This window comes from Ovis aries, chromosome 1, assembly GCF_016772045.2.
Source record: "Ovis aries strain OAR_USU_Benz2616 breed Rambouillet chromosome 1, ARS-UI_Ramb_v3.0, whole genome shotgun sequence".
Lineage (NCBI taxonomy): Eukaryota > Metazoa > Chordata > Mammalia > Artiodactyla > Bovidae > Ovis > Ovis aries.
The window spans coordinates 278,543,180-278,613,664 of record NC_056054.1 but is presented as its reverse complement, the minus strand read 5'-3'; the positions used below and the strand labels follow the sequence as shown (position 1 = coordinate 278,613,664).

The window sequence follows — 70,485 nt, the reverse complement described above, 5'->3', positions numbered from 1 at the left end:
CCTGGCCTGGCCTGGCCTGGCCTGGCCTGGCCTGGCCTGGCCTGGCCTGGCCCTGGCCTGGCCTGGCCTGGCCTGGCCTGGCCTGGCCTGGCCTGGCCTGGCCTGGCCCTGGCCTGGCCTGGCCTGGCCTGGCCTGGCCTGGCCTGGCCTGGCCTGGCCTGGCCTGGCCTGGCCTGGCCTGGCCTGGCCTGGCCTGGCCTGGCCTGGCCTGGCCTGGCCTGGCCTGGCCTGGCCTGGCCTGGCCTGGCCTGGCCTGGCCTGGCCTGGCCTGGCCTGGCCTGGCCTGGCCTGGCCTGGCCTGGCCTGGCCTGGCCTGGCCTGGCCTGGCCTGGCCTGGCCTGGCCTGGCCTGGCCTGGCCTGGCCTGGCCTGGCCTGGCCTGGCCTGGCCTGGCCTGGCCTGGCCTGGCCTGGCCCTGGCCTGGCCTGGCCTGGCCTGGCCTGGCCTGGCCTGGCCTGGCCTGGCCTGGCCTGGCCTGGCCTGGCCTGGCCTGGCCTGGCCTGGCCTGGCCTGGCCTGGCCTGGCCTGGCCTGGCCTGGCCTGGCCTGGCCCTGGCCTGGCCTGGCCTGGCCTGGCCTGGCCTGGCCTGGCCTGGCCTGGCCTGGCCTGGCCTGGCCTGGCCTGGCCTGGCCTGGCCTGGCCTGGCCTGGCCTGGCCTGGCCTGGCCTGGCCTGGCCTGGCCTGGCCTGGCCTGGCCTGGCCTGGCCTGGCCTGGCCTGGCCCTGGCCTGGCCTGGCCTGGCCTGGCCTGGCCTGGCCTGGCCTGGCCTGGCCTGGCCTGGCCTGGCCTGGGCCTGGCCTGGCCTGGCCTGGCCTGGCCCTGGCCTGGCCTGGCCTGGCCTGGCCTGGCCTGGCCTGGCCTGGCCTGGCCTGGCCTGGCCTGGCCTGGCCTGGCCTGGCCTGGCCTATTTCTTCTTCTTCTGGCCTGGCCCTGGCCTGGCCTGGCCTGGCCTGGCCTGGCCTGGCCTGGCCTGGCCTGGCCTGGCCTGGCCTGGCCTGGCCTGGCCTGGCCTGGCCTGGCCTGGCCTGGCCTGGCCTGGCCCTGGCCTGGCCTGGCCTGGCCCTGGCCTGGCCTGGCCTGGCCTGGCCTGGCCTGGCCTGGCCTGGCCTGGCCTGGCCTGGCCTGGCCTGGCCTGGCCTGGCCTGGCCTGGCCTGGCCTGGCCTGGCCCTGGCCTGGCCTGGCCTGGCCTGGCCTGGCCTGGCCTGGCCTGGCCTGGCCTGGCCTGGCCTGGCCTGGCCTGGCCTGGCCTGGCCTGGCCTGGCCCTGGCCTGGCCTGGCCTGGCCTGGCCCTGGCCTGGCCTGGCCTGGCCTGGCCTGGCCTGGCCTGGCCTGGCCTGGCCTGGCCTGGCCTGGCCTGGCCTGGCCTGGCCTGGCCTGGCCTGGCCTGGCCTGGCCTGGCCTGGCCTGGCCTGGCCTGGCCTGGCCTGGCCTGGCCTGGCCTGGCCTGGCCTGGCCTGGCCTGGCCTGGCCTGGCCTGGCCTGGCCTGGCCTGGCCTGGCCTGGCCTGGCCTGGCCTGGCCCTGGCCTGGCCTGGCCTGGCCTGGCCTGGCCTGGCCTGGCCTGGCCTGGCCTGGCCTGGCCTGGCCTGGCCTGGCCTGGCCTGGCCTGGCCTGGCCTGGCCTGGCCTGGCCTGGCCTGGCCTGGCCTGGCCTGGCCTGGCCTGGCCTGGCCTGGCCTGGCCTGGCCTGGCCTGGCCTGGCCTGGCCTGGCCTGGCCTGGCCTGGCCTGGCCTGGCCTGGCCTGGCCTGGCCTGGCCTGGCCTGGCCCTGGCCTGGCCTGGCCTGGCCTGGCCTGGCCTGGCCTGGCCTGGCCTGGCCTGGCCTGGCCTGGCCTGGCCCTGGCCTGGCCTGGCCTGGCCTGGCCTGGCCTGGCCTGGCCTGGCCTGGCCCTGGCCTGGCCTGGCCTGGCCTGGCCTGGCCTGGCCTGGCCTGGCCTGGCCTGGCCTGGCCTGGCCTGGCCTGGCCTGGCCTGGCCTGGCCTGGCCTGGCCTGGCCTGGCCTGGCCTGGCCTGGCCTGGCCTGGCCTGGCCTGGCCTGGCCTGGCCTGGCCTGGCCTGGCCTGGCCTGGCCTGGCCTGGCCTGGCCTGGCCTGGCCTGGCCTGGCCTGGCCTGGCCTGGCCTGGCCTGGCCTGGCCTGGCCTGGCCTGGCCTGGCCTGGCCTGGCCTGGCCTGGCCTGGCCTGGCCTGGCCTGGCCTGGCCTGGCCTGGCCTGGCCTGGCCTGGCCTGGCCTGGCCTGGCCTGGCCTGGCCTGGCCTGGCCTGGCCTGGCCTGGCCTGGCCTGGCCTGGCCTGGCCTGGCCTGGCCTGGCCTGGCCTGGCCTGGCCTGGCCTGGCCTGGCCTGGCCTGGCCTGGCCTGGCCTGGCCTGGCCTGGCCTGGCCTGGCCTGGCCTGGCCTGGCCTGGCCTGGCCTGGCCTGGCCTGGCCTGGCCTGGCCTGGCCTGGCCTGGCCTGGCCTGGCCTGGCCTGGCCTGGCCTGGCCTGGCCTGGCCTGGCCTGGCCTGGCCTGGCCTGGCCTGGCCTGGCCTGGCCTGGCCTGGCCTGGCCCTGGCCTGGCCTGGCCTGGCCTGGCCTGGCCTGGCCTGGCCTGGCCTGGCCTGGCCTGGCCTGGCCTGGCCTGGCCTGGCCTGGCCTGGCCTGGCCTGGCCTGGCCTGGCCTGGCCTGGCCTGGCCTGGCCTGGCCTGGCCTGGCCTGGCCTGGCCTGGCCTGGCCTGGCCTGGCCTGGCCTGGCCTGGCCCTGGCCTGGCCTGGCCTGGCCTGGCCTGGCCTGGCCTGGCCTGGCCTGGCCTGGCCTGGCCTGGCCTGGCCTGGCCTGGCCTGGCCTGGCCTGGCCTGGCCTGGCCTGGCCTGGCCTGGCCTGGCCTGGCCTGGCCTGGCCTGGCCTGGCCCTGGCCTGGCCTGGCCTGGCCTGGCCTGGCCTGGCCTGGCCTGGCCTGGCCTGGCCTGGCCTGGCCTGGCCTGGCCTGGCCTGGCCTGGCCTGGCCTGGCCTGGCCTGGCCTGGCCTGGCCTGGCCTGGCCTGGCCTGGCCTGGCCTGGCCTGGCCTGGCCTGGCCTGGCCCTGGCCTGGCCTGGCCTGGCCTGGCCTGGCCTGGCCTGGCCTGGCCTGGCCTGGCCTGGCCTGGCCTGGCCTGGCCTGGCCTGGCCTGGCCTGGCCTGGCCTGGCCTGGCCTGGCCTGGCCCTGGCCTGGCCTGGCCTGGCCTGGCCTGGCCTGGCCTGGCCTGGCCTGGCCTGGCCTGGCCTGGCCTGGCCTGGCCTGGCCTGGCCTGGCCTGGCCTGGCCTGGCCTGGCCTGGCCTGGCCTGGCCTGGCCTGGCCTGGCCTGGCCTGGCCTGGCCTGGCCTGGCCTGGCCTGGCCTGGCCTGGCCTGGCCTGGCCTGGCCTGGCCCTGGCCTGGCCTGGCCTGGCCTGGCCTGGCCTGGCCTGGCCTGGCCTGGCCTGGCCTGGCCTGGCCTGGCCTGGCCTGGCCTGGCCTGGCCTGGCCTGGCCTGGCCTGGCCTGGCCTGGCCCTGGCCTGGCCTGGCCTGGCCTGGCCTGGCCTGGCCTGGCCTGGCCTGGCCTGGCCTGGCCTGGCCTGGCCTGGCCTGGCCTGGCCTGGCCTGGCCTGGCCTGGCCTGGCCTGGCCTGGCCTGGCCTGGCCTGGCCTGGCCTGGCCTGGCCTGGCCTGGCCTGGCCTGGCCTGGCCTGGCCTGGCCTGGCCTGGCCTGGCCTGGCCTGGCCTGGCCTGGCCTGGCCTGGCCTGGCCTGGCCCTGGCCTGGCCTGGCCTGGCCTGGCCTGGCCTGGCCTGGCCTGGCCTGGCCTGGCCTGGCCTGGCCTGGCCTGGCCTGGCCTGGCCTGGCCTGGCCTGGCCTGGCCTGGCCTGGCCTGGCCTGGCCTGGCCTGGCCTGGCCTGGCCTGGCCTGGCCTGGCCTGGCCTGGCCTGGCCTGGCCTGGCCTGGCCTGGCCTGGCCTGGCCTGGCCTGGCCTGGCCTGGCCTGGCCTGGCCTGGCCTGGCCTGGCCTGGCCTGGCCTGGCCTGGCCTGGCCTGGCCTGGCCTGGCCTGGCCTGGCCTGGCCTGGCCTGGCCTGGCCTGGCCTGGCCTGGCCTGGCCTGGCCTGGCCTGGCCTGGCCTGGCCTGGCCTGGCCCTGGCCTGGCCTGGCCTGGCCTGGCCTGGCCTGGCCTGGCCTGGCCTGGCCTGGCCTGGCCTGGCCTGGCCTGGCCTGGCCTGGCCTGGCCTGGCCTGGCCTGGCCTGGCCTGGCCTGGCCTGGCCTGGCCTGGCCTGGCCTGGCCTGGCCTGGCCTGGCCTGGCCTGGCCTGGCCTGGCCTGGCCTGGCCTGGCCTGGCCTGGCCTGGCCTGGCCTGGCCTGGCCTGGCCTGGCCTGGCCTGGCCTGGCCTGGCCTGGCCCTGGCCTGGCCTGGCCTGGCCTGGCCTGGCCTGGCCTGGCCTGGCCTGGCCTGGCCTGGCCTGGCCTGGCCTGGCCTGGCCTGGCCTGGCCTGGCCTGGCCTGGCCTGGCCTGGCCTGGCCTGGCCTGGCCTGGCCTGGCCTGGCCTGGCCTGGCCTGGCCTGGCCTGGCCTGGCCTGGCCTGGCCTGGCCTGGCCTGGCCTGGCCTGGCCTGGCCTGGCCTGGCCTGGCCTGGCCTGGCCTGGCCTGGCCTGGCCTGGCCTGGCCTGGCCTGGCCTGGCCTGGCCTGGCCTGGCCTGGCCTGGCCTGGCCTGGCCTGGCCTGGCCTGGCCTGGCCTGGCCTGGCCTGGCCTGGCCTGGCCTGGCCTGGCCTGGCCTGGCCTGGCCTGGCCTGGCCTGGCCTGGCCTGGCCTGGCCTGGCCTGGCCCTGGCCTGGCCTGGCCTGGCCTGGCCTGGCCTGGCCTGGCCTGGCCTGGCCTGGCCTGGCCTGGCCTGGCCTGGCCTGGCCTGGCCTGGCCTGGCCTGGCCTGGCCTGGCCTGGCCTGGCCTGGCCTGGCCTGGCCTGGCCTGGCCTGGCCTGGCCTGGCCTGGCCTGGCCTGGCCTGGCCTGGCCTGGCCTGGCCTGGCCTGGCCTGGCCTGGCCTGGCCTGGCCTGGCCTGGCCTGGCCTGGCCTGGCCTGGCCTGGCCTGGCCTGGCCTGGCCTGGCCTGGCCTGGCCTGGCCTGGCCTGGCCTGGCCTGGCCTGGCCTGGCCTGGCCTGGCCTGGCCTGGCCTGGCCTGGCCTGGCCTGGCCTGGCCTGGCCTGGCCTGGCCTGGCCTGGCCTGGCCTGGCCTGGCCTGGCCTGGCCTGGCCTGGCCTGGCCTGGCCTGGCCTGGCCTGGCCTGGCCTGGCCTGGCCTGGCCTGGCCTGGCCTGGCCTGGCCTGGCCTGGCCTGGCCTGGCCTGGCCTGGCCTGGCCTGGCCTGGCCTGGCCTGGCCTGGCCTGGCCTGGCCTGGCCTGGCCTGGCCTGGCCTGGCCTGGCCTGGCCTGGCCTGGCCTGGCCTGGCCTGGCCTGGCCTGGCCTGGCCTGGCCTGGCCTGGCCTGGCCTGGCCTGGCCTGGCCTGGCCTGGCCTGGCCTGGCCTGGCCTGGCCTGGCCTGGCCTGGCCTGGCCTGGCCTGGCCTGGCCTGGCCTGGCCTGGCCTGGCCTGGCCCTGGCCTGGCCTGGCCTGGCCTGGCCTGGCCTGGCCTGGCCTGGCCTGGCCTGGCCTGGCCTGGCCTGGCCTGGCCTGGCCTGGCCTGGCCTGGCCTGGCCTGGCCTGGCCTGGCCTGGCCTGGCCTGGCCTGGCCTGGCCTGGCCTGGCCTGGCCTGGCCTGGCCTGGCCTGGCCTGGCCTGGCCTGGCCTGGCCTGGCCTGGCCTGGCCTGGCCTGGCCTGGCCTGGCCTGGCCTGGCCTGGCCTGGCCTGGCCTGGCCTGGCCTGGCCTGGCCTGGCCTGGCCTGGCCTGGCCTGGCCTGGCCTGGCCTGGCCTGGCCTGGCCTGGCCTGGCCTGGCCTGGCCTGGCCTGGCCTGGCCTGGCCTGGCCCTGGCCTGGCCTGGCCTGGCCTGGCCTGGCCTGGCCTGGCCTGGCCTGGCCTGGCCTGGCCTGGCCTGGCCTGGCCTGGCCTGGCCTGGCCTGGCCTGGCCTGGCCTGGCCTGGCCTGGCCTGGCCTGGCCTGGCCTGGCCTGGCCTGGCCTGGCCTGGCCTGGCCTGGCCTGGCCTGGCCTGGCCTGGCCTGGCCTGGCCTGGCCTGGCCTGGCCTGGCCTGGCCTGGCCTGGCCTGGCCTGGCCTGGCCTGGCCTGGCCTGGCCTGGCCTGGCCTGGCCTGGCCTGGCCTGGCCTGGCCTGGCCTGGCCTGGCCTGGCCTGGCCTGGCCTGGCCTGGCCTGGCCTGGCCTGGCCTGGCCTGGCCTGGCCTGGCCTGGCCTGGCCTGGCCTGGCCTGGCCTGGCCTGGCCTGGCCTGGCCTGGCCTGGCCTGGCCTGGCCTGGCCTGGCCTGGCCTGGCCTGGCCTGGCCTGGCCTGGCCTGGCCTGGCCTGGCCTGGCCTGGCCTGGCCTGGCCTGGCCTGGCCTGGCCTGGCCTGGCCTGGCCTGGCTTCTGGCCTGGCCTGGCCTGGCCTGGCCTGGCCTGGCCTGGCCTGGCCTGGCCTGGCCTGGCCTGGCCTGGCCTGGCCTGGCCTGGCCTGGCCTGGCCTGGCCTGGCCTGGCCTGGCCTGGCCTGGCCTGGCCTGGCCTGGCCTGGCCTGGCCTGGCCTGGCCTGGCCTGGCCTGGCCTGGCCTGGCCTGGCCTGGCCTGGCCTGGCCTGGCCTGGCCTGGCCTGGCCTGGCCTGGCCTGGCCTGGCCTGGCCTGGCCTGGCCTGGCCTGGCCTGGCCTGGCCTGGCCTGGCCTGGCCTGGCCTGGCCTGGCCTGGCCTGGCCTGGCCTGGCCTGGCCTGGCCTGGCCTGGCCTGGCCTGGCCTGGCCTGGCCTGGCCTGGCCTGGCCTGGCCTGGCCTGGCCTGGCCTGGCCTGGCCTGGCCTGGCCTGGCCTGGCCTGGCCTGGCCTGGCCTGGCCTGGCCTGGCCTGGCCTGGCCTGGCCTGGCCTGGCCTGGCCTGGCCTGGCCTGGCCTGGCCTGGCCTGGCCTGGCCTGGCCTGGCCTGGCCTGGCCTGGCCTGGCCTGGCCTGGCCTGGCCTGGCCTGGCCTGGCCTGGCCTGGCCTGGCCTGGCCTGGCCTGGCCTGGCCTGGCCTGGCCTGGCCTGGCCTGGCCTGGCCTGGCCTGGCCTGGCCTGGCCTGGCCTGGCCTGGCCTGGCCTGGCCTGGCCTGGCCTGGCCTGGCCTGGCCTGGCCTGGCCTGGCCTGGCCTGGCCTGGCCTGGCCTGGCCTGGCCTGGCCTGGCCTGGCCTGGCCTGGCCTGGCCTGGCCTGGCCTGGCCTGGCCTGGCCTGGCCTGGCCTGGCCTGGCCTGGCCTGGCCTGGCCTGGCCTGGCCTGGCCTGGCCTGGCCTGGCCTGGCCTGGCCTGGCCTGGCCTGGCCTGGCCTGGCCTGGCCTGGCCTGGCCTGGCCTGGCCTGGCCTGGCCTGGCCTGGCCTGGCCTGGCCTGGCCTGGCCTGGCCTGGCCTGGCCTGGCCTGGCCTGGCCTGGCCTGGCCTGGCCCTGGCCTGGCCTGGCCTGGCCTGGCCTGGCCTGGCCTGGCCTGGCCTGGCCTGGCCTGGCCTGGCCTGGCCTGGCCTGGCCTGGCCTGGCCTGGCCTGGCCTGGCCTGGCCTGGCCTGGCCTGGCCTGGCCTGGCCTGGCCTGGCCTGGCCCTGGCCTGGCCTGGCCTGGCCTGGCCTGGCCTGGCCTGGCCTGGCCTGGCCTGGCCTGGCCTGGCCTGGCCTGGCCTGGCCTGGCCTGGCCTGGCCTGGCCTGGCCTGGCCTGGCCTGGCCTGGCCTGGCCTGGCCTGGCCTGGCCTGGCCTGGCCTGGCCTGGCCTGGCCTGGCCTGGCCTGGCCTGGCCTGGCCTGGCCTGGCCTGGCCTGGCCTGGCCTGGCCTGGCCTGGCCTGGCCTGGCCTGGCCTGGCCTGGCCTGGCCTGGCCTGGCCTGGCCTGGCCTGGCCTGGCCTGGCCTGGCCTGGCCTGGCCTGGCCTGGCCTGGCCTGGCCTGGCCTGGCCTGGCCTGGCCTGGCCTGGCCTGGCCTGGCCTGGCCTGGCCTGGCCTGGCCTGGCCTGGCCTGGCCTGGCCTGGCCTGGCCTGGCCTGGCCTGGCCTGGCCTGGCCTGGCCTGGCCTGGCCTGGCCTGGCCTGGCCTGGCCTGGCCTGGCCTGGCCTGGCCTGGCCTGGCCTGGCCTGGCCTGGCCTGGCCTGGCCTGGCCTGGCCTGGCCTGGCCTGGCCTGGCCTGGCCTGGCCTGGCCTGGCCTGGCCTGGCCTGGCCTGGCCTGGCCTGGCCTGGCCTGGCCTGGCCTGGCCTGGCCTGGCCTGGCCTGGCCTGGCCTGGCCTGGCCTGGCCTGGCCTGGCCTGGCCTGGCCTGGCCTGGCCTGGCCTGGCCTGGCCTGGCCTGGCCTGGCCTGGCCTGGCCTGGCCTGGCCTGGCCTGGCCTGGCCTGGCCTGGCCTGGCCTGGCCTGGCCTGGCCTGGCCTGGCCTGGCCTGGCCTGGCCTGGCCTGGCCTGGCCTGGCCTGGCCTGGCCTGGCCTGGCCTGGCCTGGCCTGGCCTGGCCTGGCCTGGCCTGGCCTGGCCTGGCCTGGCCTGGCCTGGCCTGGCCTGGCCTGGCCTGGCCTGGCCTGGCCTGGCCTGGCCCTGGCCTGGCCTGGCCTGGCCTGGCCTGGCCTGGCCTGGCCTGGCCTGGCCTGGCCTGGCCTGGCCTGGCCTGGCCTGGCCTGGCCTGGCCTGGCCTGGCCTGGCCTGGCCTGGCCTGGCCTGGCCTGGCCTGGCCTGGCCTGGCCTGGCCTGGCCCTGGCCTGGCCTGGCCTGGCCTGGCCTGGCCTGGCCTGGCCTGGCCTGGCCTGGCCTGGCCTGGCCTGGCCTGGCCTGGCCTGGCCTGGCCTGGCCTGGCCTGGCCTGGCCTGGCCTGGCCTGGCCTGGCCTGGCCTGGCCTGGCCTGGCCTGGCCTGGCCTGGCCTGGCCTGGCCTGGCCTGGCCTGGCCTGGCCTGGCCTGGCCTGGCCTGGCCTGGCCTGGCCTGGCCTGGCCTGGCCTGGCCTGGCCTGGCCTGGCCTGGCCTGGCCTGGCCTGGCCTGGCCTGGCCTGGCCTGGCCTGGCCTGGCCTGGCCTGGCCTGGCCTGGCCTGGCCTGGCCTGGCCTGGCCTGGCCTGGCCTGGCCTGGCCTGGCCTGGCCTGGCCTGGCCTGGCCTGGCCTGGCCTGGCCTGGCCTGGCCTGGCCTGGCCTGGCCTGGCCTGGCCTGGCCTGGCCTGGCCTGGCCTGGCCTGGCCTGGCCTGGCCTGGCCTGGCCTGGCCTGGCCTGGCCTGGCCTGGCCTGGCCTGGCCTGGCCTGGCCTGGCCTGGCCTGGCCTGGCCTGGCCTGGCCTGGCCTGGCCTGGCCTGGCCTGGCCTGGCCTGGCCTGGCCTGGCCTGGCCTGGCCTGGCCTGGCCTGGCCTGGCCTGGCCTGGCCTGGCCTGGCCTGGCCTGGCCTGGCCTGGCCTGGCCTGGCCTGGCCTGGCCTGGCCTGGCCTGGCCTGGCCTGGCCTGGCCTGGCCTGGCCTGGCCTGGCCTGGCCTGGCCTGGCCTGGCCTGGCCTGGCCTGGCCTGGCCTGGCCTGGCCTGGCCTGGCCTGGCCTGGCCTGGCCTGGCCTGGCCTGGCCTGGCCTGGCCTGGCCTGGCCTGGCCTGGCCTGGCCTGGCCTGGCCTGGCCTGGCCTGGCCTGGCCTGGCCTGGCCTGGCCTGGCCTGGCCTGGCCTGGCCTGGCCTGGCCTGGCCTGGCCTGGCCTGGCCTGGCCTGGCCTGGCCTGGCCTGGCCTGGCCTGGCCTGGCCTGGCCTGGCCTGGCCTGGCCTGGCCTGGCCTGGCCTGGCCTGGCCTGGCCTGGCCTGGCCTGGCCTGGCCTGGCCTGGCCTGGCCTGGCCTGGCCTGGCCTGGCCTGGCCTGGCCTGGCCTGGCCTGGCCTGGCCTGGCCTGGCCTGGCCTGGCCTGGCCTGGCCTGGCCTGGCCTGGCCTGGCCTGGCCTGGCCTGGCCTGGCCTGGCCTGGCCTGGCCTGGCCTGGCCTGGCCTGGCCTGGCCTGGCCTGGCCTGGCCTGGCCTGGCCTGGCCTGGCCTGGCCTGGCCTGGCCTGGCCTGGCCTGGCCTGGCCTGGCCTGGCCTGGCCTGGCCTGGCCTGGCCTGGCCTGGCCTGGCCTGGCCTGGCCTGGCCTGGCCTGGCCTGGCCTGGCCTGGCCTGGCCTGGCCTGGCCTGGCCTGGCCTGGCCTGGCCTGGCCTGGCCTGGCCTGGCCTGGCCTGGCCTGGCCTGGCCTGGCCTGGCCTGGCCTGGCCTGGCCTGGCCTGGCCTGGCCTGGCCTGGCCCTGGCCTGGCCTGGCCTGGCCTGGCCTGGCCTGGCCTGGCCTGGCCTGGCCTGGCCTGGCCTGGCCTGGCCTGGCCTGGCCTGGCCTGGCCCTGGCCTGGCCTGGCCCTGGCCTGGCCTGGCCTGGCCTGGCCTGGCCTGGCCTGGCCTGGCCTGGCCTGGCCTGGCCTGGCCTGGCCTGGCCTGGCCTGGCCTGGCCTGGCCTGGCCTGGCCTGGCCTGGCCTGGCCTGGCCTGGCCTGGCCTGGCCTGGCCTGGCCTGGCCTGGCCTGGCCTGGCCTGGCCTGGCCTGGCCTGGCCTGGCCTGGCCTGGCCTGGCCTGGCCTGGCCTGGCCTGGCCTGGCCTGGCCTGGCCTGGCCTGGCCTGGCCTGGCCTGGCCTGGCCTGGCCTGGCCTGGCCTGGCCTGGCCTGGCCTGGCCTGGCCTGGCCTGGCCTGGCCTGGCCTGGCCTGGCCTGGCCTGGCCTGGCCTGGCCTGGCCTGGCCTGGCCTGGCCTGGCCTGGCCTGGCCTGGCCTGGCCTGGCCTGGCCTGGCCTGGCCTGGCCTGGCCTGGCCTGGCCTGGCCTGGCCTGGCCTGGCCTGGCCTGGCCTGGCCTGGCCTGGCCTGGCCTGGCCTGGCCTGGCCTGGCCTGGCCTGGCCTGGCCTGGCCTGGCCTGGCCTGGCCTGGCCTGGCCTGGCCTGGCCCTGGCCTGGCCTGGCCTGGCCTGGCCTGGCCTGGCCTGGCCTGGCCTGGCCTGGCCTGGCCTGGCCTGGCCTGGCCTGGCCTGGCCTGGCCTGGCCTGGCCTGGCCTGGCCTGGCCTGGCCTGGCCTGGCCTGGCCTGGCCTGGCCTGGCCTGGCCTGGCCTGGCCTGGCCTGGCCTGGCCTGGCCTGGCCTGGCCTGGCCTGGCCTGGCCTGGCCTGGCCTGGCCTGGCCTGGCCTGGCCTGGCCTGGCCTGGCCTGGCCTGGCCTGGCCTGGCCTGGCCTGGCCTGGCCTGGCCTGGCCTGGCCTGGCCTGGCCTGGCCTGGCCTGGCCTGGCCTGGCCTGGCCTGGCCTGGCCTGGCCTGGCCTGGCCTGGCCTGGCCTGGCCTGGCCTGGCCTGGCCTGGCCTGGCCTGGCCTGGCCTGGCCTGGCCTGGCCTGGCCTGGCCTGGCCTGGCCTGGCCTGGCCTGGCCTGGCCTGGCCTGGCCTGGCCTGGCCTGGCCTGGCCTGGCCTGGCCTGGCCTGGCCTGGCCTGGCCTGGCCTGGCCTGGCCTGGCCTGGCCTGGCCTGGCCTGGCCTGGCCTGGCCTGGCCTGGCCTGGCCTGGCCTGGCCTGGCCTGGCCTGGCCTGGCCTGGCCTGGCCTGGCCTGGCTTCTGGCCTGGCCTGGCCCTGGCCTGGCCTTCTTGGCCTGGCCTGGCCTGGCCTGGCCTGGCCTGGCCTGGCCTGGCCTGGCCCTGGCCTGGCCTGGCCTGGCCTGGCCTGGCCTGGCCTGGCCTGGCCTGGCCTGGCCTGGCCTGGCCTGGCCTGGCCTGGCCTGGCCTGGCCTGGCCTGGCCTGGCCTGGCCTGGCCTGGCCTGGCCTGGCCTGGCCTGGCCTGGCCTGGCCTGGCCTGGCCTGGCCTGGCCTGGCCTGGCCTGGCCTGGCCTGGCCTGGCCTGGCCTGGCCTGGCCTGGCCTGGCCTGGCCTGGCCTGGCCCTGGCCTGGCCTGGCCTGGCCTGGCCTGGCCCTGGCCTGGCCTGGCCTGGCCTGGCCTGGCCTGGCCTGGCCTGGCCTGGCCTGGCCTGGCCTGGCCTGGCCTGGCCTGGCCTGGCCTGGCCTGGCCTGGCCTGGCCTGGCCTGGCCTGGCCTGGCCTGGCCTGGCCTGGCCTGGCCTGGCCTGGCCTGGCCTGGCCTGGCCTGGCCTGGCCTGGCCTGGCCTGGCCTGGCCTGGCCTGGCCTGGCCTGGCCTGGCCTGGCCTGGCCTGGCCTGGCCTGGCCTGGCCTGGCCTGGCCTGGCCTGGCCTGGCCTGGCCTGGCCTGGCCTGGCCTGGCCTGGCCTGGCCTGGCCTGGCCTGGCCTGGCCTGGCCTGGCCTGGCCTGGCCTGGCCTGGCCTGGCCTGGCCTGGCCTGGCCTGGCCTGGCCTGGCCTGGCCTGGCCTGGCCTGGCCTGGCCTGGCCTGGCCTGGCCTGGCCTGGCCTGGCCTGGCCTGGCCTGGCCTGGCCTGGCCTGGCCTGGCCTGGCCTGGCCTGGCCTGGCCTGGCCTGGCCTGGCCTGGCCTGGCCTGGCCTGGCCTGGCCTGGCCTGGCCTGGCCTGGCCTGGCCTGGCCTGGCCTGGCCTGGCCTGGCCTGGCCTGGCCTGGCCTGGCCTGGCCTGGCCTGGCCTGGCCTGGCCTGGCCTGGCCTGGCCTGGCCTGGCCTGGCCTGGCCTGGCCTGGCCTGGCCTGGCCTGGCCTGGCCTGGCCTGGCCTGGCCTGGCCTGGCCTGGCCTGGCCTGGCCTGGCCTGGCCTGGCCTGGCCTGGCCTGGCCTGGCCTGGCCTGGCCTGGCCTGGCCTGGCCTGGCCTGGCCTGGCCTGGCCTGGCCTGGCCTGGCCTGGCCTGGCCTGGCCTGGCCTGGCCTGGCCTGGCCTGGCCTGGCCTGGCCTGGCCTGGCCTGGCCTGGCCTGGCCTGGCCTGGCCTGGCCTGGCCTGGCCTGGCCTGGCCTGGCCTGGCCTGGCCTGGCCTGGCCTGGCCTGGCCTGGCCTGGCCTGGCCTGGCCTGGCCTGGCCTGGCCTGGCCTGGCCTGGCCTGGCCTGGCCTGGCCTGGCCTGGCCTGGCCTGGCCTGGCCTGGCCTGGCCTGGCCTGGCCTGGCCTGGCCTGGCCTGGCCTGGCCTGGCCTGGCCTGGCCTGGCCCTGGCCTGGCCTGGCCTGGCCTGGCCTGGCCTGGCCTGGCCTGGCCTGGCCTGGCCTGGCCTGGCCTGGCCTGGCCTGGCCTGGCCTGGCCTGGCCTGGCCTGGCCTGGCCTGGCCTGGCCTGGCCTGGCCTGGCCTGGCCTGGCCTGGCCTGGCCTGGCCTGGCCTGGCCTGGCCTGGCCTGGCCTGGCCTGGCCTGGCCTGGCCTGGCCTGGCCTGGCCTGGCCTGGCCTGGCCTGGCCTGGCCTGGCCTGGCCCTGGCCTGGCCTGGCCTGGCCTGGCCTGGCCTGGCCCTGGCCTGGCCTGGCCTGGCCTGGCCTGGCCTGGCCCTGGCCTGGCCTGGCCTGGCCTGGCCTGGCCTGGCCTGGCCTGGCCTGGCCTGGCCTGGCCTGGCCTGGCCTGGCCTGGCCTGGCCTGGCCTGGCCTGGCCTGGCCTGGCCTGGCCTGGCCTGGCCTGGCCTGGCCTGGCCTGGCCTGGCCTGGCCTGGCCTGGCCTGGCCTGGCCCTGGCCTGGCCTGGCCTGGCCTGGCCTGGCCCTGGCCTGGCCTGGCCTGGCCTGGCCTGGCCTGGCCTGGCCTGGCCTGGCCTGGCCTGGCCTGGCCTGGCCTGGCCTGGCCTGGCCTGGCCTGGCCTGGCCTGGCCTGGCCTGGCCTGGCCTGGCCTGGCCTGGCCTGGCCTGGCCTGGCCTGGCCTGGCCTGGCCTGGCCTGGCCTGGCCTGGCCTGGCCTGGCCTGGCCTGGCCTGGCCTGGCCTGGCCTGGCCTGGCCTGGCCTGGCCTGGCCTGGCCTGGCCTGGCCTGGCCTGGCCTGGCCTGGCCTGGCCTGGCCTGGCCTGGCCTGGCCTGGCCTGGCCTGGCCTGGCCTGGCCTGGCCTGGCCTGGCCTGGCCTGGCCTGGCCTGGCCTGGCCTGGCCTGGCCTGGCCTGGCCTGGCCTGGCCTGGCCTGGCCCTGGCCTGGCCTGGCCTGGCCCTGGCCTGGCCTGGCCTGGCCTGGCCTGGCCTGGCCTGGCCTGGCCTGGCCTGGCCCTGGCCTGGCCTGGCCTGGCCTGGCCTGGCCTGGCCTGGCCTGGCCTGGCCTGGCCTGGCCTGGCCCTGGCCTGGCCTGGCCTGGCCTGGCCTGGCCTGGCCTGGCCTGGCCCTGGCCTGGCCTGGCCTGGCCTGGCCTGGCCCTGGCCTGGCCTGGCCTGGCCCTGGCCCTGGCCTGGCCTGGCCTGGCCTGGCCTGGCCCTGGCCTGGCCTGGCCTGGCCTGGCCTGGCCTGGCCTGGCCTGGCCTGGCCTGGCCTGGCCTGGCCTGGCCTGGCCTGGCCTGGCCTGGCCTGGCCTGGCCTGGCCTGGCCTGGCCTGGCCTGGCCTGGCCTGGCCTGGCCTGGCCTGGCCCTGGCCTGGCCTGGCCTGGCCTGGCCTGGCCTGGCCTGGCCTGGCCTGGCCTGGCCTGGCCTGGCCTGGCCTGGCCTGGCCCTGGCCTGGCCTGGCCTGGCCTGGCCTGGCCTGGCCTGGCCTGGCCTGGCCTGGCCTGGCCTGGGCCTGGCCTGGCCTGGCCTGGCCTGGCCTGGCCTGGCCTGGCCTGGCCTGGCCTGGCCTGGCCTGGCCTGGCCTGGCCTGGCCTGGCCTGGCCTGGCCTGGCCTGGCCTGGCCTGGCCTGGCCTGGCCCTGGCCTGGCCTGGCCTGGCCTGGCCTGGCCTGGCCTGGCCTGGCCTGGCCTGGCCTGGCCTGGCCTGGCCTGGCCTGGCCTGGCCTGGCCTGGCCTGGCCTGGCCTGGCTGGCTGGCCCTGGCCTGGCCTGGCCTGGCCTGGCCTGGCCTGGCCTGGCCTGGCCTGGCCTGGCCTGGCCTGGCCTGGCCTGGCCTGGCCTGGCCTGGCCTGGCCTGGGCCTGGCCTGGCCTGGCCTGGCCTGGCCTGGCCTGGCCTGGCCTGGCCTGGCCTGGCCTGGCCTGGCCTGGCCTGGCTGGCCTGGCCTGGCCTGGCCTGGCCTGGCCTGGCCTGGCCTGGCCTGGCCTGGCCTGGCCTGGCCTGGCCTGGCCTGGCCTGGCCTGGCCTGGCCTGGCCTGGCCTGGCCTGGCCTGGCCTGGCCTGGCCTGGCCTGGCCTGGCCTGGCCTGGCCTGGCCCTGGCCTGGCCTGGCCTGGCCTGGCCTGGCCTGGCCTGGCCTGGCCTGGCCTGGCCTGGCCTGGCCTGGCCTGGCCTGGCCTGGCCTGGCCTGGCCTGGCCTGGCCTGGCCCTGGCCTGGCCTGGCCCTGGCCTGGCCTGGCCTGGCCTGGCCTGGCCTGGCCTGGCCTGGCCTGGCCTGGCCTGGCCTGGCCTGGCCTGGCCTGGCCTGGCCTGGCCTGGCCTGGCCTGGCCTGGCCTGGCCTGGCCTGGCCTGGCCTGGCTGGCCTGGCCTGGCCTGGCCTGGCCTGGCCTGGCCTGGCCTGGCCTGGCCTGGCCTGGCCTGGCCTGGCCTGGCCTGGCCTGGCCTGGCCTGGCCTGGCCTGGCCTGGCCTGGCCTGGCCTGGCCTGGCCTGGCCCTGGCCTGGCCTGGCCTGGCCTGGCCTGGCCTGGCCTGGCCTTCCTTGGCCCTGGCCTGGCCTGGCCTGGCCTGGCCTGGCCTGGCCTGGCCTGGCCTGGCCTGGCCTGGCCCTGGCTTCTGGCTTCTTCTTGGCCTGGCCTGGCCTGGCCTGGCCTGGCCTGGCCCTGGCCTGGCCCTGGCCTGGCCTGGCCTGGCCTGGCCTGGCCTGGCCTGGCCTGGCCTGGCCTGGCCTGGCCTGGCCTGGCCTTCTGGCCTGGCCTGGCCCTGGCCTGGCCTGGCCTGGCCTGGCCTGGCCTGGCCTGGCCTGGCCTGGCCTGGCCTGGCCTGGCCTGGCCTGGCCTGGCCTGGCCTGGCCTGGCCTGGCCTGGCCTGGCCTGGCCTGGCCTGGCCCTGGCCTGGCCTGGCCTGGCCTGGCCTGGCCTGGCCCTGGCCTGGCCTGGCCTGGCCCTGGCCTGGCCTGGCCTGGCCTGGCCCTGGCCTGGCCTGGCCTGGCCTGGCCTGGCCTGGCCTGGCCTGGCCTGGCCTGGCCTGGCCTGGCCTGGCCTGGCCTGGCCTGGCCTGGCCTGGCCTGGCCTGGCCCCTGGCCTGGCCTGGCCTGGCCTGGCCTGGCCTGGCCTGGCCCTGGCCTGGCCTGGCCTAACCCTGGCCTAACCCTAAACCTCACCCTCACCCTAACCCTCACCCTCACCCTACCTCACCCTCACCTAACCTCACCCTAACCCTCACCCTAACCTCACCCTCACCCTCACCCTCACCTCACCCTGCCCCTCCCTTCCCTAACCCCTAACCTAACCTTAACCTAACCCTCACCCTCACCCCGACCTCACCTCAGCCTCACCTTCCCCCAGCCCTCACCCTCACCCTCACCCCGACCCTGACCTGACCCTCACCCTGCCGTGGCCTCACCCCAGCCCTGACCTCATCCTGACCCCGACCCTGACCCTCATCTTGACCCTGACCATGACCGTCACCTAATTCTTGACCCTGACCTGACCCTGACCCTGACCCTGACCCTGATGTTGTCCCATTGTAGAGTCTTCTCTTGTTTTTGTTGGAGGAGAGTGTTTGCTGTGACCCGTGCGTTTTCTTGCAGTACTCTTTTGGTCTTTGGCCTGCTTCATTCTGCATTTCAAGGCCAAATTTGCCTGTTACTCCAGGTGTTTCTGGACTTCCTACTTTTCCATTACAGTCCTGTATAATGGATGAAGGGACATCTTTTTTGGGTATTGGTTCTGCAAGATCTTGTAGATCTTCATAAAACTGTTCAACTTCAGCTTCTTTAGTGTTACTGGTTGGGGCATAGACTTGGATAACTGTGATATTGAATGGTTTGCCTTGGAGACGAGAGAGATCATTCTGTCATTTTCAGATTACATCCAAGTACTGCATTTCAGACTCTTTTGTTGACCATGATGGCTGCTCCATTTCTTCTGAGGGATTCCTGCCCGCAGTAGTAGATATAAAGGTCATCTGGGTTAAATTCACCTCTCCAGTCCACTTTGGTTCGTTGGTTCCCCAGAATTTCAATGTTCACTCTTGCCATCTCTTGTTTGACCACTTCCAATGTGCCTTGATTCATGGACCTGACATTCCAGGTTCCTATGCAATATTGCTCTTTACAGCATCAGACCTTGCTTCTATCACCAGTCACATCCACAGCTGGGTATTGTTTTTGCGTTGGCTCCATCCCTTCACTCTTTCTGGGTTATTTCTCCACTGATCTCAAGTGGCATATTGGGCACCTACTGACCTGGGAGTTCCTCTTTCAGTATCCTATCATTTTGCCTTTTCATACTCTTCACGGGGTTCTCAAGACAAGACTGAAGTCATTCCCTTCATTTTGCCATTCACTTCTCCAGTGGACACATTCTGTCCAGATGCTCAAGATGCTTCTTGGGGATTGGGGCGGAGGTCTCTTTCTTCTGTCACTTCTTCCTCCTGTGCATGGGCTAGGCCTGCTTAGCAGAGCAGAGTGTCTCTCCACCAGTTCTAAGTCAAGTTTTGGTTGTTGTTTTGGTTTTTTTGTTTGTTTGTTTTTTGTTTGTTTGTTTTTTGCTTTGAAACCATCATTCACCCTTGTAATAACATCAATTTTATTTTTGAAGTGTTGGCCCTCTCAGGAAATGAAACAGACAGGGGCCAAACAGGAGACTTAACAGGATGGTCATCTCTGGTCCTGGAGACAGAGGCAGCATTTGGGGTGAGGGTTGCAGGGTTTATGACCGTTTTTGATTGGTTGGTGATGGGGCAGCAGAGCTGCACTCCAGGAATCTTGTGTTCAGTCTGAGTTACCTTCCTCCACCTGGGTGGGGTCTCAGAGACATTGTTATGCATATTTCTTTGGACAGGAACCGGGACTGTCTCTGGAGGAGATTTGACTGTTTCTCCTGTTTCTGTATCCCTTCCTTCCCTGATTGGCAGCTGTTTGGATCCACCCTTTGGGACTCAGGGAGGGTCAGTGAGACTGAATGAAGCCTATATCCTACAGATAAGAATGGAGACACAGAACAGATGTGTACTACAGGGCCCACAGAGTCCCGCTCAGTTTTAATTTGGGGAACTGGGCAGCTATGACTGTGATAACTTCTTGTCAAGATGGGCATAGGACTGCCCCCAGCTTGGGTATAGACACTGGATCGGAGTATTTCCATGTTCTAGATCTGAGTCTTATATGATTAAAATCTCAATCCCTTGGTCTGTCATTTTGGTGTAATAGACCCAGTTAGAGTAGTTGGAGGGTGATAGCTGGGATTTAGTAGACAAAATACATCTCATTTCTTTTTTGGAAGAATGGGCTGAAACCCAGTCTGGACATGGCACTTCAGGGACACTTGTAGCCAAGTAGCCAGTTGCCCAGTTTTATAAAAGTAAGGTTACTAGCTTCCAGCAGACATTGTTTTTGAGAATGGTGGCATCCAAGCCTGAAACGACTCAGAAAACTCAAGTGTTTAGTAATGCAAGGTCTAATCTGAAAGTACACCCATAGCATCACCTAGTTATTTCCCGGGGTATCTGGACCATGGCTACTCTATTTTGACTTTTAATTGTAAACTTTTCCTTAATAGACAAGGCAGATTTCACTGTTAATGACGTCAGTGTTTCTCTAGGTGTGAGGAAGATGCAAGAATTGGGGCTCATAAAATATTTTCCTGAAAGATCTAACTATCTGAAGGCCTGTTCTGCCAGTTTTTCCCAAGGCAGAGTGCCTCATTCCTGATTTTCACCCTGAACTCCTTTCAAGAGCTTTGAGAGTCAGCGGTTGCAGACGCCATGATTGGCATAAACTTGACCATGATTTTTGAGGGGGGCATCTCATGACCATTTTATCCCATGGTGCTGAGAATGTCCATTCTCAAGTTTGGCAAAGATTTTGTTGACAGGCCACTCAATATGCTGTTGCTGGACTGGGCCGCAAAACAGTATCCAAAATTCTCTGGACCACCTGTCTTACTGGCCTCTTGGTCCGGGAAATATTCCCTCTTGTTGTTTCTTCCCATATCTAGAGTTGCACTATTACCATCATCGATCTCATGTGGGACTGTATATTGTTCTATTAGGGCATCAGACACACATTTGACGGTGTAAGAAACAGCAATTTTGTAAAGGAGGTGAAATACAAAAACATAGCCAGCGGTATTAGTAAAGTCACAGAGTAAGACTTAAGAGCTTCCATTGGATGTGGCCCAGCATATCTCAGGTCATCTGACTTAGTCTGCTCTGTAGAATCTTTTATCTTCCAGGGAAATTATATATTGGCCGCATCTATAAGGCACATAGCCCAGTTTTCTAGTGTTACTGGACTGATTATCCTTAGTATGATTTAATTGTTTCCAGCACAGGGGAGACTTTAAACATAAATTACTATAGCCTGTTGTTATCTGCATAAATCTATCCCATAATTGTGGGAGATTTTTCCCTTCTTTGTGGAAACCTTTCTTGTTCTGATTGGGCTTGGATGGCAGAAAAGAAGCTCAAATTTATGGCCAAAGTCGGAGAAGGCATTATTAATTGGCCCGGTGAGAGGGATCCTATCTAGTAATATCACAGTGACCTGAATATGACTATAATTTTTTTAAGTAAAATTTTCTCAGGGCCAGCCAGTTGGGAGTCTGGTAGTGAGAAATTTACCAAGTTAACCAAGGCTCAGCATTCAGGAGACAAAGATCATGAAGTCAGGAGAAGAAAATATAATTGTTTTGTTTATAGCATTTGGTTTTGCAAAGTATTGTCATAATTAGTCTGGGGGTAGGTTTCCTACTCCTGAAACATAAGATTCAAACTCATAATTTTTCGGATAGGAAACCATAAAAGTTATAAGCATATTCGCTGGTTCATTCAGTCCTCTGCTAACTTTTGTGAAGTCATCAGGTTTTCCGTTAGAATGCCAGGACATATCGGAATGTTAAGAAATCCATATAATTTTATATCTGTATTGGTAATTTTGCCATGCATTTATAGCATGAGTGGATTTATTATTCATTGGATAATCTTTTTCATGTACTTTAACCAGCCAAATTAGCCCAGTTTAATATCTCTCTTTGGGATGTTTCAGGGGCCCTCTGAAGCACCCCGAGAGTTAGCTAGAGGTCAAAGGAACTTCAAAGGAATTTGATTTGGGAGTTTTTATCAAAAGGTCAATTAAAGCGTTTAGAACATTTGGTCAGATTTGGTCAGTGGTGATGGGTGTATCATTTGGCTTGTTGAGTATGTCACAGTGGGCGTAAATGCTAAGGCTCCCTGGTGGCTCAGATGGTAAAGCATTTTGCCTGCAATGCGGGAGACCCAGCTTCGATCCTGGGTTGGGAAGATCTCCTGGAGAGGAAATGGCAGCCCACTCCAGTACTCTTGTCTGGAGAATCCCACAGACAGAGGAGCCTGGTAGGCTATAGTCCATGGGGTCACAAACAGTCGGACACGACTGAGCGACTTCACTTCATCAAGGCTCAAGGGTCTAGTGAAGTCAGCTCCGCCATCTTGGACCTAGTTGGTTTTAACCCAGTTTTCTTATGGCTGAGTCATTCCTAGCAAAATCCATTTATCTAACTAACCATAATCCAGTTTTAGAAATCCTGATCATGCATAAGTCTTTCTAGTATTTTTCATACCTTTTTTTTAGACTGAAACACACTTCTTACTTTCCTTTAGCAACCAAGAACTAACTTTTATATTAGCATTTTATAGGTTGGTGAGCATAAATACCAGTGATAATTTCTAAAACCCTTGCCTTCTTAGAACATTTTAGGATGGCACCAAACATTATTCATTTATGGTCCCAAATCTCTTTAGTTTCTTTGTAAAAGGAAATTAGTGTTTAGTAGTAAATGTTTCAAAATCTTATTTTATTTAGAATAAGACTTATTTTAGTTGGAATAGACTTCCAAAACTTAGCACACTTAGCACAACCCTTAGAAATTTAAGTTATGCCAATCTGGAGACAGATATTTCTAAAGAATAATTATTCTTAAGAGTTTAAAAAAAGCTCATATCTCACTTATATTTTTTAGAAGTTTCTTTATTTGCGGTGATTTCCTGTTGACAAACTTGTAACAGATATAACATTTAACTTATATTAACCCGAGGTACAATGAAAATGATGTTCAAGCTGGTTTTAGAAAAGACAGAGAAAAAAAGTGAAAGAGGAGAGCGAAAAGTTGGCTTAAAGCTCAGCATTCAGAAACAAAGATCATGGCATCCAGTCCCATCACTTCATGGGAAATAGATGGGGAAACAGTAGAAACAGTGTCAGACTTTATTTTGGGGGGCTCGAAAATCACTACAGATGGTGATTGCAGCCATGAAATTAAAAGATGCTTACTTCTTGGAAGAAAAGCGATGACCAACTAGATCAGTTCAGTTCAGTTCAATCTGTCAGTCATGTCCGACTCTTTGCCATCACATGAATCGCAGCAGGCCAGGCCTCCCTGTCCATCACCAACTCCCGGAGTTCACTCAGACTCATGTCCATCGAGTCTGTGATGCCATCCAGCCATCTCATCCTGGGTCGTCCCTTCTCCTCCTGCCCCCAATCCCTCCCAGCATCAGAGTCTTTTCCAATGAGTCAACTCTTCCCATGAGGTGGCCAAAGTACTGGACTTTCAGCTTTAGCATCATTCCTCCAAAGAAATCCCAGGGTTGATCTCCTTCAGAATGGACTGGTTGGATCTCCTTGCAGTCCAAGGGACTCTCAAGAGTCTTCTCCAACACCACAGTTCAAACGCATCAATTCTTCAGCACTCAGCCTTCTTCACAGTCCAACTCTCACATCCATACATGACCACAGGAAAAACCATAGCCTTGACTAGATGGACCTTGGCAAAGTAATGTCTCTGCTTTTGAATATGCTATCTAGGTCGGTCATAATTTTTCTTCCAAGGAGAAAGCGTCTTTTTAATTTCATGGCTGCAGTCACCATCTGCAGTGATTTTTGAGCCCCCAAAAATAAAGCCTGACACTGTTTCCACTGTTTCTCCATCTATTTCCCATGAAGTGATGGGACCGGATGCCATGATTTTTGTTTTCTGAATGTTGAGCTTGAAGCCAACTTTTTCACTCTCCTCTTTCACTTTTCATCAAGAGGCTTTTTGGCTCCTCTTCAATTTCTGCCATAAGGGTGATGTCATCTGCATATCTGAGGTTATTGATGTTTCTCCGGCAATCTTGATTCCAGCTTGTGCTTCTTCTAGTCCAGCATCTCTCATGATGTACTCTGCATATAAGTTAAATAAGCAGGGTGACAATATACAGCCTTGATGTACTCCTTTTCCTATTTGGAACCAGTCTGTTGTTCCACACCCAGTTCTAACTGTTGCTTCCTGACCTGCATACAGATTTCTCAAGAGGCAGGTCAGGTGGTCTGTATTCCCATCTCTTTCAGAATTTTCCACGGTTTATTGTGATCCACACAGTCAAAGGCTTTGGCATAGTCAATAAAGCAGAAAGAGATGTTTTTCTGGAACTCTCTTGCTTTTTCCATGATCCAGCAGATGTTGGCAATTTGAGCTCTGGTTCCTCTGCCTTTTCTAAAACCAGCTTGAACATCTGGAAGTTCACGGTTCAGGTATTGCTAAAGTCTGGCTTGGAGAATTTTGGGCATTACTTTTACTGGCATGTGGGATGGGTGCAGTTGTGTGGTAGTTTGAACATTCTTTGGCATTTGCCTTTCTTTTGGGATTGGAATGAAACTGACCTTTTCCAGTCCTGTGGCCATTGCTGAGTTTTCCAAATTTGCTGGCATATTGAGTGCAGCACTTTCACAGCATCATCTTTCAGGATTTGAAACAGCCCCACTGGAATGCCATCACCTCCACTAGCTTTGTTCGTAGTGATGCTTTCCAAGGCCCACTTGACTTAATTTTCCAAGATGTCTGGCTCTAGATTAGTGATCACATCATCATGATTATCTGGGTCGTGAAGATCTTTTTTGTACAGTTCTTCCGTGTATTCTCGCCACCTCTTCTTAATACCTTCTGCTTCTGTTAGGTCCATACCATTTCTGTCCTTGATCGAGCCCATCTTTGCATGAAATGTTCCCTTGGTATCTCTAATTTTCTTGAAGAGATCTCTAGTCTTTCCCAATCTGTTGTTTTCCTCTATTTCTTTGCATTGATTGCTGAAGAAGGCTTTCTTGTCTCTTCTTGCTATTCTTTGGAACTCTGCATTCAGATGCTTATATCTTTCCTTTTCTCCTTTGCTTTTCACTTCTCTTCTTTTCACAGCTATTTGTAAGGTCTCCCCAGACAGCCATTTTGCTTTTTTGCATTTCTTTTCCATGGGGATGGTCTTGATCCCTGTCTCCTGTACAATGTCATGAACCTCATTCCATAGTTCATCAGGCACTCTATCAGATCTAGGCCCTTAAATCTATTTCTCACTTCCACTGTATAATGATAAGGGATTTGATTTAGGTCATACCTGAATGGTCTAGCGGTTTTGCCTACTTTCTTCAATTTAAGTCTGAATTTGGCAATAAGGAGTTCATGATCTGAGCCACAGTCAGCTCCTGATCTTGTTTTTGTTGACTGTATAGAGCTTCTCCATCTTTGGCTGCAAAGAATATAATCAATCTGATTTTGGTGTTGACCATCTGGTGATGTCCATGTGTAGAGTCTTCTCCTGTGTTGTTGGAAGAGGCTGTTTGCTATGACCAGTGCATTTTCTTGGCAAAACTCTATTAGTCTTTGCCCTGCTTCATTTCGCATTCCAAGGCCAAATTTTCCTGTTACTCCAGGTGTTTCTTGACTTCCTACTTTAGCATTCCAGTCCCCTATAATGAAAAGGACATCTTTTTTGGGTGTTAGTTCTAAAAGATCTTGTAGGTCTTCATAGAACTGTTCAACTTCAGCTTCTTCAGCATTACTGGTTGGGGCATAGACTTGGATAACCGTGATATTGAATGGTTTGCCTTGGAGACGAACAGAGATCATTCTGTCACTTTTGAGATTGCATCCAAGTACTGCATTTGGACTCTTTTGTTGACCATGATGGCTACTCCACTTCTTCTGAGGGATTCCTGCCCACAGTAGTAGATATAATGGTCATCTGAGTTAAATTCACCCATTCCAGTCCATTTTAGTTTGCTGATTCTTAGAATCTCGACCTTCACCCTTGCCATCTCTTGTTTGACCACTTCCAATGTGCCTTGATTCATGGGCCTGACATTCCAGGTTCCTATGCAATATTGCTCTTTACAGCATCAGATCTTGCTTCTATCACCAGTCACATCCACAACTGGGTATTGGTTTTGTTTTGGCTCCATCCCTTCGTTCTTTCTGGAGTTATTTCTCCACTGATCTCCAGTAGCATATTGGGCACCTAATGACCTGGGGAGTTCCTCTTTTGATATCCTATCATTTTGCCTTTTCATACTGTTCATGGGGTTCTCAAGGCAAGAATACTGAAGTGGTTTGCCATTCCCTTCTCCAGTGGACCACGTTCTGTCAGACCTCTCCACAATGACCTGCCCGTCTTGGGTTGCCCCTCAGGCATGGCTTGGTTTCATTGAGTTAGACAAGGCTGTGGTCCTAGCGTGATTACATTGACTAGTTTTCTGTGAGTATAGTTTCAGTGTGTCTGCCCTCTGATGCCCTCTTGCAACACCTACCATCTTACTTGGGTTTCTCTTACCTTGGGCGTGGGGTATCTCTTCACGGCTGCTCCTGCAAAGCACAGCTGCTGCTCCTTACCTTGGATGAGGGATATCTCCTTACCACCACCGTTCCTGACCTTCAACGTGGGATGGATAGTATATTCAAAAGCAGAGACGTTACTTTGCCGACTAAGGTCTGTCTAGTCAAGGCTATGGTTTTTCCTGCGGTCATGTACGGATGTGAGAGTTGGACTGTGAAGAAGGCTGAGTGCTGAAGAATTGATGCTTTTGAACTGTGGTGTTGGAGAAGACTCTTGAGAGTCCCTTGGACTGCAAGGAGATCCAACCAATCCATTCTGAAGGAGATCAGCCCTGGGATTTCTTTGGAAGGAATGATGCTAAAGCTGAAGCTCCAGTACTTTGGCCACCTCATGCGAAGAGTTGACTCATTGGAAAGACTCTGATGCTGGGGAGGGATTGGGGGCAGGAGAAGGGGACGACCCAGGATGAGATGGCTGGATGGCATCACAGACTCGATGGATGTAAGTCTGAGTGAACTCTGGGAGTTGGTGATGGACAGGGAGTCCTGGCGTGCTGTGATTCATGGGGTCGTAAAGAGTCAGACACGACTGAGCAGCTGAACTGAACTGAACTGAAGGCTGATTCCGAGAGAATCATTGAAGCAGGAACTCTGAAGAGCAGCAATGATTTATGGAGATAATAAATCTGGGAGGGGGGAACTGAAATGTCAAACCTCTGGCCTAATGTTTTTGTAGAGTATAAAGAGAATCTTAAACTTGGAATAAACAGGCAATCCATAGAAACAGACGGCTTGTGGCATTCGCCAACACCGTTCACCTCTTCAGGTTGAATCCCTGGCTGCTGGAGTTGGACTCCGGCAAGTACCCTTTGGAAGGAAAGTTATTACCAGCCTAGACAGCATGTTAAAAAGCAGAGACATTACTTTTCCAGCAAAGGTCCATCTAGTCAAGGCTATCGTTTTTCCAGTAGTTATGTATGGATGTGAGAGTTGGACTATAAAGAAAGCTGAGCACTGAAGAATTGTTGCTTTTCAACTGTGGTATTGGAGAAGACTCTTGAGAGTCCCTTGGACAGAAAGGAGATCCAACCAGTCCATCCTAAAGGAAATCAATCCTGAATATTTATTGGAAGGGCTAATGTTGGGCTGAAACTCCAATACTTTGGCCACCTAATGCGAAGAACAGACTCATTTGAAAGACCCTGATGCTGGGAAGATTGAAGGTGGGAAGAGAAGGGGATGACAGAGGATGAAATGGTTGGATGGCATCACCAGCTCAGTGGACATGAGTTTGAGTAAACTCCAGGAATTGGTGATGAACACAGAGGCCTGACGTGCTGCAGTCCATGGGTTGCAAAGTGTTGGCCACAACTGAGTGACTGAACTGAACTGAGTAGAATTTACTGGTAAAAACATGGGCTATGGAGTCAACTTGTTGAATTCCCATTCTGGCTTTAACAATTTTGATCCATGCACTCTGGACAATGTTTCTTAATATTTCTGGGCTTCATCTTTTTTTTTTTTCCTTTGGTCAAGATGGATTCCTTATATGGGTAGGTTTATTTTGAGGATTATACAGCAGAAGTATGCACTATGGAACATACTGTTCTCCATACATGTCTGTGTGTTTGTGTGCATGCTCAGTCATTTCTGATACTTTGTACATCCATGGACTGGGTGCTGCTAAGTCACTTCAGTCGTGTCTGACTCTGTGCGACCCCATAGACAGCAGCCCACCAGGCTCCTCCATCCATGGGATTTTCCAGGCAAGTGTACTGGAGTCGGGTGCCATTGCCTTCTCCAATGGACTGGGTAGTCATCAATAAATGGTAGCTATTAGTCATTAAATAAAGAATCATAGAGAGTGGCATTCTATATATTCCTTATCATCCACCTAAATGACTCAATGGATTATGTAAGTAATAGTACCTAAAATAGTAAATATCCACACTTTTCTGGTCATTGGTATTTCCTTCTTCTTTCTCGTCATTTATGAATCATAAATCTAGTTTTGGCACAAGATTGCCAAAATAAGAAAGCAGAGTTTTGATGGTTGTAAATAAATGTATAATGCAGAGGTCTACATGCCTTTGAAGGAAGAGCCATTTTAGGAAGAGCATCAGTGTCACGGCTCTTCTGCTGAATAATGCAGGCAGGATTTATATTATTTGTAGATTGATGCCATTTCCTAAGAGATTATACATATAGGTGAATATTAAGTAATTGCTTTTGTTAGATAGTATTTTGCACTAAATGGGTTCTCTGGAGGAAATAGCAGTTGGGTGCAGTGCAGCTTTGCCATGGGGCCCAACTGGTTTCTAGTGCTTTTCTTTTTGAGATTCAGTGTCAATATTTTCCTTCATACATTGCAAAGTCTACATCATAATATGGATGTCTGCCATCGATACTCATGCCATATTCTGTTACCTGTAATATTTGTCTAATCCAATTTAGCACAATTCGTCCACACAATTATCATAACTTTGTGCACAACCTATTACCATCTCACTTTTGGGTTGTGGGTTTGAAAGTTTAATATCCATATATCAAAATCTTGACTCCCAGTACTTCTGAATAAGGCTGAATTTGTAAATATAGTTTTTAAAGAGGAAATTAAATTTTAATTGGTTCAAATAGTGCATCCTAACCCAAGATGACTGGTATCTTTTTTTAAGAAGGAGATTAGAACACAAAAATACACACAGGAAGACTGTGAGACACAGGAGGTGATGGCTGTCTATAAGCCAGACAGAGCTTCAGAACAGAACCAGCCCTACTAACATTCTGATCCTGAATTAGTATCCTCCAAACTGGAGGAAATTGGTCTCTTTTGTTTAAGCCACCCCAGTTTGTGGTACTTAGTTATAGCAGCCCTCACAAACTAATATGTTCTGCCTTCAGTAGACAAAGAGACTGCTTTCATATTCAAAGGAGGTTTTGCTTCTTTGAAGAGTAGTATCATTTTAATATATTTCAAATGTTTATAGTATACATTCAAAATGTGCACAAAACATAAGTTTACAATTTATTGAATTTTTCTAAGTAAAAATGCCTTTATGACCAAACTTCTAAACCAAGTAGAAGACCAACACCACCTCAGACAAACTTCTCATCTTCCTTCTGAGTCCGTATTCCTCAAGTTAGATGAACCTTTATTTTTAGCACTCTACATAGTTTGTGTCTTTTCCTGAATCTTACACAAGTGGAATCAAATAGAACACATTATTTCATGTATAGTCTTCTGGTGAGAAACTCTTGATATCTGAACATTATGTTGATGATTGTTTTGGCTTGTCTGGACTGCTATAGTAATTATAACATAAGCATTTATCACTGTTCTGAAGCTCGAGAGTCTAAGATTGGATTGGGTTCTGATGAAAGCATTCTTCCCGGCTTGTAGATGGCTTTCTTTTTGCTGTGCCCACACATCACATGGGGCAAGGGAGTGCCCTGAGCTCTTTTATGATGGCATTAATCCAGTTCATGGGCTTCCCTAGTAGCTCAGAAGTAAAGAATATTCCTGCAATGCAGGAGTCCTGAGTTTGATCCTTGTGTAGGGAATGTTCCCTGGATCAGGAAATGGCAACCCACTCCAGTATTCTTGCCTGGAGAACTACATGGACCGAGGAACCTGGTGGGTTACAGTCCATGGGGTCATAGAGTCGGACACAACTAAGCATGAGCAGGCACTCAGTTCATGAGAGCAAAGCAAAGCCTTCATGACCTAATGACTTCCCTAAACCCCTCACATTCTAAATAGCAATGGTTCTTTTATTACTGTAAGTGTAGAGATCAAGTTGACAACATTCACTGAATCATGAAGAAAGCAAGGTGTTCCAAAAAAACCTACTTCTGGATTGTACTTCAACTATACCAAAAAACCTGGAACAGACAACCTCATTAAAAATGTATAAATCTGAACATCTGGCCAAAGAAAATATAAAGATAGTAAATCAGCATATCAAAAATACTCAAAATCACATACATTAGGGAGTTACAAACTAAAGCAACAGTGAAGCAGCACTGCACACCTGTCAGATCCAGTAAACTCAGAAAGGGGGCGGGGGCGGGGCTTCTCTGGTGGCTGGGCGGGGCTTCTCTGGTGGCTGGGCGGGGCTTCTCTGGTGGCTCAGCGGTGAAGGATCTGCCTGACAATGCAAGACACTGTACTTCAATCCCTTACCCAGGAAGATCCCACATGCCACAGAGAAACGTAGCTGGATTTTTCCACAGCTAAACAAGGCTTACCTGTGACCTGAACACTACATGTCTAGTACTTAGTAAACAGCTTTGAAAAGTGTCCAGACAAAATTATCACACAATTATACACAAGAGCTCTACTTGTAATGGCTAAAAACTTTCAGCTATCAGGATGTCTTTGGCGAGATGACTGTGTAAGCAAATTGGGATACATCCAAAGTGAAGGGGAGCAAATGCTACCCCAAAATATACCCCTTCAGCATGAGAATTAGTTGGACTTAATTAACTTTTTTTTTAAGAGGACACAGGATCATCTCTGAAACCTAAGTTCAAGATGGCTCTTCTGAGTCACATTTACAAGAGAAATCTCATTTCAAAGGAATTCTCTGTATGTATCAGATAGAAGGATGACAGTCTTGTGAAACTCTTTTTTTTTATCAATAGGGAAAGCTAAGACATAAATCTGTACAACCACCATACCCTTCCTTTCCTTTAGTTTTGTTTTTTAATATTTATTTGTTTTTTTATTTGGCTGCACCAGGTTGACCTTCATTGAGGCAAGCCAGATATTTAGCTACAGCATGCAAACTCTTCGTTGTGGCATGGGAGATCAAGTTATCTGATCAGGGATGGAACCTGGGCCTCCTTCTTAAGGAGTGTCCAGTCTTAGCCACTGGACCACCAGGAAGCCCCTGACGGTATCTAATGTGATATCTTGGGCCATTTCAGTCACTGACTCTGTTTCCCAAGTTTCTCCAAAGCACGCACAAGGTGCACATTTTTAAACTGCTTTGCAAAACAAGTAAAGGTAGTTCATACTCCAACACTGTATGCTTACAAATATGTAAATGGTAAATGGCATGTTATTTATTTTTAATTACTATGGGGAAATGCCAGGGTCCAGCCCTGGTGGATCCAGGGAATTCGAAGTGTGGATGGCATTAGCGAGGAAAGACTTATTTGTTTATTAACATAAGATTAGATTAAGAAACAATAGTGTAGTAGGAAAATTAAGTGGAGAAAGAAGGCTGAATAACTTGGATTATGTGGAAGACCAATAAAGTTCCAGACAAGGAACTTGCACCACCTACGTTGGGCCACCGGTGCTCGCTTGAATATCTAAGGGTGCCTCGCCTTAGGCTCCCTTTCGCGCGGGTCTTAACAGCCAGGGCAAGTAAGTAGACTTGGCGAGCCTCCACGCCCCAGATGGGAATTCAGCCTGAAATTAAAGTAAAGAGGAAAAGGAGGGAGAGGGAGAAAAAGAGAGAGAGACACGGGGGAAAACAGTCCAGCGACTGGCTCCGGCCCCTATTGTCTAGAAAGGCCTTTTATACCTTTTTTTAAAATACATAGAGATCAATGGGTAATACAAAATTATGCAGTGTTAGCAGTCCAGACTCTTATCAAAACCAGGCTTTTCTCTCTGCATACCTAATTGTATACACAAGTCTTAAGTGATTTACATCATCTTCTGGCCAAAAAGGGCCAATTTACATTTTACAGCCTTTTTTTCTGATAAGGGTTTGTCAACCAGAAGACTTATTTGTGTTGATCTTCCCAAGGTCTGGTGCCCCTCTCAGTAAGCACTAAATAAAGTTACATTCTTACATAGCAAGGACACAAGAGGAGTGCAAAGAGAAGTAATTAACTCAAAAGTCTAGTATTGCTAACATCAAAACTATTATATATCTTTTTCCATATCCCATTTACATTGATTAACATCCTCCCAGGTGCCTAAAAGATACAGGATATGGAGGCCTGGCAGCAATCGTTGAGTCAACAGTGAAAACCTATCACCAACATGATTTTTAGCTCTTAGAAAAGGCTCTGTATCTTAAGACGCTTTAAGCTCTGTGCCTCTCGAGGTTGGGGGCTGTAAGCAATTCACAAGCTGTAAGAGGCCCAGGGGAACTGCGGGGGGCGCTCTGCAGAAAGAGAGAGGCAGTGGAACTTCCCTCAGCAAAGCCAAGGGGTCCCGAGGAGAGGTGAGCCTGCTGTCCACCAACCCAGCCCCTCGGCAAGCGAGAGACAATCAGATGAGACAGGGGTTCCATCTAAGCAGTTCTGCTTTATTGCCACAAACTCTTGGTTTATATAGGCAAGCAAGGGGGTTTTTCGAGGGACTTTCCATAGTTGCACCAATCACATTAAAGGTCAAATCGTAATATGCCATAGTTTCACCAATCACGTTAAAGGTCAAGTCGTCATGCGCCTTCATTGTAACAGGAGTCTATGGTGATCACGCACTGTCCACATGCACGGAAATCAAGAGAGCCAATCAAAAGTTTTAACAAACAACTTAGGCCGTGCCCTCATCTCTGCCGCCAGGCGCCATCTTAGCTCTAAACTGGAAAGCTAGCCCTTCTTTTTCAAGGTTTCCCATTTAGGGCCCCACAGGGAACCTGTTGGGCAAACTAGAGAGCTATCAGAGGGGTTTTAACTGAAACATCCCTTTCAAATGCAGAAGCCTAAAGCCCTGATTTGACTTTTTCCAGAGAATATTAGAAGAGTGGAAAAGCAGGAAGATTCTTATTTTTGGGGGGGTGGATGCTCAGGAAATTCCAGGGGGAAAACCTGAGGTCTGATTAGCCTTGCCATCAGAGCTCTGCCGCATGACCTTGTCACATGTGGAATTCCTCACGCTGGCTCCCGGCAGGAAAAAAACAATGTAGTATTGATACATGTTGCAAGATGAATAAACATAAAAAACATCTTTAGTGAAAAAATACATATAGAAAAGACCACCCAGATCCCATATTCACCATGTCTGCTTTACATCCACCAAGTTTGTCCAAATGTCTGAAAATCTCAGTAATGGTCTAAAAAAAAATTGGATGAGGATGGGAAAAAGATATGTTCATACAACTGGACAATTGCTGAGAAGTGGAGTGGGGCTGTGGATTACATTATAATATAGAAACCATATGATTTCCTGATTTTTGGAGAATATGTGCTGGCTCCACAGGAGAATGCACCCATTTTGGATAAAACTCATGGAGTATTTTTAGGTGATGTGCCAAATGTGAGTATTTTCTAACCATTATTAAGAGTTTCCTGCACATTTTAAGTTGCTGAAAGTAAATTATTTTTCAAAACAACTGTGTCAATACCACAAAAGAAAATCAGATCAGACAGGCTTGAAACTTTCTTATAGAGGCCAAGACTTACCCAGACGAAGTTCAAGGGAAGTTGTGATGCTCATTGCCCAGCTCCCTGCTGGCAGGCACTGAGGCAACCGCGCTCCTCTCAGCCTGGACGCAGCCCCGTTACCCCGGGAGCCAGAGCGCTGACGGCCCTGAGGAGACAAAGCTCCCGCCAGCTGCTCACCGAGTGGAGTCTGAAGGCAAAGGTCAGAGGTGGGGTTGGCGCCCCCTGCGGGCCGCCAGAGAAGAGCAGGCAGCCCAGCGCTCACAGACCCCAGAGGGCTCACCCAGAAGCAGCTCTGCTGTGAGGGCTCAGACTGGAAGCCCAAACTGAAACGGAGCCAAAAATCTCCATGACACTGCTCAACACACGGCCAGGGAACAATTGATTAAAAACCATATGAAAGAATGAAAAGAACATAAACACAAACTTTGCAACTGACACCACATTTCAATTAAAAACTATAAACATTTTAGAAAACAACTAAAGATCTACATGGCCTTGAGTCTGGTGATGAGTTCTAAAACACAACAAAAAAGCCAATATACAAAATGTTTTAAATTAAATTAAAACACGGACTTTTAAAAATTTATACATTCACTCCCTTGCTCAAGAAAACCAAAGGACAAAGTGTTAGGGGAACCATTAACCAAAATCACCCACCCATCCTTGCCAGGCACCAGAGAAACCACTTGCAGGAGTCATCTTACAACAGGAGGTCCTGGGTAAGGAACAAGGAACTAACAAGCTACCACCAACCAGAAGAATTCAGGAAAAGTCAAAGGAGATAGGAGACTCCAATCCATAGGTCTTACCAACCTCCCAGGATCCTCCTTGCCAGAAAACACCTTGAATGAGTGATGCATATGCCACCAGAAAGGACCCCAATTCAGAAAGACTGGCCAGAGACAAACCAGAAACTAATCCAATGCCCATAAAACCTGAGACTGTGAGCCACGTGGCAGAGCAGTTCTCTCAGCTTCCCTCACCCTCCCGCCCTCCACCCAGGCAGCCCTTTCCAAAAAAATCTCTTGCTCTGACAGCACACGTCTCCTCGGACAATTCATTTCCAAGTGTCAGACAAGAGCCTGCTCTCAGGCCATGGAAGGGGTCCCCCCTTCCTGCATCAAAACCACAAACCAGGAGAAAATATCTTCCAAATGTGTATCTGTGCAGAAGGAAATGGCACCCACTCCAGTATTCTTGTCTGGGCAATCACATGGACAGAGGAGCCTGGCGGGCTACAGTCCAACAGCAGGGCATTTTTGAAGAGAGGAAACAGTCCCAGGAAAGTTGAGGTGCTCACCAAAGGCCCCAAAGCTTTCAACTGCACAGCCAGAACTGTGGCTGAGCACCCCCAGCTCCCAGACCTCTTGATACAGGCCTCTCTCACCAGAGAGGGGTATGGCAAACTAGAATCTAAAACATGGCTGAGGGCTTCCCTGGTGGCTGAGTATTAAAGAATCTTCATGTCAATGCAGGAGACGCAGGTTGGATCCCTGTCCATGCTGTGGGGCAGCTAAGCCCACACACTGCAACTACTGAGCCTGTGTTCTAGATCCCAGAAGTTGCAACTACTGAGCCCATGAGCCCCAGAGCCTGTGACCCACAACAGGAGCCACCCGTGACCCACACCACAACTAGAGCCCACAACTAGACACAACAGGACCCACAACAGGCGCCACCAGTGAGAAGCCCACACCACAACTAGTGTGGCCCTTGCTCAACACAACTAGACAAAAGCCACACAACAAAGACCCACAACAACAGGCGCCACCAGTGAGAAGCCCAAGCACCACAACTAGCGCAGCCCCTGCTCAACACAACTAGACAAAAGCCACACAACAAGGACCCACAACAACAGGCGCCACCAGTGAGAAGCCCACACCACAACTAGTGTGGCCCCTGCTCACAACAACTAGACAAAAGCCACACAATGAAGACCCAGCACAGCCAAACATTAATAATTTTTATAACAACGCATATCTGATAAAGAATTTGTATTCAAATTATACCAAGAACTCTAGAGCAAACAAACCTGTCAATAATTAGTAAAGACTGAAACAGACACCTGGCCGCAGAGGGGTGCACTGAGGAGGAAACAACCATGAGAAATATACTCAAGATCCTGGTGGGATGCGTGCACGGCCACCTTTGGAGGACAACCTGACAGTTTTTCCAAAGCTAAACAGACTCATCTAGGATGCAATACTACACTTCTTGTATTTAGACAACAGCTTTGAAAACTGTGTTCAAACAAAAACTAGCATAAAATAATGCACAGTAGCTTTATTCTGGGTTAAAAATTGGTTAAAAACTGAAAGACATCAGAATGTTCTTCTGTAAATGAATTAATAAGCAAATTATGGCGCATATGCATCAAGGGGAGCAGAATATGCCACCCCAAGTTGTGTCTTTTGACATCAGCATAATTCTGGACTGACATTTAAAAAACAGCAGATCCAGAAGAATGTTTGAAAGTGCCCTTTTAGGAATTAAATTTACATTTATTAGGGAAATCTCCACTTGTAAGGCTGTCTCCACCTGTGTACCCAGGAAATGGAAGGATAACTAAGTCTTCAGAGAAGCTAGTCCATGGAGATGGCCTGGATGTAATTCTGCATAATATCCAGACCCTTGTTTACTGTGCTTTGCCTCCAAACCTCCAAAATCATTCCACCCCCCCGCCCCCCCCACCATATCTTTCTTTTGTTCTTGGCTAAAGATGGCACATAAGTTACAGGCTTGGGCCATTTCAGGTTTTCCTAGGTACCTTACAAGCATATAGGGGGTATGAATGGTAATAAGCTTCTGTTTTCCTCCAGTTCATCTGCCTTTTCATTGCAGGGGAAAGTCTCAATGAGGAAAACAGAAATATAAAGAGAACATTGTTTTTCCTCCAATACACATGCAATGGAATGGTATTCAGAAATATAACAGAATGAACCATCAAACCAAGCAAAAACCATGGATGAATCTTACATGTATATTGCTAAGTGAAAGAATCCAGTCTACACACTAGTGACCCCATTTATACGACATTCTGAAAAGGCAAAACAGACTTGAGAAAAGATTATGAGGTAGGAGGTTCAATATTCCATCTGATACATTACAGATGAAATGGTTGGATGGCATCACCGACTCGATGGACGTGAGTTTGAGTAAGCTCCGGGAGTTGGTGATGGACAGGGAAGCTTGGCGGGCTGCAGTCCATGGGGTCACACAGAGTCAGACACAACTGAGCGACTGAACTGACATTACAGATGAATATCTACCACTGTGCATTTGAATAAACCCACAAATCTTTAGACCTCACTTAGTAAATCATAATCTATTCAAATGAAGTTATTTAGGACATGAGAGTGTTACAGAATGAAACAGAATGCGGCAGAGTCTAAATGACTTAGAAATGCATGGAAAAAAAAAAACTCACTCTTATTGGTGGCAGGGACGGCATAGGCTGACGAGAGCTGAAGCACCAGCAGGTCCTGAGGATCTTAGCGCAAAGAAAGCCAGAGCAGGGAAGATAAAGGGCGCAGCAGGGCCCCCACCCTGCTCCAGTCCTCTTGCTTCCCAGCCCGCTCTCTGGGCCTGGAGGAGGGTCCTCTCCGACTGGTCTGGTGTGGACCCATGGGCAGCGTCACTGCGCGGTGACAGCCGGGCACACGAGGCCCCTGGCCACATGCAGCCGCCCGGGGCTTCCAGGAGCCCATGTGCAAGCGCCGGGACAGACATCTGACAGACAGACTCACCACCTAAAGTGGAAACACCTGGTTCCTGGGAAGCTGGAACTTAGCTTTTTTAAGGCCCTTTCCTTGGCCCTCGTCCTTCCGGGCTGCTGTGTCTCCTGACTCCTCCCCCTGGGACGTGTGGCTCACAGGAGCCTCCCAGGACCTGAGCTGCTCAGCAGCTCCACCAAGTCCAGCCTCTCAGAGGGGCTGCTCCACCGCCCGTTGTAAACAGGGGAACTGGCCGTGGAAAGGCCCCCTGCGCGACGGTCAGGAGACAGCTGCGCGGGGACGGCCACGGACTCTGGTCTCCTAGTAAGGGCCTCGGAGATCCCCTCGGTCCTTCTGGAAGTGTTCTGGAACGCGAGTGCAGGAAGCTAGCACACACTTTCCGTATTCCGGTCCTGCAATGCCGCTCAAGCCTTTCCCCTTCACGACCGCACTGTCAATGTCGGGAGTCACTTAGATCGTTTTTCCGTTTAGTTGCTCTGAATAACTCCAAGGACCACATGCCTACACGCGTCTCTAACTGGAGCCTGCATGGCCCCAGTTCCAGGCACTGGGACGCAAAACAGAGTGCCTGTGATACAGCTTCCTGGGGCATCATGTTTATTCCCGGTGCTTTAGAAGGACACCCATTCAGCCTGAAGTAACCCCACAATGTCCCAAAGCCGAAACACCAATGGGTCCTGAGGCGGTCCATCTCCTGTCAGCCTGAAGTGAACCCCACAACGTCCCAAGGCCAAAACCTGAGCAGGTCCTGAGGAGACCAGACTCCCTGTCTTCCTGAACTGAGTCCCACAACGTCCCAAAGCTGAAGCCCCAACGGGTCCTGAGGAGACCAGACTCCCTTCAGCCTGAACTGAACCCCACAACGTCCCAAAGCTGAAGCCCCAAAGGGTCCTGAGGAGACCAGACTCCCGGCAGCAGCCACAGGCAGCCAGGCGCTCCAGCGGAGCAGGAATTCCGCGTGGGGTGGGGGTGGGTCGGGGAGGCGGGCTCTCGCTCCCTGCCAGCCAATGGGAACTGCAGCTCAAGCCTCCCTCACTGGCGCAGGCACAGCTCAGTGGAGACTCCGCCCCTCAGGGCAGTTCTGCTAGGTCTATTAAACTATGGAAATTCAAACTGAAATATTGCCAATATCCAAAACTTCTCCAAAATAGTTAAGGAATAATTAACTTGAAACTGTATAGAATGAAATGTAGTCACCCAATACACTCAAATTTATTAACAGACATTTAAATTTTGAAACTATCAAAATTGTGGACGTAAACATAGGAAATCTACATGACCCTGGGTTTGGCCTGTATATCATGCGCTCTGAGTTTTAACATACAATCTGTCAGTCCACAAAAGAAAAATACTGTGGACTTTATAGAAATAAAGATGTCTATTCTGAAAGACCTCATTCAGAAAATAAAAATACAAGCCACAAACTGGGAGAAAATATTTGCAAAATTCATATTTGATACAGGATTTGGACACAAAATAGACAAAGACCACTTGAACAACCCTATAAACAATAAGTAAAGATCTGAACAGACACCCAGCCAAAAAAGTTACACAGATAATACAAAACAGAAACACAGTCAACATCATACACCATTAGGGAATTACACATTAAAGTCACAAGCTACCACACTACACATATTAGGGCTGCTAAGCCCTAAATATATGACAATACCAACTGCTGGAGGCTGAGGAATAGCAGGGACGCTCCCTCACTGCTCGTGGGACGCACGCACAGCCACCTTGCAACACAGTTGGGCAGTTTTCTCCAAAGCTAAACACACCCCACCTTGGAATCCAACAATCGTACTTCCAGTATTTAGGAAACTGCTTTGAAAAATCCATGCCCAAAGGCAAACAAAGATGAATGTAGGCACAGCAGCACTATCCACAATAGTTAAAAGCTTGAAGTAATCAGGGTATCCTTCAATGGTAAGTCGCTTCAGTCATGTCCGACTCTGTGCGACCCCATAGACGGCAGCCCAACAGGCTCCCCCGTCCCTGGGATTCTCCAGGCAAGAACACTGGAGTGGGTTGCCATTTCCCTCAATAGATGAATGCATAATCAAATTGGGGTATATCCGTGTCAAAGCAAGTAGAACATGTCCCCCCAAAATATGCCTCTCTGCTGTGAGGATTGCTTAAGTCCACTTCCATGAAAAAAAAAAAAAAAAGGACTCTCAGTAAACTAAGTAGCAATTGCCATTTTGTGATGGACATTTACAACAGAGAAATCTCTGCATTTAAGGGTTGTCCCTGTTTGCACCAGAAATAAAGGATAATTAAAAACTCAAGTAACTTGTCAGTGGAGAGGTCCCGACTTAAATCTATAAACAATCATATCCTTCTTTACCCTGTTTTGTTTAATTACCTTCCATAATGGGCTTCTCCCATTCTTCAGGGTCTTGCTTTTAGCTGAAGACAGCATTTAAGGTGATGACTTTGGGCATTTCAGGGAGTGACTCAGGTTTCTTTGGTGGCTCCCCTGTATACAGAAGCTGTTTGTTGTTTTAGTCACTAAGTCATGTTCGCCTCTTTGTGATCCCATGGACTGTAGCCAGCCAGGTTCCTCTGTCCATGGGATTCCTCAGGCAAGAATACTGGAGTGGGTTGCCATTTCCTTCTCCAGGGATCTTCCCAACCCAGGGATCCAACCCAAGTCTCCTGTATTACAGGCAGATTCTTTACCACAAAGCCACTAGGGAAGCATAAAGAATGTATGCTTCTGTTTTTCTCCTGGTGATTTGTCTCTTATTATGGAAGAGCAGAGTGAAAATTGTTTTTCCTCCCATACACATGCAATGGAGTATTACTCATCAGTAGTAAGGAATGAACCACCAAACCTCGAAAAGCACGGTTGACTCTCATGTGCATATCACTCAGTGAAAGAATACAGTCTGGAGTATGACCTCATCTATGACATTCTAGGAAAGCAAAGCTACATAGATGATAAGCAGGTCATCTGCTGAAGGGGGTTGAAGTGTTCCCTGTGATGCCTCAGGATGGACACCTGTCACTAGGCATTTGTCTATACTCATCGATTTGTACAGCCCAAGGGATCAAACAATCTATTCAAGTATAGTTATTTAGAGTGTAGGAGAGCCGCAGGACAGAATACACAATGCAACAAAACCTAACCACGTTAGAAATGCACTGAAAGGATATCTCACTGTAGGAGATGGGGCAAAATGTGTTGACTTTGGAAATGAGTGAATAGATACACAAAAGGCAAATGGCCTGCACATAAACACTGGGCTTCATTTTACAGAGATCTTTCCAGAGCACAGTAGCTAGTAATTCTGAGACCGCTGTACACGTAATCTGTAGAGTAGAAAGAGCTGACAGATGCAGATGGTGGGGGCCCAGCTCCTCGCTTCAGGGTGGGAAGTCACAGATAAGCAGAGAAAAAGAGGACGGAGCTGGGCCCCTGACCACCACTCCTTACGGCTCTGAGCTGTGTCCAACAGGACCACCATCTCCTACATGTAGGTGCTATAACCCACCTGCCCACTTCTGGTCTTTCCCCTTCCTCCCTGCGATGATTCCAGTGACATTTCCAGCCTGCAGCCCTCTCCCAGGCCAGGTGTATCTGTCCATCCATGGCCTCCCATCTCATCCTGGGGACTAACAGGCCCCTGGAGGACTGCGGTCCTGCTGTTCCCCCACGCCCAGGAGGCAGCCCCGACTTCTCCAGCTGCTGAGCCCAGACACCTGGTGAAACTGGGCAGGAGCCTAGGGGCCTCCCAGGAGAGACCCCGTCCCGTATCCCCTGCCGTAGCCCCTCTCTGAAGTATGGAGATGACAGTAGCTGAGGCACACTCAGGGAGGTGTTTTGCCACTGATGAAAGCCCCACTGAGTGGAAGAAGTTAACTACTTGATGAGCATGAACCCGTCTCCCCCAGAGTGCCCAGTGCCTGAGTATTTGTGAGGTTAGCCGCCTGTTACCTCACCAGCCAGAGAACCGTGCACCAGGGAATCACATACTCTGTGACCCTCCCTCCCTCATATGGCCCGTAAAACTGCTTTCCTGAAGCCCTTCAGGGATCTCAGGGTGTAGAGCACGAGCTCCCTATCTCCACGTATTGGTGCCTTTACAATTAATGCTGCCCTTTCCTTTACTGCACCTGGTGTCAGGCGACTGGCTTTACTGCACTCAGGCGTGTGGACTTGGTTCAGTAACACAGACGCCTCCCAGGTTCCCAGCTCCTTGTGCCCCAGGGACTGTCCGCTCCTTCTCCAGGGCATATGGCCAACCCCCACACTCATTCCCCTCTACACCCACGGCCCTGGCCCAAGCCTAAACCCTCCATCAAAGCTCCCTGCCCTCACAGTGTGTCTCACATCCCACACAACATGGTCTTTTTGACCACGCCCGGCTCCTCCCTGTGATTCCCCTCATGCCGGGGTCCAGCCCCGGTGGATCCAGGGAATTCGAAGGGTGGACGGCGTCGGCGTGGAAAGACTTGTTTATTTATTAATGTAAGATTAGATTAAGAAACTATAGTGTAGTAAGAAGATTAAGTGGAGGAAGAGGGCTGAATAGCTTGGTTTACGCGGAAGGTCAATAAAATTCCAGACAAGGAATTTGCACCATCTACGTTGGGCCACCGGCGCCCGCTTGAATATCTAAGGGTGCCTCGCCTTAAGCTCCCTTTCTCGCGGGTCTTAACAGCCGGGGCAAGTAAGTAGACTTGGCGAGCCTCCGCGCCCCAGATGGAGATTCAGCCTGAAGTTAAAGTAAAGAGCAGAGAGAGGGAAAGAAGAGAGAAGAAGAAAGAGAGAGAGAGACACGGGGGGAGCCAGAGTGCCAAGAAACCAGGCCGGGAGACTAGTTAGAGAAGCTGGTCCCAGAAGCTGGCCCCTGGAGCTGGCCCCTGGAGCTGGCCCCATCCTTTATTGTTCAGAAGGCCTTTTATACTTTTGATAAAACACAGAGATCAATGGGTAACACAAGATTATGTAGCGTTCGCAGCTCAAGCTCTTTCTATACATCATTTGGTATACAAAAGGTCTCAGGTGATTTACATTATCTTCTGGCCAAGAGGCTTGTTAACACTTTTTGGCTCTCTTCCTTAATGAATGTTAATCTTGTTTCCCCTGAAGTGTTTTTCTTTAATCTACATCTCCTTAAAGCATTAGCATTAAAGTTACATCTCTATAGAACAAAGGTGCAGTGGGATATAACAAAGAAGGTACTTAACTCAAAGATCTAATGTTGTTAACACAAGGTCTACTACTTGTTATTCTAACTATATCTACAACTAAAGGATGTGAAAATTTGGCAGCAAATATTGACTCTACAAATGAAACCTTTAATCAGTCCTATTCTAAAGATTTTGACTCCTCGGAAGCTCCTACATTCCTAGGATGTTTTAAGCTTCCTGTGCCTCCTGCGGTCAGGAGGCCTCAAACAATCACACGTGCAGCTGTACGAGTCCTGCAGGCAGGCTAGAAAGCCATCAGAGGGGTATTTGGATTGAAACACTCTTTTAAATGCAGAAGACTAAAGCCCTGAATTGACTTTTTCCAGAAAATGTCAGAAGAGTGAAAAAGCAGAGCACAAAAGCCAGCAGATTTTTGTTGGGGTACATGCTTAGGAATTTCCAGAGGGGTCCCTGAAGTCTGAGCACGCCTTGCGTATGTCAGCTTCCTTCCTCATGACCTTGTCACGGGCGGGATTCCTCACACTGGCTCCCGGCACCCTCACCCGATGAAGCCAGACCTGATCCGTTCCAGGTGACTCCAGGATCCTCATTCTCCAGACCCCACGTGTGTGGCCGCTGTCTGTGACCGTCCATATAGGCCTGTGGTGATCTCCTAAAATAAAAGTTATTTTATATACAGATAATGTGGTGAATGGTGGCCCCCAAAGATGTGTCTGCCCAGAACACAGGAACAGGGCCGCCTCTGGGAAAAGGGTCTTTGCAGATGGAGTTAGGGTCTCAAGGTCAGGGCATCCGGGGTGGGGGTGACCTTCAGTCCAACTGACAGAGCCTTATAGGAGACGGACGAGGACGCGGATGAGAAGCCCTGTGGAGATGGAGGCAGAGGTGGGAGGGAGGGAGCCCCAAGCCCCAGGACCCCTGGAGCCCCAAGGCTGGAATCCTTGTAAGAGATGGAAGGGGATGCAGATGAGAAGCCCCATGAAGATGGAGGCAGAGGTGGGAGGGAGGGGCCCCAAGCCCCGGGACCCTGGAGCCCCAAGGCTGGAGAAGGCAGGAAGGACCCCATCCTGGAACCTCTGGAGGGACCTCAGCCTTGTGCCACCTTGGTCTTAGGTGTCTGGTCTCCAGGACTGGGGGAGGATGAACTCCTGTTGTTTTAAATCACCCAACATGTGGTCGTTTGTTAGAGAAGCCCCAGAGAACTCACACAGGCCCTGCTCTGTAAGATCCTGGAAGTGCGGGTCTCACTAAAGGAGGCTGGAGGCTGGATTACAGAGCCCTTAGAGTTAGCACTGGGCCCTCAGAAATGCTAAAGCAGTGGCTGGACCCCTAAATGTTGAGGGGTCAAGTCTGAACCCTGTCCCTAGGGGTACTGGCTACACATGCCTCCCCAGGTTCTTACACCTTTTCACGTGGTGTAGTAAGTATCTAGTCCTGACTGAGGACATTTAATGTCACTGTTCACATTGCTCATTAATAACCCACCAGTTACACAGGTGAAAACCCAATTAGGATGCTTGCTACACCAATGAGCAATTCTGAAGATGGTCGGGGGTGGGGACTTAAGTGCAGACAGCAGCCCTTCCACTTCCCACGCCTCCTCCACACTCCTGGCCCCTCCTCCACACTTCCAACCCCCTCCTCTACCCTCCTAACCCCCCACCCCCACTCCCACAAGGAGGGTCCTCAGTGGGAAGCTGGGGGACCACGCAGAGGCATCTTGAAGTAAATGCTGCCTGATACCTAGGCTAGCTGCTCCTGAACATTCTCCACCTATCCCAGTTAAAATACTCGAATATGTGTAAAGAATTAGAGATACATTCTAACATTTCACGCAAAGATGGGCTCAATAAAGGAAAGAAATGGTATGGACCTAATGGAAGCAGAAGATATTAAGAAGAGGTGGCAAGAATACACAGAACTATATAAAAAAGATCTTAATGACCCAGATAACCATGATGATTTGATCACTCGCCTACAGCCAGACAGCCTAGAGTGTGAAGTCAACTGGGCCTTAGGAAGCATCTCTATGAACAAAGCTAGTGAAGGTGATGGAATTCCAGTTGAGCTATTGGAAATCCTGAAAGATGATGCTGTTAAAGTGCTGCACTCAATATTCCAGGAAATTTGGAAAACTCAGCAGTGGCCGCAGGACTGGAAAGGTCAGTTTCATTCCAATCCCAAACAAGGGCAATGCCAAAGGATGTTCAAACTACCACACAGCTGCACTGATTTCACATGCTAGCAAAGTAATGCTCTAAATTCTCCAAGCGAGGCTTCAACAGTCCATGAACCAAGAACTTCCAGATATTCAAGCTGGATTTAGAAAGGCAGAGGTACCAGAGATCAAATTGCCAACATCCACTGGATTATAAAAAAGCAAAAGAATTCCAGAAAAACGTCTACTTCTGCTTCATTGACTATGCTAAAGCCTTTGACTGTGTGAATCACAACAAACTGTGGGAAATTCTTAAGCAGATGGGAATATGAGACCATCTTATCTGCCTCCTGCAAAACTTTATCCCGCTCAAGAAGCAACAGTTAGAACCGGACATGGATCACTGGACTGATTCCAAATTTGGAAAGAAGTATATCAAGACTGTTTAGTGCCACCCTGCTTATCTACCTTACATTCAGAGTACATTGCAAGAAATGCTGGGCTGGATGAAGCACAAGCTGGAATCAAGATTGCTGGGAGAAATATCAATAAACAGAGAGGCAGATGACACCACCCTTATAGCAGAAAGTGAAGAGGAATTGAAGAGCCTCTTGATGAAAGTGAAAAAGGAGAGTGAAAAAGTAGGCTTAAAAGTCAACATTCAAAAAACTAAGATCATGGCATCCAGTCCCATCACTTCATGGCAAATAGATGGGGAAACAATGGAAACAGTGAGAGACTTTATTTTCTTGGGCTCGAAAATCACTGCAGATGGTGACTGCAGCCATGAAATTAAAAGACGTTTGTTCCTTGGGAGAAAGCTATGACCAACATAGACAGTATATTAAAAGCAGAGACATTACTTTGCCAACAAAGCTCCATGTAGTCAAAGCTATAGTTTTCCAGTAGTCATGTACGGATGTGAGAGCTGGGCCATAAAGAAAGCTGACTGCCCAAGAATTGATGCTTTTGAACTGTGGTGTTGGAGATGACTCTTGAGAGTCCCTTGGACTGCAAGGAGATCCAACCAGTCATTCCTAAAGGAAATCAGTCCTGAATAGTCATTGGAAGGATTGATGCTGAAGCTGAAGCTCCAAATCTTTGGCCTCCTGATGTGAAGAGCTGACTCATTTGAAAGACCCTGATGTTGGGAAAGATTGAGAGGCGGGAGGGAGAAGGGGGCGACAGAGGATGAGATGATTGGATGGCATCACTGACTCGATGGACATGAGTTGAGCATGCTCTGGGAGTTGGTGATGGAAAGGGAAGCCTGGCCTGCTGCAGTGCATGGGGTCACAAAGAGTCAGACATGACTGAGCAACTGAACTGAACTGAACTAGGGAACACTGAGTGAAAATCATGAAGTATCACACCACACTTCTTAGGACTACTAAACTCCATATACATGACAATATCCACTGCTGGGAGATGAGGAACAAGAAATCTCCCTCACTGCTGGTGGGGTGTATGGACGGCCACTTTATAACACAGCCGGGCAGCGTTTTCCAAAGCCAAAACACCGGACCCAATAATCATGTGTTCAGTGTTGTCAACTGCTTTGAAAATTTATCCCAAATTCAAACAAGGATGCAATTATGCACAGCAGCACTATTCATAATAGCTAAAAAATTGAAAAGAAAATCAGGATATCCTTCAATACATGAAAGCATAAGCAAAGTGGGGTACACCCATGATAAGATGAGTAGAATATGCCACCCCAAAATATGCCTCTCTGGTATAAGGATTATTTCAGTCTAACTTTTAAAAAAGAAAAAACAGAAATCTCATAAAACTAAGTAGCAATTGCCTTTTTGTGAAGAACATTTACAACAGAGAACTCTACATATTTAAGGGCTATCCCTCTCTGCACTAGAAGTAGATGATGAGTAATTCTCAAGTAATTCTCATCAGTGGAGAGGTCCTGACTTAAATCTGCAACAATCATACATTTCTTTACTATGTTTGCATGATAACCTGTCACAACAGGCTTCCCCCTTTCCCCAAGGTCTTTCTTTTATTTTTCTCTAAAGATCGTACTTGAGGTGATGGCTTTGGACATTTCAGGGAGTGACTCAGGTTTCCTGGAGTACCCCTATATACAGGAGGTATGCTGCTGCTGCTGCTGCTGCTGCTGCTGCTGCTGCTGCTGCTAAGTTGCTTCAGTCGTGTCCAACTCTGTACGACCCCATAGACGGCAGCCCATTAGTCTCCCCCGTCCCTGGGATTCTCCAGGCAAGAACACTGGAGTGGGTTGCCATTTCCTTCTCCAATGCATGAAAGTGAAAAGTGAAAGTGAAGTTGCTCAGTTGTGTCCGACTCTGTGCGACCCCATGGACTGCAGCCTACCAGACTCCTCCACCCATGGGATTTTCCAGGCAAGAGTGCTGGAGTGGGGTGACATTGCCTTCTCCATGCAAGAGGTATACAAGTTATTAAATGTCTGCTTTTCTCCTGGTGATGTCTCAAACTCACTGCTTTTATACAGGAACTGGAGAATGAGGCTGGGCTCCTGAAGGCCACCCCTTCTCATCTAAGTTGCTTCTATCAGTGTTGCAGTGAAAAAGAAAAGAGAGAAATGGTTTTCTTTTCTTTCCTGAAAACAAAGAAGATAAAGAGAACAGTAAGCAGGCCGGCTCCCTCCTAGCTTTTCCTTCACTGCCCCTAATCTTTACCCGGTAACTAAGTCTGCTTTTCTGCCCCCAACTCTGTGTGAGCTACATCCTGCACCCATTCTCTGCTAACCCCATGCTACTCACACCCTGGTGCTTGCCTTTCCCACAGTCCACCCCTTGCAGTTTTCCTTCTTTTTGCATTTCAGAAAGAAAGCAGCAGTGCAATGAACCAGAGATGAACAGACCTAATTACCCACTACCTGATACCAGCTCTGATTTTTGTGCGGTGTATTGCTGTTGTTATTTTATAATTTTATTTATTTATTTACTGTCTATTTTTGGCTGCACTGGGTCTTTGCTGCTGCGTGGACTTTCCTTTAGTTGAGGAGAATGTGGGCTTCTCCTGGTTGCAGTGTGAGGGCTTGTTGGTCAACTACTGAGCCTGTGCTTGAGAGCCTGGGAGCCACCACTGCTGAGCCCATGTGCTGCAACCACAGAAGCCCATGCGCCCTGAGGCCTGTGCTCCACAACAAGAGAAGACACTGCAAGGAGAAGCCCCCCCAGCACAAGGAAGAGTAGCCCCACTCACTGCAACCAGAGGAAACCCACGCACAGCAAGACAGTTCAGCCAAAACCAGATACATAAAATAAACAGGGAAAATCAACATTTTTAAAAATTAAGGTACAGTAGATAATCAACACGGACCCACTGTATAGCACAGGCACCTACACTCAGCATGCTGTGATGACTTATAAGGGGAAAGACGGCTGAGTAGAAGGACATGTGGTCATCTTCTCCTGCAAGAACTCCAAGACTGCAGCTCTCTGTGAAACGACCATCTACAGGAGAGTGTGGGACCCCACCAAAAAGATACCCCCACGTCCAAGGGGGCAAGGGAGAGGCCCCAACAAGATGGCAGGAGGGGCAAAATTGCATTTAGAATCAAACCCCATGCCCGCCAGAGACCCTTGGAGGGCTCAAACAAACCTTGTGTGCACCAGGACACAGAGGCCCCACAGAGACTGACCAGACCTGCCTTTGAGTGTTTGAGTGTCTCCTGTGGAAGCAAGGGTCAGCAGTGGGCTGCCACATGGACAAGGGCTCTGGCTGCAGCAGACCTGGGTCACATAGCATGTGGCATAAGCCCTCTTGGAGGAAGTTGCCATTAGACCCATCACAGAGACACCAAGCAGATGACCCACAAACTGCAGAACAATTATACCAAAGAAATTCTCGCACTGTTAAGAAAGTTCTAGCACCCATAATAGATTCCCCAACCTAGGGATCTGACAAAGGGACTGAGAACCTCCAGGAAATTAGATGTTGGAGGCCAGTGGTATTTCATTACAAAACTTCCACAGGACTTGAGAAACAGGCTCTTGGCTGTTGGCTCTTGGCTTTTGTGCAAACACAAAACCTGTGTGCACCAGGAGCCAGGAAAAAGGAGCAGTCTCCCCACAAGTGGCTGAGTTAGACTTCCCTGTGAGAGTCCAGGAGTCTCTGGTGGAAGTGTAGGTCAACACTTTGGCCTCAGGCAAAACAACAGGGAGGGAACACAGCCTCCCCCATCAGTAGAAAATTAAAGATTACTGAGCATGGCCCCACCCATCAGAACAAGACCCAGTTTTCCCCACAGTCATTGTCTCCCATCAGGAAGCTTCCATAACTCTCTTACCCTTATTCATAAGAGGGCAGACAGAACGAAAACCACAATCACAGAAAACTAACCAAACTGATCACATGGACTACAGCCTTGTTAAACTCAATGAAACAATGAGCCATGCTGTGTAGGGCCTCCTAAGATGAACGGCTCATGGTGGAGAATTCTGACAACACATGGTCCACTGGAGAAGGGACCACTTCAGTATTGGAAAAACACTTCAGTATTCTTGCCTTGAGAACCCCATGAACAGTATGAAAAGCCAAAAAGATATGACACTGAGAGATGAACTCCCCAGGTCAGTCAGTGACCAATTATGCTACTGGAGAAGAGTGGAGAAATAACTCCAGAAAGAATGAAGAGACGGAGCAAAAGCGAAAATAGTACCCAGTTGTGGATGTGACTGGTGATGGAAGTAAAGTCTGTTGCAGTAAAGAACAATATTTCATAGGAACCTGGAATGTTAGGGATATTGGATGTGGTCCAATAGGACATGGCAAGAGTGAACATTGACATTTTAGGAATCAGTGAACTAAAATGGACTGGAGTGGGAGAATTTAATTCAGATGATCATTACATCTACTGCTATGGGCAAGAATCCCTTAGAAAAAATGGAGTAGCCTTCATAGTCAACAACAGTCCAAAATGCAATATTTGGGTGCAGTGTCAAAAATGACAGAATGATCTCTCTTTGTCTCCAAGGCAAACCATTCAATATCACAGTAATCCAAGTCTATGCCCCAACCACTAATCCCAAAGAAGCTGAAGTTGAATGATTCTATGAGGACATACAAGACCTTCTAGAACTAATACCAAAAAAAAGATGTGCTTTTCATCATAGGGAACTGGAATGCAAAAGCAGAAGTCAATCAGACTATACTACAAAGCTACAGGCATCAGGACAGTATGGTACTGGCACAAAGACAAATATAGATCAACAGAACAAAGTAAAAAGCCCAGAGATGAATCCACGCACCTATGGACACCTTATCTTTTGACAAAGGAGGCAAAAATATACAATGGAGAAAAGACAATCTCTTTAACAAGTGGTGCTGGGAAAACTGGTCAACTACCTGTAAAAGAATGAAACTAGAACACTTTCTAAGACCATACACAAAAGTAAACTCAAAATGGATTAAAGATCTAAATTTAAGACCAGAAATTATAAAACTCCTAGAGGAAAACAGGCAGAACACTCTCTGATATAAATCACAGCAAGATCCTCTATGACCCACCTCCCAGAGTAATGGAAATAAAAGCAAAAATAAACAAACAGGACCTAATTAAACTTAAAAGCTTTTGCACAATGAAGGAAACTATAAGCAAGGTGAAAAGACAGAATGGGAGAAAATAATAGCAAATGAAACAACTGACAAAGAATCAATCTCTAAAATATACAAGCAGCTCATGCAGCTCAATACCAGAAAAATAAATGATCCAATCAAAAAATGGGCCAAAGAACTAAACAGACATTTTCCCAAAGAAAACATACAGATAGCTAACAAACACATGAAAAGATGCTCAACATGACTCATTATCAGAGAAATGCAAATCAAAACCACCATGATGTACCATCTCATGCCAGTCAGAATGGCTGCCATCTAAAAGTCTACAAACAATAAATGCTGGAGATGGTGTGGAGTAAAGGGAACTTATACTGTTGGTGGGAATGTAAACTAGTATAGTCACTGTGGAGAACAGTGTGGAAATTCCTTAAAAAACTGGAAATAGAACTGCCATATGACCCAGCAATCTCATTGCTGGGCATACACACCAAGGAAACCAGAATTGAAAGAGACACCCTTACCCCAATGTTCATTACAACACTGTTTACAATGCATAGGACATGGAAGCAACCTAGATGTCCATAGGCAGATGAATGGATAAGAAAGTTGTAATACATATACACAATGGAATATTACTCAGCTATGAAAAAGAACACATTTGAGTCAGTTCCAATGAGGTGGATGAAACTGGAGCCTGTCATTCAGAGTGAAGTAAGTCAGAAAGAAAAACACCAATACACATTAACACATATATATGGAATTTAGAAACATAGTAACGATGACCCTATAGACAAGAGCAAAAGAGACACAGATGTAAACAACAGACTTTTGGACTCTGTGGGAGAAGACGAGGGTGGGATGACATGACAGAATAGCATTGAAACATGTATATTACCATATGTGAAACAGATGAGCAGTCCAAGTTAGACGCATAAAACAGGGCACTCAAAGCTGATGTACTGGGATAACCCAGAGGGATGGGATGGGGAGGGAAGTGGGAGGGGGCTTTGGCACAGGGGGACACATGTATACCCATGGCTGACTCATGTCAAAGTATGGCAAAAAACACCACAATATTGTAAAGTAATCCACCTTCAGTTAAAATAAATTATTTTTTTTTTTAAGTAGGAAGTCAAGAGATACCTGGAGTAACTGGCAAGTTTGGCCTTGGAGTACAAAATGAAGCAGGGCAAAGGTTAACAGAGTTTGCAAGAAAATGCACTAGTCATAGCAAACACAATCTCCCAACAACCCAAAGAAAACTCTACACATGGATATCACAAGAAGGTCAATACCAAAATCAGATGATTATGTTCTTCGTAGCCAAAGATGGAGAAGCTGTATACAGCCAGCAGAAACAAGACCAGGAGCTGACTGTGGCTCATATCACGACGTCCTTATTGCAAAATTCAGATTTCAGTTGAAGAAAGTATGTCATACCTGCCATTCAGGTATGACATAAATCAAATCCCTTATGATTATACAGTGGAAATGACAAATAGATTCAAGGGATTAGATCTGATACACAAAGTGCCTGAAGAACTATGGATGGAGGTTCCTAACATTGTACAGGAGGCCATGATCAAAACTACCCACCAAAATGAAATACAGAAAGGCAAAGGGTTGTCTGAGGAGGCCTTACAAACAGCTGAGAAAGAAGAGAAGCTAAATGCAAATGAGAAAAGGAAAAAGATACACCCATCTGAATGCAAGGTTCCAAAAAATAGCAAGGAGATATAAGAAAAACCTCTGAAGTGAACAATGAGAGAAAAAAATAGAGGGAAAAAAGAATGAGAAAGAATAGAGATCTCTTTAAGAAAATTAGAGATACCAATGGAACATTTCATGCAAAGATGGGCAGAGTAAAGGACAGAAAGGTATGGACCATTTCAGAAGCAAGAGATATTAAGAGGTGGCAAGAATACACCGAACTATACAAAAGAGATCTTAATGACCCAGATAACCACGATGGTGTTTTCACTCACCTAGAGTCCTGGAATGTGACATCAAATGGGCCTTAGGAAGCATTACTACGAACAAAGCAAGTGGAGGTGATGGAATTCCAACTGAGCTATTTCAAGTCCTAAAAGATGATGCTCTTAAAATGCTGCACTCAATATGCCAGCAAATTTGGAAAACTCAGCAGTGGCTACAGGACTGGAAAGGTCAGTTTCATTCAATCTCAAAGAAAAGCACTGCCAAAGAATGTTCAAACTATTGCACAATTGTGCTCATCTCACATGCTAGCAAAGTAATGTTCAAAATTCTCCAAGTGAGGTTTCAATATACATGAACCAAGAACTTCCAGATGTTCAAGCTGGATTTAGAAAAGGCAGAGGAACCAGAGATCAAATTGCCAACATTGACTGGGTCATAGAATAAGCAAGAAAGCCCAGAAAATCATCTACTTCTGCTTTATTGACCACGCCAAAGCCTTTGGCTGTGTGAATCACAACAAACTGTTGGAAAATTCCCAAAAGATGGGAATAACAGACCACCTAACCTGCCTCCTGAGAAATCTGTATGAAGGTCAAGAAGCAACAGTTATAACTAGACATGGAACAACAGACTGGTTCTAAATTGAGAAAGGAGTACATCAAGGCTGTATATTGTCACCATGTTTACATAACTTATGTGCAGAGTACATTATGGGAAATGCCAGGCTGAATGAAGCACAAGCTGGAATCAAGATTGCCAGGAGAAATATCAATAACCTCAGATATGCAGATGACACCACCCTTATGGCAGAAAGTGAAGCAGACCTAAGAGACTCTCGATGAAAATGAAAGAGGAGAGTTAAAAAGCTGACTTAAAGCTCAACATTCAGAAAACAAAAATCATGGCATTCGGTTCCCTCACTTCATGGATGGGGAAACAATTGAAACAGTAACAGACTTTATTTTCTTGGGCTCCAAAATCACTGCAGATGGTGACTGCAGCCATGAAATTCAAAGATGTTTGCTCCTTGGAAGGAAAGTTATGACCAACCTAGATAGCATATTTAAAAAGCAGAGACGTTACTTTGCCAACAAAGGTCCATCTAGTCAAAGCTGTGGTTTTTCCAGTAGTCATGCATGGTTGTGAGAGTTGGGCCATGAAAGAAGCTGAGCACTGAAGAACTGATGCGTTTGGACTGTGGTGTTGGAGAAGACTCTTGAGAGTCCCTTGGACTGCAAGGAGATCCAACCAGTCAGTCCTAGAGGAAATCAGTCCTGAATATTCATTGGAAGGACTGATGCTGAAGCTGAAGCTCCAATACTTTGGCCACCTGATGTGAAGAACTGACTCATTTGAAAAGACCCTGATGCTGGGAAACACTGAAGGCGGGAGAAGAAGGGGATGACAGAAGATGAGATGGTTGATGGCATCACTGATTCAATGGACACAAGTTGAGCAAGCTCTGGGAGTTAGTGATGGACAGAGAAGGCTGGCATATTGCAGTCCATGGGATCACAGAGTCAGACAAGACTGAGCGACTGAACTGAACTGATGAGCGGAAAGAATGTGACCAGCTGGAATGTAAGGGATGCTGATGGTGACTGGTTCTGACTCTAAACACTTCAATCAATGGAAGCTTGGAGTCTGCCACAGCCCAAGACCCTTAATGAACATGCCTGTAAAGTTAATCTGTTAGTCACTCACTCATGTCTGATGTCTGATTCTTTGCAACCCCATGGACCACCAGGCTCCTCTGTCCGTGGGATTCTCCAGGCAAGAAAACTGGAGTGGGCTTCCATGTCCTCCTCTGAGGATCTTCCTCACTTAGGGATTGAACCCAGGTCTTCTGCTATGGGCAGATTGTTTACCATCTGAGCCTCCATGAGAGCCTGAACATGTCTGCACCCAGAGATTAAAGCTTCCCCAACTTTGTGGTTTAGAGAGCTACTGCTCTGGAAAGCTCCATGGTGTTCTCCATAGTTCTGCAAGTAATACGCTTTTTCTTCCCATGAGCTTTGGCTGGGTTGTATCTTCTGGCTCAACACCCACCAAGAGGTAAACTCTCTTTCCTGGTACCATTTCTCCACCCAGACTCCCAGCCACCACTTGATACTAATTCTGCAGTCAGTTGTCTTGCTTCCAGTACATGGAAATCACGTTATTTTTCTGTGAACACATCTAGCTAAGGGCCAGAAACAGTGTCCCTGTTTTATCTTGTGAAGCCAGTAGGTGTCAAGTAAACTCAGCTCTATGGCTCCTTTGTCCTCCAGTTCGATGCCTCATTTTACAGAAAATACTTGCAAGGCTTTGAGGTTTCATTCATGCCTCATTTCTGAAGGCTTTTAATCCCTACATTAGATATACAGATGACTCATCAGTGCCACTGCTACTTTGAGGTTTAAAGTCGTCCAAGTTTTTTCTAACATACTTAGTCCATGCCTTGCATTTAAATCTTTGACCATATGTTGTTTATCCTGTGTCTCATCAGAATTTAATGACACCGTTTTCCCCTGAATAATGCAGTACTCATCATATAGAGTTCTTGCCAAAACTGGATTTGACAAGGTAGGGCACAGGTGGGCCTAGGAGAAAGTCCAGGAGCATGACTAGTCTGGTGGAGCCGAGATTCCAGTTGAGGGCACTGGAAGGAAACATCGAGCCTGAGGACAACCTGCCCACTTGAGGATCCAGGCCTAAGAGGCCATTCCTGAAAACAAGCAAAGAAAACGGCCAAGATGCATCTGCGCGCTGGAGGCTTCCTGACAGACACGCCCCCAGAGCAGCCAATCCCTGAGCAGTAGGGCGGGGCCTCCATCACGCTCTGCACCCTCCCGGCACCTATTGGCCAGACTGCCTCGGTCGCAACGCCGATTGGTCGCTCGTGCCTGACAGGGTACAGGCCGGCTGCTTGCCCTTCACTTCACCTCAGCACAAGAGGACTGGACGTCGCTGTGGTGCTAGCGGGCCCCAGGCCGGGTTGGGCAGCACCGCAGGACAGCGGGGAGACTGATGGGAACGCACCCTGCGCAACCCTCATAAACCCTTAGCCTGACGGCTTCAAATTCCAAGGTGGGAGGCCCGAAATCCCGTCAGCTTTGAGGAACCTGAGTCCTAATCTGAAGGAAGCTTGCGTCTCGTCAGCTTCAGGGACTACAAGTCCCTTCACCCGCAGAAACACTGAATCCCCTAGTGCTGTGATTTTCAAATACCAGAGTAACCCCAGTTCCCCTCAGCCTGAGGCACCCTAAAAATAGCACCCGCAGAAAGACCAAGTTCCTTAACCTCAGAGACCCTGAATACCTCAGCCTGGGAGCTCTTAAAACTCTTCATCCTCAAGACCCCAACTGTCCTGCCTGTCTCAGACCTAAAGCGCCTTAATAAGAAACCCCTAATTTCCTGAGCCTCAAAGATCCCAAGTTCTCTCACCCTGCGCATTCTACATCAGCCAAAAGATCCCCTTTTTTTTTTTTTTTGCAAAAAGCACAAAGGGGTTTTATTGCTAGCTCGAGCTAGGGCTCATGTCTCATCCAGCGCAGTGGAGTTTTGACAAGAGCTCCAACCTCTGAATCTACTTTTATACAGACAGTTCTTTGTTCCTGTAACAGCATAGCTGATTGGCTAAACGGTACCTGTGTGCAGGACTTTTATTTATTTATTTTTTCTTTATTTTTTTTTTAATTTCAAAATCTTTAATTCTTACATGCGTTCCCAAACATGAACCCACCTCCCTCCCCACAACATCTCTCTGGGTCATCCCCATGCACCAGCCCCAAGCATGCTGTGTCCTGCGTCAGACATAGACTGGCGATTCGATTCTTACATGATAGTATACATGTTAGAATGCCATTCTCCCAAATCATCCAACCCTCTCCCTCTCCCTCTGAGTCCAAAAGTCCATTATACACAACTGTGTCTTTTTTGCTGTCTTGCATACAGGGTCGTCATTGCCATCTTTCTAAATTCCATATATATGTGTTAGTATACTGTATTGGTGTTTTTCTTTCTGGCTTACTTTACTCTGTATAATTTGGCTCTCACCCTGCGCATTCTACATCAGCCAAAAGATCCCCAGTCCCCTTTGTCTGAAGACCCCAGTTCCTTCAGCCCGTGTGACCCAGATCTCCTCAAGCCAAGTGACCTATCCTTTAGACGTAGAACCATGTTATGCCCAGATTTTTCTGAGTCCCCAGGCAGAGATCTTCAAAATCCTTCTTGGAGAAATATTCCCTCTCCTGCACTGGAACAGAGTCCTGATTTCAGCCTGACCCCAGTCCAGCAGTTAGGGGCTTCCAGGTCTCCTCAGGAATCGCTCCGTCACCCACAGACATGTCCCTCCCAGTGCCTTTCCTCACGGGGGCTGAATTGTAGGGGAACCAAAGAAACCAAATCTAGTTCACTAATGTGAACTTGTCTGTCATAGCTAGTTTGGATCTGTCCATCCCACCAATACCCTCACCCCGACTTTCCCCTCACCTTCCTGCCCTGGACACTCCACCCAAGGAAGACAGACCAGGCTCTGGCCAGTGGTCTGGGCTATCTCAGTACCTTCTTCTTCCACAGGTACCTTGGCCTTGAGCGCTCCAATGGCCACGAGGCCGAACAGGTCTCCAGAGGAGAGCACTGAGGGAGATGCTGGGAGAACAGAGTGGAAGCCCACGGTGAGAGGCAGAGGCAGCAAAGCTGGGCTCTAAACCAGCTCTATAGGAAGGACATGGCGCTGGTCCCCGAAGGACCACAGACTACTTGCCTGGTTAGCTGAGTGAACTTCTCTGTGACCATACACAGGATGGGAATGCCTGGTCCTGTCTGAGATGGTGGGGTGGAGTGGGACAAAACGGGACACTAGCATTGTCAACTGCTTTGTGTCCAGGGAGAGTTAGGAAAATGCTCAGTGTTTGTTTAGTTAAGCAGGACACAGTCGGGAAGGAAAGTCTTCATCCCTGCCTCACAGAGACCATCCAGTAGCTTCAGGCTACTCCCTGCACAAAAGGTGGAGGAGAAGACCCAGCTCTAAGGTCTGACTTATATTAGTAAATCACTGATGAAATCTATTATTTTCCTTAGGCAAAAGATGCTTTCAAAGACATCTCTGTATACTTCTCCAAGGAAGAATGGGAAGAGATGGGAGAATGGGAAAAAATTCGATATAGGAATGTGAAAAGGAACTACGAAGCGCTGATTGCTATAGGTAACAGGAAGTGCTGGGTGCCTGTGAGCCTGGGAAACATGAAACAGGTCTTCACCCTCAGTGTTCACTTAGCCCTCTCACAGGTGGCTTCATTTGCTTACAGTTCCCTTTTGTGTGGAGACTAACCTGGAGGAAATGTTTATTGTTTTGTACCAAAGGGAGGTTGACCCTGCAGTGCAGAGCTCACCTCTTGCCTTGTTTAGATTCTCCCAGCCCATCCTACTGATTTCCCTGACTTTGTGACACTTTCCTTTGCTTCTGTGCTTTGTTCCTCCTTCTTAGAACAAATATTTAGCTTCTTTCCAGGTTTCAGAGCCACTCAACCAGCTTTCATGCATCACCGCAGGCAGGTCATCAAACTCCAGGTAGATGACACTGAGGATTCTGATGAAGAATGGACACCAAGGCAGCAAGGTGAGGGGCCAGCAGGATTTAGAGGTGTCTTCCTGAAACCAGTCTGGGCTTAGGTCTCAATTATATCTCAGCCATTAGCAAATAAAACATAATTTTCAGCATTCCAAAGTGGTTGTGGCTGAATATTGACATAAGCCTGAATGAAGATGAATGTATAGGTTTTCCAGTGTAATTCTCAAAAGTTTTATGTTTAAAATTTATCATTCTTTTTAAAAAGAATTATTTTTGCTAAACATTCTTAATGAAAGGCAGTTAAAGAAACCTTAGAAATAAATTCACCAAAGAGATTTAATACTAATCTCATAATTGGTTGTTGGATTAAATCTCTTAGAAGAGGAAATGATTAACATATTATGTCAAGATACATTATTTATGTAGGTATATAAAACAACAATACATGATCTTCTTACCCTAAGGTGAAATTAATTCTTTGTTTTAATTCTGGGAAAGGGTTTGAGAGAACTATTTATTCTCCCTGATCTTTCCCACATTTCACTGACCAGAGACAGCATCAGGTGAATAAAATGAAGTACACTCATTATAAAATAGAAGTGAGCAGCTCACTTCCTCTTCTGCTGCTCAGATAGTTTAGAACAGTTAATCTTCCTAGACTGGAGCAAACAATTTAGATAGTTCTATGATTCTCCATCTATTTGTTCTCTGAGATTTTTTAAAATTATTTATTTAGTTTTGGCTGCACTGGGTCTTCGTGGCTACACATGGGCTTTCTCTGGTTGCAGTGAGTGGCTTCTCATTGCAGAGCACATGCAGGCTCAGTAGTTTGTGACACACAGGCTTAGTGGCCCCACAGAAAGTGGGATCTTCCTGGAACAGCGATCGAACCTGTGTCCTCTGCATCAGCAGGCAGATTCTCATCCACTGTGCCACCAGGGAAGTCCCTCTGTTCCCTTAGGTTATTAAAACTAGTGAAAGGGGCATGAAAATCAAACATTTGGTTGTCTGCAAAGGTTTTGACAAGAAGAGAGATTCTTCATAGGGAATACATCTGCCACAGTCCACCATGCCTCTGCACATCTTTACTTACCTTAAGAATTTCTGAGTGTGTGGAACTCTCTTGCTAACTATGTACACATTAGTGGCCATAGTGTTAATTGCTCCATCGTGTCTGACTCTTGGCGACCCCATGGACTGTAGCCCACCAGGCTCCTCTGTCCAGGGGATTCTCCAGGCAAGAATACTGGAGTGGGTTGCCATTTCCTGCTTCAGGTGATCTTCCCAACCCAGGGATCGAACCTGCGTCTGTTGCATCTCCTGCATTGCAGGCGGAATCTATACTGCTGAGCCACCGGGGATATATATACACATTGCTGTATAACAAATCTGTAGAACTTTTCCATCTTGCGTGATTGAAGCCCTAACCCACTGAGGAACGATTCTCCAATCCTTCCTCCTCATAGCCCTTGGCAACCACGATTATATTTTCTGCTTCCATGGGTTTGATTAATTTAGATAACTCATAGAAGTGGAATCAGGCAATATTTGTCTGTTTTGGATTGGTTCATTTCACTCAGCATATCATCAAGGCCCATCCCTGGTGTAGCATATGACAGAATTCTTTTTAAGGCTTAAAAACATTCCAGTGTGTGCCTGTGTACATAACAGATATAAGATATTTCTTATATATAATCTTTATCTGTTTATCCACCAATGAACATTTAGATTGCTTCCACATCTCGCCAAGTGGGAATAATGCTGCAATGGCCATAGATGTGCGCACTATTTATTCAAGATCTTCCTTTCAGTTTTTAATGGAAATAGACTCTTGGGTTGGATTGCTAGATCATACAGCAGTTCTAATTTTCTGAAGAAACTCCATACTGTTTTCTATGAAGTTTGCGACATTTTACATTTCCAACAATCATGTATAAGGGTTCCAATTTCTCCGTATCCTTACCAAACCTGCTATTGTCTTCTTATTCATATTGCCCATCACAGAAGGTTTCAGTTTGTATTTCCTTATTGATTAGTAATGTTGAGCATCTTTTCATATATTTGTTGGCCATTTGTGTGTCTTTGGAGAAATGTCTATTGAATTCCTTCTCCCGCTGTGTTAGTCAGCTCAGACTGCCGTAACAAAACAGAGCGCATGCCTTAAACCACAGAAATTTGTTTTCTTACAATGCTGAAGCATGGAAGTTTGATATCAGGGTGCCATCGTGGTCAATCAGGTTCTCTTCCTGGCTTATACATAAGCTTCATATTGGTGTATGCTTATTAACCCCTTATCGGATACATATTTTACAAATGTTTTCTACAGTCCCATAGGTGGCCTTTTCACTCCATTCACTGTGTCCTTTGCTGCACAGAGACTTTAAGATTAATGTAATCTCATTTGTGTATTTTCACTTTGTTACTAATACTTGTGCACTTGGTACCAGATCTAAGAAATCATTGCTGATTCAGTGTCATGAAGCTTCACCCTTGTTTTCCTCTAAGAGTCTTGTCAAGTCTTGCATTTAGGTCTTGAATCCATTCTGAGTTGGTTTTTCTTCATGTTGTTAGATCTTCGTTATTTTGCATATGGATATCTTCTTTCCCCAGCACCATTCGTTATAGGGATTAAACTTTCCCCATTGTCTTGACACCCTTGATGGAGATCATTAGACCGTGTATCCAAGAATGTATTTCTGTTAATTTCTGGTTGTCTGGTCTGTTCCATTGATTGACATGTCTGTCTTTATGCCAACGGGCTTCCTCAGTGGCTCAGCAAGTGAAGAATCTGCCTTCAGTGCAGGAGACACAGGAGATGCAGGTTCAATCCACGGGTTAAGAAGAACCCTGGAGAAGAAAATGGCAACCCCATCCAGTATTCTTGCCTGAGAAATCCCCTGGACAGAGAAGCCTGGTGGGCTACAGTCCAAAAGGTCACAAAGAGTCGGTGCGACTGAGCAACTAAGCACACACTTTATGCCAAAACTATACTCTTTTGGTTCCTGTAGCTTTGTAATATGTTCTGAAATCAGAGGCCTCCAGCTTTGCTGTTCTTTCTAAGATTGTTTTGACTATTTGGGGTCCCCTGAGATTCGGTATTAACTGTAGGATGGATTTTCTATATCAGAAAAAAATTCCATTGGGATTTTAATAGGAATTGCATTGAATCTTTAAATTACTTTGGGTAGTATGAACAGCTTAATAATATTAAGTCTCCAGATCCATAAACATAAGACACCTTTCTATTTACTTTTATCAGAGTCCTTTCAGCAATACTTTGTAGTTTTCAATGTATAAGTCTTTCATCTCTTTAAGTTTACTCCCAATTATTTCGTTCTTTTTGATGCTATTACAAATAACATTATTGGGACTTCTCTGGTGGTCCAGAGGCTAAGCCTCCACACTCCCAATGCAGACAACTTGGGTTCAGTCCCTGGTCAGGGAACTAGATCCCACATGCTGCAACAAAGACCTGGCACAAATAAATAAATAAAAATAAATATTTTTTAACTTAATTTAGATCTTGACTATAGTTTTTAAAAATGAAAAATAGGATTGTTTTCTTTTTTCTTTTTGGAATGGTCATCGTTCATGCATGGAAAGATATTTGAATGTTGATTTTGTACCATGCAACTTTCTGTGTAGGTGTGTGTGTGTGTGTAATTTTAAAGAGTTTTCTGTACATAAAATAATGTCCTCTGTGAACAGACATAATTTTACTTCTTTCTTTCCAAATAGAAGCCTTATGTTTCCTTTTCTAACCTAATGCCCTGGCTAGGACTTCTAACATTATGGTGAATAGAAATGTTGAAAATGGGTATCCTTGCCTTTTTTTCTAGATCTTAGAGAAGTTTTCAGCTTTTCACTGATGACTATGACGTTAGAGGTAGACTTTTCATATATGACCTTTATTATATTGCAGTCACTTCCTTCTACTCTACTTTTTTGAGTATTTCTACCATGAAAGGCTAGTAAATTTATTAGATACTTTATGGACATCAGATGAGGCACAGATGAAGTTTCATATTTTTTTTTTAATTTTAAGAAAATTATGTAATGCTCCCAGTGGAAGCATAGGAGTTGATGATACAGAAATCATTTTCCATTCCTCCTTTGGTAATCCTTGTCCTAGTCACTCTCTGGCTCAGAATTATGTGTCTTTAATTGGAATGCCCAGAGTTTGGAAACATTTACCAACCAAAACACTGATTCCCATCATTTTTTAGGTAAACCTTCTTCGATGGCCTTCAGAGTGGAGCACAATAAACACCAAAAGGTGAGTATTTCCCAAATCCTGTTGCCAAAATATCCTTCTCATGGATCCAGTCACAGGTGAGAATAGGAGAAAACACAGAGGTCCTGGAGACTGCTGCCTTCCTGTCCTGAATCTTTAGCACAATGTCTGATATCATCACCATCTTTATACTCAGTAAGAACAGCAACAATAGTAGGCTGTTCTGTTGTTACATTATTTTCACAATATCTCAGACTTTAAGCATTTTATGTGAATAAACTTACTTAAACCTTAAAACAATCCTACTGTACCTATCAGTAGGTATATAGCTATCACCATTATAGATCACAAAACTGAGGTAAAAAAATGATTAATTATACACCTGAGATCACAGTATCACTGGTAGTGCAATCTAATCCAAAGCTCTTTTTCTAAACTCCTTGCAAAATGACTAAAATTCCCATAGTTCCATGAAGTTTATTCATACATCTTTATATCATTCATCTGAGATGTTTTCAACCTCAGTTCTTTTGTGCTGTGCTAGGGAGGGATATGCTAAGTTATCTGACTAAGGGAAGCTTAAGGACATGCTGAGCAGTTTGTAGAGTGGACGGTCAAAGAGGAAGAAGCTGAAGGACATGTTGGACACTTTGTAGAGTGGACGGTCCAGGATGATGAAGGTGACAGGATCCCTACTTCAGAGCCTCCCAGTCCAATAAGAGGAAGCAACTCGCAACCCTGACAAGCCTCGGGTTTATGACTGAAAAGCAACAAATGAGAAAATAACTGAAGGACTTCACATAGATTACCCACTTTTGAGTAGAAACTCATCTGGGCATCATTTCAAATGCTCATTCTTGCAGGAGGAAGTAACAAGTCCTTCCCCTGAGCTCTGATTAGGCAACTCTCATGTTTGGATTCATTTGTTTAGCCTGCCCTGTGTTGTGAGCTTTGAGAGCTTAGACCATACCCATTAATTCTCAGAAGTCCAGGCCCAGCTTAAAGCCCCTGAGTGCCCCCTGAATGTTTTGTGAATGAGTGACTCCACATTTAAACATTCATCTAGGAGTAAGAAGGTCAAAGAATGCTGAACAGTATCTGTGAGCTAGACTTCAAATATAGAGACAGTTGAAAGGATTAATTGATGGCAGGGATATATACTCACGTTCATACTGTATTAAATAGCTCACACCACGATTTGTTGAAATGTTATTAAATTTCATGTCCACTGTAACATTAAGAATGAGCATGTATACCAATTTATGGATCAGAAAACTGAGGAGAACCAGCTAGTCATACAGCCTTGTTCAAGCAGAATTGATGAGGCCAGCTACTTTAATTCTAAACATTGTCTCTAAGAGGACATGGCAACCTGCAACTTTCAGCTCACTTTCTTTGCTGTCTAAATGTGTTTCTCCGATCATCTTTTCTCTTCTCGATCTCACTGCTTTGTCACCTTATCTTCCAGATGTGTTTTGTCCCCTCTGTAATTTTCCATACGTCCTCGTCCATCAAAGGGCCACCAATTAATAGAAAACCTCCCGGATTTTTCTATGAGCCCTTACCCTCTTCTTTCCCTGACCTCCAGCTATTCTTCTTGCCTTGCTCTCCCTTTTATGCAGAAAGTTGAAGGGAAAGAACCTTAAGATATGAATTCTAGTTTTGATTCACTACCCACTTAGGTCCTTATTTTACACTCCAGTGTTCAGACGCCTCCTCCACCAGATGTTTCCAATTGTCAAAGTATTAGCTAAAGTCGTGCATGTGAAAACACTTCATAAAGTCCTAAAGAACTAAAGAAATGCATGTTGTCTTTTACTCGTGTGGAAGGCAATGTCCAGGGCACCATTAAGTATGGAATCTAGTTTGAAGGAATTGCCGGGAGCAGCAAAATTGCTGAAGACAAGTGGCTCCAAGCAGGCTCAGAAACCGGTGCCCCCTCCCAGAAAAGCAAGGATCCCTGGACAGCACCCCAGGCAAAAAGTCGGTAAGAGAAAATTTGGGGAGTTCCTCTAATTAGTTCCCCTAATCCTTGTAGAAAAGCTAGTAAGTATGGACTAGGTGTGTGGTGTGAATTTTGGGTAGGCTTGGGTTTAAGATGGACTGATCTGAAACATGAAGTTAGCAATGGGGCCTTGGGAAAATCTTATACATTTTCTGAGGTCTTGATTGCTCATCTGTAAAGTGAAGATAAGGATACATAACTCATACAGTGTTTGAAAGCTTTACATTAAATGCAAAAGTGCTGACACCGTTTTGAGCTATAAGTAGTTCAGTAAATCCAGCTGTGACGACAGGGACCATGCCTTGTTAGTGTTTATGCCCAGACCTCTGCTCAGTGCCTTACATGTCATGTGCCCTCAACGTATGTTTTCTGAGTACATGTGTCAGTGAACTATTTCCTAAGTAAGAAGGTGGGAAGTTAAACCTGCTAACGAGAAGTGCGGGAAGCTAACACTGGACTGGGCATCTGTGGTCAGTGAGGAGCCTCAGTCTCCTGAACCAGGAGTTAAAGGGGGAAGAAACAAAGCATAGAAAAGGGACTTCCAGTGGTTAAGTGGTTAAGACTCCTGCTTCCACTGCAGGGGGTGCAGGTTCCATTCCTGATCGGAGAACTAAGATGCATAAATATGTAACATTAAAACATAAAATTACTAAAGTAAAAGTTTAAAAAATACATGTAAACAACTTTTAACAAAGTGTATAAATGAACAGGTAGGAGATCTCACACTTTCCGATAAAACAGGGACTACTAACTCTCCAAACCCCACCAGCCTTGTTTAGCTTCTGTTCTCCATCTTAGAACGCAAAAGAACGGAGACTGGAGTGAAGAGGTACAGTCTACGAGAAAGAAAGGGCCATGTGTACCAAGAGGTCAGCGAGCCCCAGGATGACGAGTACCTCTGTGAGTGCCCCCGCTGGCCCACTCATGGAGAAGGGGCTACGAGGCCTTTGTCCAATAACCTCACCTCACCATTTGGTCCCCCAATCATCCCCTTCCTCTGTGACTTGGGGTGCAGGATCGAGGCCACATGCCGTGAGTGCCCCAGTTCTTTCTGAAGGTCTTTACGACCAGCAACATCACTATACCTCCCCTCATCCCTGTTGCTCTCGCCTCCAGATTGTGAGGAGTGTCAGAACTTCTTCATCGACAGCTGTGCTGCCCACGGGCCCCCAACCTTTGTAAAGGACTGTGCAGTGGAAAAGGGGCATGCCAACCGCTCAGCCCTCACTCTGCCCCCTGGGTTAAGTATCAGACTGTCGGGCATCCCTGAGGCTGGGCTTGGAGTGTGGAATGAGGCATCCGATCTGCCACTGGGCCTGCACTTTGGCCCCTATGAGGGCCAGATCACAGACGATGAAGAGGCCGCCAACAGTGGATACTCCTGGCTGGTGAGAAACACCCCTGTTTCCCTGTTCTCTGGCCTCGAATTGCTTGTGTGTGGTGGGGGGTACTTCATGTCTACATGCAAGGATGCAGATGGTGATGACACGGTCGGCAATGACACAGGCAGCCCTGTGTACCGTGTGCACTGGGCATGAACACAGGACTTCCATCTAAAGGTCAGAGGAGAGGTGGGAGACACTGGTCCAGGCACGCAGGACCTCTCTCTAAAGGTCAGAGGAGAGGTGGGAGACACTGGTCCAGGCACGCAGGACCTCTCTCTAAAGGTCAGAGGAGAGGTGGGAGACACTGGTCCAGGCACACAGGACCTCTCTCTAAAGCTCAGAGGAGAGGTGGGAGACACTGGTCCAGGCACGCAGGACCTCTCTCTAAAGGTCAGAGGAGAGGTGGGACCACAGTGTACAGACACACAGGACCTCTGTCTAAAGGTCAGAGGAGAGGTGGAAGACACTGGTCCAGGCACGCAGGACCTCTCTCTAAAGCTCAGAGGAGAGGTGGGAGACAGGTACAGACACAGAGGTGACTCCTCCTTTGTGGAGCCCTTCCCTTCAGTGAACCAGGAGACTCAGACTTGGAATGATGATTAAGCAGCTTACCATTTGGTCCGACTGGCAGTTGAATCCATGCAGGCTGAAGAGCGCCAATGACTGCAAAGGAAAATAGTTCTTCTATTACTTCCTACCAAAAAAAAATAGAGAGGAAAGCTTGTATCTCTTTTCTGACACTCAGATCACCAAAGGGAGAAACTGCTACGAGTATGTGGATGGAAAGGACACGTCCTTGGCCAACTGGATGAGGTGCGCACAGTGAGTCTGCAGTTTGTAGATGCCGCTCTTCCCTCAAGCCCCCACCCCTTTCCTTCTCAATCTGTCTCCCTCAATAGCTTTCACATCTTCTTTCCTCTTTTCCCTCCATATCATGGTCTTTCATTTCAAAAGACATTTGAAGGGAATAAAAATATAGCATATATAGTGCCCTCAAAATACAAGTCTAGATGCTGAACAAAACTGGGGGACTTGAAAACAACTTGAGGAGTCTAGATTCACCAGGGACACTCTAACTCACTTAACTGACACTTGCCAAGCATTTTATGTTCCAGTTTAGACAGTGAACTTCATTACTGAAGCAGATCACACATCCCATGTCCTTTTGGAGAACAACTGCAGACAGACAGTAGCCAATTGATTTTAGGAACAGTAACCTTAATTTCTCTATCTTTGAGAAACTGCACAGCGCCAGGATAACCTAACACGGGAGACCTTGAGTCCATGTGGGCAACAACCTCCCCAGGCTCGGTTCCAGTGAGAAGTGGGTCCTGAGGCCTTGGAAGGAATGGGGGGCAGGATGGCCGTGAGCAGGGCCACGGCACGAGGGCCGTGCCTTTCATCAGGGCAGGAAGAAAGTGAATAAACTATCACTCTTCTGGGTCTTAAGCTATGTCAGAGCACTCTCCAAGTTTCCATGCGAGGGGGAGGGCAAGTGAATATGACCCTGGATACACGTGGGGAGATTGGAGGGAAGCCTCAGGAGAGAAGGCAGGCTGGGGTGAGTGCTGAGGGCTGCATGCTAGCAGAGGAGCACCCTGTCCTGTGGAATGAAAGAGAACTTAATTCAGAGTTTAGAGGAGCTGGAGGTCACCAGCCCCACAGACAGTCCAGGTGGAGACGAGTCTGGAACTGGGCTCTATAAAGTGGCTAATTAGGAAAGCAGAAAAAAGCATTCCAGCCAGGAAGAGGACTGGAAACAGGATCTGGAAATGGGAATTCACATGGCCTGGTCGAAGGTGTGAACAGAAGGTCCCCATGAGGGGCGGTGGAAGCCATGGCGGCCTCAGGGCCTGAAGGCAAGGAGCTGGGCGTGGCCCGACAGTGGAGGGCACTCGTCACCTGAGGTTTCTTTCCCTTTCCCGGCCTCAACCCCAGGTATGTGAACTGTGCCCGGGACGACGAGGAGCAGAACCTGGTGGCCTTGCAGTATCAAGGGCAGATCTTCTACCGAACCTGCCAGGTGGTCAGGCCGGGCTGTGAGCTGCTGGTCTGGTACGGGGACGAGTATGGCCAGGACCTCGGCATCAAGCGGAACAGCAGCGGGAAGAGCGAGCTCGCGGCCGGGAGAGGTGAGCGCCACCCCTCTTCCAGCACCCCACCCCATCCTGGGGAGCCTCCCTGGTCCGACTCCGAGGCAGAGTACAATCCAGTCCAAAGTCAGTCAGGTCGCAATTAAAATGCCTCAGACTTTGATTCATTTCATATGACTGTTAGGAAAAGTTTTTTATATTAAAAATGTTAGTTCTAATTTTTAATATTTCATGCAGAAAACATGTAACATCACCTTCTGCTGAAAGGCTTAGAAGCAAACAGCAAGTTTTCTAGTGCCTACCAGCTCTCTCCCCGTACCTGTTTCTTCCTCATTTCCTCCCATTTCTAAGCGACACGTGTGCAGCGATCTGCATTCAGTTACTGTTCCAGTGTGTTGTCATGTGAGTTCACACTCTGTGCCAGGCAGGGCTCCATGCACCGAAACAGACGGACCCACTGCCCCGGGGCAGCATGGGCTTCACACCAGACGGGGGCTGGTGCTCTGAGAAGAACCAGTGCAGGGAAAGCACCTCCAATCAGCGTGAGCAGAGGGTGGGGTGCGGCGCAGGGTGGTGGGCAGGGTCTCTGCAGAGATAACACCTGTGGGAAAGGATTCCAGGCAGGGGAGCAGCCAGTGCCGCAGTCCCAGGCCCGGGAAGAGAGGCCATGCCCGTGGTCACAGGAGGAAGCACAGAGGGAGAGGAAGGAGGCTGGACGGGACAGGGACGCCTCAGGGCCCGTGTCCATGTGCAGGCCCCAGGGGTCTTCCTGGATGACACAGAACAACCGTGCGGCTTTCAGCTGGAAGCGGCATGTTCTCTGTTGTAAGACGATGCTTTGGTTCATTTTTGGGAAGAGACAGCAGTGGGGAGTCCCCTCAGAGGTCAGTTCACTGCCAGACATGAGGGGAGAGTGGGCTGGCTGAAGATGCTCGGGAGTGAGGGTGTGAGGAGTCTGGCTGGAGATGTATTTTTAAACAGGGCTTCCTAGTGCATGTTAAACGCACCAAGACTGAGTGAAATAAATGAGGCATGAATCCTGGTGAGGCTTGAGAAAGGACATGCCTCTATTTATGATTCATGGGAAACAGAGAGGAGCAATCTGTGAGCCAGTCCGGGCAGCAGGAGCCAGAGGCCGGCAGTCGGTGGGCCCGGGGCCGCCTGGCCTCGTCCAGCCTGCGCCCACCTCCCGCAGAGACCGGCACGGAGCCCGCTCTGTGAGCCAGGAGCCACAGAGTCAGCTTCACTCGCGCCTGCTCTAACCACCCCCTGTGCTGCCGCCCACATGCAGAGAGCTCCGGGCCAGGTGCCCCTGACTTAATAGACCCTTTCCCTCCCAGGGAGCCACTCAGGAGGATTCCCCCTGAGTCGTCAAGTCTTATCTCTCAGTAGGGTAACACTCCTGTGGCCACTGTGACATGACCTTCCAGACACTTACACACAGGGAAAGGCTCCTGCAGAGCCACCTCTATCAGGAGAGACGCTGCCTCTGCGGCTGCGTCTAGGAAGGTCCCTAGTCTGGGTAGAAAAGGCCCTTGACACAAGCCTCCTGGATTTCTGTAGATGCAGAGAATAAGAATGGAATGGAAAGTGGACTGTAGAGACACACCTGATGGGAGACAAACCGTGCACTGCCCACACTAAGATGATTAGTGGGGCGGGCCTCACCACGGCAAACCAGCCACCTGACCAAAAGCTTCCTCTCTCAGCAGAACCAAAGCCCGAGATCCACCCATGTGCCTCCTGCTCTCTGGCCTTCTCCAGTCAGAAATTCCTCAGCCAACACGTCCAACGCAATCACCCCTCTCAGACCCTCCTGAGACCATCTGCAAGAGACCACCTCCAACCAGAGGATCCCTGCCCAGGCAATCAAAATCAGCAGCAGCGATATTCCGATCCACACAGCCCAAGTGACAAACCTGAGGGTCGCGAGGCCAAGGACAGGCCCCAACCTTTGCTGAAAAGCATAAGGCTGAAGAGGATTTCAAGGGCCTCCTCCTATTCACCCAGAGGACAAATGAGGGCTTCTCGGGTGCATGAGAGAATCACAGAAGAGCCCAGCACAAGCCAGAAACTGAATCCAGAGGACACGGGCAAATTACTCATGGGGGCAGGGGTCTCAGGGATTATAAAAGTCAAGTACGGAGAGTGTGGGCAAGGATCCAAGGATAGGTCAAGTCTCATCACAAACCAGAGGACACACACAGGGGAGAAGCCCTATGTTTGCAGGGAGTGTGGGCAAAGCTTCAGTCAGAAGTCCCATCTCATCAGACACCAGAGGACACACACAGGGGAGAAGCCCTATGTTTGCAGGGAGTGTGGGCGAAGCTTCAGTCGGAAGTCAGTCCTCATCACACACCAGAGGACACACACAGGGGAGAAGCCCTATGTTTGCAGGGAGTGTGGGCAAAGCTTCAGTTGGAAGTCAGTCCTCATCACACACCAGAGGACACACACAGGGGAGAAGCCCTATGTTTGCAGGGAGTGTGGGCAAAGCTTCAGTGATAAGTCAGTCCTCATCAGACACCAGAGGACACACACAGGGGAGAAGCCCTATGTTTGCAGGGAGTGTGGGCGAAGCTTCAGTCGGAAGTCAGTCCTCATCAGACACCAGAGGACACACACAGGGGAGAAGCCCTATGTTTGCAGGGAGTGTGGGCGAAGCTTCAGTGTTAAGTCCCATCTCATCAGACACCAGAGGACACACACAGGGGAGAAGCCCTATGTTTGCAGGGAGTGTGGGCGAAGCTTCAGTCGGAAGTCAGTCCTCATCAGACACCAGAGGACACACACAGGGGAGAAGCCCTATGTTTGCAAGGAGTGTGGGCAAAGCTTCAGTGTTAAGTCAAATCTTATCACACACCAGAGGACACACACGGGAGAAGCCCTATGTGTGCAGGGAGTGTGAGTGAATCATGACCAACAAACCACATTTTAGCCACAGGAGGATTACTGCAGCCACCCCATGCCTCAGCTCTAAGGGGGCCTGAGAGGAGGCCTGTGACCCGTTACAGTCCCCAAGAGTATGAGGAGAGACTTCCCAGGTGGTCCAGGGGCCAAGACTCCAATGCAGAGACCCATGTTCAGTACCTGATTGGGGAACTAGCTCCCACATGCTGCAACTAAGACGCAGCGCAGCTGACTAAATAAATACATAAATAAATATTTTAAAGAAAGAGTGTTATCAGCACAGAATTACTTGATTAGATAGACCTTCCACTTTCATGACAGGAGAGGAGGTAGGAAAACAGCAGAGGGCTTCTTAAGTGTTCTGGAGATATTCTTGCCAACTGCCCTCGTGGTTATTTGTACTCCTAATAAACTTTGTCTCCAAACAAATCTGAAGCCCAGACTATGTACTCATTTCCCCCTTATTACTGACAGCAGTGGGGTCCAGTGGTAGCTGAAGCCCTGGGAAGGCATAATTCTGGAGCCAACTCAGTTAGGTCACTGGACAGTCTGTTCCTGGGTCCAGGGAGAGGAATCTAGGGTTTGAGACAGACTCACCAGGGAAGAGAATCCCCGGCCTCCTGGAAAGTGTGGCCTCTCCTCCTCACAGACCTCGACTCTCCTCTGGCCTCCCCTGGCTGCCCTCTGACTTCCTCTGACGTCCGTCGCCTCAGAGTGAAGGCCTCATGCACACGAGTGTGTGTGCGAGTGCGTGCCTGGCTCAGCGTGGGCCATCTGGTCTTTGCCGCTCCCTCAGGGTCATCACAGCATCTGGACTCCAGATTCGACCACAGGGGTCCAGTTCTCAGCCCTGCACTCAGCAGCTGTGTGACCTGGGGCAAGATGCTCAACCTGTCTGTGTCTCGATTCTCATCTGTGATACAGGGTGGGAGCACCAGCATCTTGGTCTGACGCGTAAGCACAGGCAGAATTCGGCAGAGGCTGGCTGAGAATGCAAGCCCCGCCTTTGCTGGTCTCTGTGTTTTTTTCTTTGATCTTTTTTTATTTTTTAATAGAAGGATAATTGCTTTACAGAATTTTGTTTCCTGTGTGTCCTTCAGCCCCCACACCGTCCAGGTCTTCAGAGCTAGACAGGGAAGGGGCCGTTTAGGCACTCGGCTGCCCTGATGAGGGGGTGTGAGGTCAGGGGTGCTAAGGGAGGGCGACCTCCTTTCCCACCACTGTCATTCCTGCTGAGCTGGGCAGCTCCAGAGCCCCTCCACAGACAGACAGGGTCGACAGTCGTCCACCCTGCCGAGAATAGAGCCTGGAGCCATGTGTGCAGGAAATCCTTGTCCGGCCCCCATCCCACCCCCACACGGAGGGTCCTCGAAGCCCACGCCACAGCTTCTCTATGCACGGGCCTCATACCTGTGCCCACGTGCTCTGCTCAATGCTGCTGTGACCTTGAAATTCTTAACTAGGGAATACTTCATCCATACACTGCCGGCGACGGAATGAAACACCAACAGTGCAGAGTGGTTTAAATCTTTATATTTTAACACTTGCTTCTTACAGCTGCTTTATTTTATATCCCTTGCACAACCCC

At 53.3% G+C, this 70,485-nt stretch overlaps 1 protein-coding gene across 1 annotated transcript; it reads left to right on the top strand.

The window, feature by feature from the left end:
- Nucleotides 1-53,451: 53,451 nt before the first annotated feature.
- On the top strand, nucleotides 53,452-69,848 carry LOC101101875 (histone-lysine N-methyltransferase PRDM9). The gene is given in 13 exon segments (XM_042244108.1): nucleotides 53,452-53,513; nucleotides 55,277-55,319; nucleotides 55,781-55,904; nucleotides 56,211-56,318; nucleotides 60,497-60,546; nucleotides 62,335-62,491; nucleotides 63,308-63,409; nucleotides 63,626-63,897; nucleotides 64,640-64,707; nucleotides 65,833-66,026; nucleotides 67,700-68,867; nucleotides 68,869-68,891; nucleotides 69,694-69,848. Coding segments are annotated over 13 exon segments (2,526 nt in total).
- Nucleotides 69,849-70,485: the final 637 nt, after the last annotated feature.